Below are 72,089 nucleotides of genomic sequence, written 5' to 3' on the forward strand. Positions count from 1 at the left end.
GCCTGTCCTTCCTGACATCTTTACTGCTCACTATCTTAGATTTATTTCTGTTTTCCCCCTCCTCCGCTCTATCATTCCGGTTTACCATCTCCCTGCCAAATTAGTTTAAACCCTCCCTAACAGCTCTATTAAACATTCCCGCTATGATATTGATCTCCTTCGGGTTCAGGTGTAACCCGTCCTTTTTGAACAGTTAATACTTCCCCCTGAAGATATACCAATGATCCAAGAATCTGAAGCCCTGCCCCCTGCACCAGTCTCTCAGCCACGCATTCATCTACCTGATCCTACTATTCTTGCCCTCCAGGGTAGCAATCCTGAGATTACTACCCTGGAGTTCCTGCTTCTCAGCTTCATTCCTAACTCCCGGAAATCTCTCTTCAGGACCTCCTCCCTTTCCTCTCTACGTCATTGGTACCAACATGTACCAAGACAGCTGGCTGCTCGCCCTCTCCCTTCAGAATATCCTGGACCCGATCCGAGACATCCCGTAACCTGGCACCTGGGAGGCAGCACACCATGCGGGTATCTCTACCAGGCTCACAGAATCACCTGTCTGTTCCCCTGACTATGGAATCCCCTATGACTACCGCATTCCTCTTCTCCCTCCTTCCCTCCTGCACAACAGCGCCAGGCTCAGTGCCAGAGACCCGGTCACCGTGGCCGTCCCCTGTCAGGTCATCCCCCTCAACAGCATCCGAAACGATATACTTGTTGCTGATGGGGGCAGCCACAGGGGTGCTCTCCACTACCCGGGCATTTCCCTTCCCTCTCCTGACAGTCACCCAGTTTTCTGACCCCTGTAGCCTAGGGATGACTACCTCCCTGTAGCTCCTGTCTATCACCTCTTCATTTTCTCTAATAAGCAGTAGGTCATCAAGCTGCAGCTCCAGATCCCTAACACGGTCTCCGAGGAGCTGAATCTCGGTTCACCTGGTGCAGATGTGGCTATCAGGGAGGCTGGAGGTCTCCCAGGATTCCCACATCTGACACCCTGAACAAAGCACTAACCCTGCAGACATGCTACCTAATTCTACAGGAATGAAACAAAGAAAGATAGGTCTACTCACCCACTTACTTCGCCAAGCACACGGACTTTTTAAACCATTAGCTAATGTGCCCTGCTGTTCCCCCGTCCATCCGGGCCGATTTGCCAAGGGGGAATAAAAAGAGTCGGTGCCTCGCTCTCGCCTCTTCCCGTTACCGCCTAAGCCCCTTGAGCCAAAGCCCTGCACTCTGCTGCCACCCACTCCGCTGCCCGCTGTATAGGGTGGTCATCTTTTCAAACTCTCCGCGCTGTCCTGCGCAGTCTCGCCGTTCTTGTACGCAAAGTTTTTTAAAAAAACTTCCTTCCTTCAGAATTTAGCTCCCACGCTGCCCTTGTCCCAATCTAAAAAAAAACACCTTCAGTCCTGTATTCATCAGCCTATTCCACACTGTCCACATGAAATTCAGCAAGGCCTTTGATGTCGGTGATAGACCACACTTGGAGTATTGTCTGCATTTCCGGTTCCCGAATATGGGGAGGATGTCATTACACTGGACAGGAGGCTTCAGGAGGATGTTACCAGGACTGGGGGGCTTGGGTTAAAAGCTTGGGCTATTCAGCTGTAGTGTAGGATGTTCAGGTATGACCCCTTATCGAGGTAAATAATTCATAAGGAGCTTAAATAACGTTTCTTTTTCCAAGAAATGGGAGTACAGAACCAGAGGCGTCAGATTGAAAGTGAGACGGGAAATTTTTCTGAGTGGTCTATCGGGTAACATTCTCATAGAGAGGGAGGTTGGGAAATGGAATTTGCCCTCAGACGCTGTAGAAACAGGTAAAAATAAAATATTTTAAAATAAATTTAGACAGGTACACAGATGGGAAATGGTTAGAGGGATGGGGGGGGGGGGCAAACACACACAAATGGGCCATGCTCAAGAAGACATCTTAGTCTTGCTGATTGATAAAGTGGGCCGTGAGTTCAACATCCATCAAACCCTCCCAGATCATCCTCCTGAGGAATCTCACCCCGGAGTCTGTCTGTGAAGTGTTGATGTGACGTCATGTCAGCGGGCAGCTCAGTGCCACAGAACAGACAACTGGGTAAGGACGGCAGATTTCAATCCTAAATAGAAATGTGTGCCTGTTTCTTTGGACGTGTGTCACACTCTGATAGTGTGTGTGTGTGTGTGTGTGTGTGTGTGTGTGTGTGTGTGTGTGTGTGTGTGTGTGTGTGTGTGTGTGTGTGTGTGTGTGTGTGTGTGTGTGTGTGTGTGTGTGTGTGTGTGTGTGTATCATTTGCAAACTTGGAAACAAAGCCATCTACTCTAGGACAAGAAGGTATGAATTCAGGATTGAAGGACGTCCTTTTAGAACTGAGATGCGGAGAAATTACTTTAGTTAGTGTGTGGAAAATCTGTGGAATTTGTTGCGACAAGTGGCTGTGGAAGCCAAGGCATATTTAAGGCAGAGATATATCGGTTCTCATTTAGCCAGGGCAACAAAGGGTATGGGGTGAAAGCAGGGGAGTGGGGATGTCTGAAAGAATTGGGTCTGCCCATGACTGAATGTTGGAGCAGACTCAATGGGCCAAAAGGCCTATTTCTGCTCCTATATCTTACTGTCTATTCCATCAGCTGAATCTTGATATACAGCATAAAATGAAGGTGTCCTAGCACTGATCCCTGTGGAACACGAATCACTGGCAGCCAACCAGGAAAGGATCCCTTTACTCTCATCCGCCTTTTCCTACCAATCAGCCAATGTTCTAACCATGCCTGTAACTTTTCTGTATTACCATGGCCTCTTAACCTGGTTACCATCTTCATGTGTGGCAACTTGTCAAAGGCCTTCTGAGATTCCAAATATACAACATCCACTGCATCCCCTTTATCGATCCTGCTTGTAATCTCATCAAGGAATCCCAACAGGTTTGTCAGGCAGGATATTCCCTTAATGAAGCCATGCTGACTTGTCCTGTCTTGTCCAGTGTCACCAAGTATTCCATAACCTCATACTTAACAATTGACTCCAATTTCTTCCCAACCACAGAGGTGAGGCTAACTGGTCTATAATTTCCTTTCTGCTGCCTTCCTCCTTACTTAAAGAGTTAAGTGACATTTGCCATTTTCCAGTCCTCTGGCACCATGCCAGGGTCCAGTGATTTTTGAAAGATCATTTGAAATGCCTCCATAATTTCTACTGCAACCTCTTTCAGAACACTAGGGTGCAGTTCATCTGGTCCGGGTAACTTATGTACCTTTAGGTCTTTCAGCGTTTTGAGCACCTTCTCCCTTGTAACAGTAACTGCGCTCATTTCTCTTCCATCACACTCTTCAACACCTGGCACAGTGCTAGTGTCTTCCACGGTGAAGAATGATGCAATATACTCATTGAGTTCATCTGCCATCTCTTTATCCCGAGTTATTATATATCTGGCGTCATTTTCCAGCAGTCCTATACCCACTCTCATCTCTGTTTTACAAACGTATTTTTTAGCAATACTTGAAAAACAATTTGATATTGTTTGCTAACTTGTTTTACAAAGACAGGTGTGTAAAAAGGTCCTGAAGGATCTTTGTAGACCAGAGTCACCGCAACCACAAACTGTACCAGTTGCTACCATCCGGGATACGGTACCGCAGCATAAAAGCCAGGAGCAACAGGCTCCGGGACAGCTTCTTCAACCAGGCCATCAGACTGAATAACTTGTGCTGAGACAACTGTATTTCTATGTTATATTGACCAGCATGTTATACATATTGTTTATAATAAATTACTATAAATTGCACCTTGCACATTGCGACAGAGATGTAACATAAAATTTTTTAATCCTCATGCGTATGAAGGATGTAAGTAAAGAAGTCAATGCAATTCAATTCAATTCAATTTCATGTTTCATTTTCCTATCAGAATCTCTTTGTTTTTACTTCCTATGTAATTGGCCCCAAAATGCAACAAGATATCTGGCTGTTTTCCCTCCCTCTCTAAAATGCGGCAGACGAGATTCGAGGCATCCCTGACCCTGGCACCCAGGAGGCAACATACCATTCGGGTGTCCCGTTCACATCAATAGATTCTCCTGTCTGTTCCCCTGACGATTCAGTCCCCGATCACGACCACTCCCCTCTTCTGCCTCTGACAACAGTGAGAGATGCTGATCCGGAAGGGGGAAGACCTGTGTCGGTCAGAGTCTGCACTCACAGGGCACATGAAGGACTTGTGTATTTTCCTGACAATCCCGGTCACCACACTGATAGCCGCTTTTATTCCCTACAATATCATCAGGTCAGTATTAAATTCCCAGCTACTGAGGTAGGATTCAAATTCATGTCCTTGTGTGTTAGTGCAGTGTGCCAGGGATCAGGACACAGTGGTTCATCAGCCAGTCCGTGTATTGATTGTATTGTGGCCCTGTGCTGGTGTGTTCAGGGGTCTGACATCTCGAGCTGACCATGTGACAGTGATGCCTCCCAGTCTGTGGGGTTGATGTGAAATAAACTTCAGTTCCCCTTCAACCCAGTATTACAGACAATCTTTGCCTCAAATTGGAACTAAATTAACACTCATGAATGGGGAGGAAAGCATCTTTGTAAGTTTTACCTTGATTAATAGCATCAAGCGTTTCTCTCAGCACTGTGTTCAACAAATAGGGGTGATCGAGTTTTTCAACTGGTAGGGTCTCATCTGTCACTGACAATTCCTGGACATCGTCACTGCTTCTGTAAATATTAAACTGCTGGTGATGAACTGGAATTTTGAACTATTTTACAAATCCATACAGGGTTTCAGTAAAGACCCTGTCCTACCTTCTGTTCCGACGAGCTTCCTCCTGAAATAAATAAAAACACAAATCTGATTAGACTTGGACTTACTGTCCACATCCTTAATTTCATCCAAATCATTACAAGGTGTTGAAAATTCCCAGTCCCACAGTCACAAACACACACCAGCAATACAGAACCACGGGGTAAATTACAGGGAAAGTTTCTGACAATAAGACCATTACTGAGAGGATGGAACTGACAGGAAAGACAGGACAGGCTGTGCATTATCATCTGGATAAGACGTCAGAATGATAAAATGGAACAATCTAAGATCAGTGATGGATTTGCTTGCGCGAAGGTGAAAAAAGTACCTCATTTATGGCGAACGCGAGAGGACACAGGTGCTTGGAAGTAGTACGGAGGAGATGTCGGGTAAGTGTTTGGAATGGGTGGAATGAGCCGCCGGCAACGAATGTGGAGGTGAATACGATAGGGACTTCCACAAGACTCCTACACAGGTACATGGAGCTTAGAAAAATAGAGAGCTATGGGTAACTCGAGGTAATTTCTAAAGTAAGTAGATGTTCGACACAGCATTGTGGGCCAAAGAGACTGTATTGTGCTGTAGGTTTTCTTTGTTTCTATGTTTCTATTTATGGGGAGATCTTCAGTCAAAGATAAAATGCCAGGAGGTTTTTAATAAATCCCACAAGAAATTTAGTGAAGAGGATGTGGAACTCAGTGCCACAGGAGTGGCTGAAATGGAACAGCAGAGATTGAATGTAATGGGGAGGCTGGATAAACACGTGAGGGACCGGGGAGTTCGGGGCACTGTTGCTGGGTGCGGTGAGGAGGTAGCAGGAGGCTTGTGGCCGAGGGGAAATTGATAGAAGATGGACCAAATGGCCTGCTCATGACGGAGAATGGGACACAATCCCATGTAAAACTAATTCGAAAAAGTAGAGACAGTGAAAGTTTCTGTAATCTGATGGAAACCGGATATGGAGGATAAGTCTGATGTGTGGGTCACATTCTTTGTTCTCACTAATTGACAGAGAGACCCTCACACCCACCGCACCAGACACACTCACAGCCTGTGACTGGAACTGGGTGTTAATGGGAGTTTTAGAGGATATTTAATGTGGTAATTAAGTACACAATCAGCAGCTCTGTGTTATGGTCAGAGTAAATCATTTCAGAGAAGATTACATTCTGTCCTGGGATGTACAGAAGTTGTGGAAGTCCAGTTTTGGGACAACAACAACCCTGAATAGTTGCATCAATTGTCTGGTGAGAAACAGTTTACTGCCATTTGTAAATGCTGTGTGTAGGAGCAACACGTCTGTTTTCTATCTGCATTGTATTCTGTGTTATGTGTTTATTACGATAACCAGTCACATGAGTGGGGACGTGGTAAAAGTGAAGGGAATAAGTTACGTATTTGTACTTTGTTCTGGGCTGTTTTGATCCTGGGACTGGCAGATGCCATATCTTTTGTTGACCGATTCATTGCAGTTTAATTTACGATTACTTTTGCCGAAATTTCATCGCTTAAATATTGTATGTTGCTGATAAAGGATCGAATATCTACCTCCGATATTTAGAATGTCATTAGCGGAGAGATTGGAGGTTCGTCATGCAAGGAGAACACTCTGTGTGACGACACCAGCAGCGGCAATTGATTTGGTAGAATTGGCCGCTGTGCTGTGTTCATTTCAAATATACCACTGTTCATTTAGTTCAATTTGACAGAAATAAATTGAAATGTAATCCCTCACCTTGAGAAACATCACACTGTCTTTTTGATCCATCTGTTCCTTTAACTTAGTGATTTCCTCCTGAATAATCCTTATATTCTCTTGAATCTTAAGAAGATTTTTCTCCATTGGATTGAGAATCCTCTTCTCTTCTTCCCTGAGATCCGTGAGTAAGCTCTGCTCTTTCTCAGTGATAATCTGGCGCAGTTCAGCAAACTGGGATGTGATGTGGGTCTGAACACTGTGTGACTGTTTCTGTCGAATGAAAGGTGAAGATTAGTTTACTGCATTGCTGTGTTGTATTTCCTTATGACATGAAGGTGACCATTCGGTCCATTGGGGTCCATACTACTTCTGAGACATTCCCGTCAACCCCTTTCCCTCATATTTTCCTGAAACATATTCTCCCTCAGTGACCCATTAACTCCCAGCTGATTCACATCACTCTCCTCCACCTTCTCAGGGTTAATTGTAATTAACCATTCATCCAGCATGTCCTGAGGATGTGTCTGGCCACAGGGAGAGCATGCAAACTCCACACAGACAGCAGCAGAGGTCAGGATCGAACCCAGGTCACTGGAGCTGCGATACTCGGCTATTCTGTATTAAATGGAGCAAAACGACGGTAATATCAGAAATTCCGCTCAGGAAGCCTCACCCGAACTCTGGAAATCTTCTCTTTCTGTTGCTGCACCTTTTCCTGGAAGTCTGATTTCTTTTTTGTGAGAGAGTCTAAGGAAGATTTTAGCTGATCCTGGAAGTCAGAGAGTGAAGGAAATAGAAACAAAGATGCATCAAAAGAAACAGGTGATCAAACCCGATTATCACACAAAATGCCGGAGGAACTCAGTGAGTCAGGCAGCATCTACTCAGGCGAAATAAACAGTCGGTGTTTCGGGATGAGACACGTCATTAGGACCGGGAAGGAATGGGACAGAAGCCAGAATAAAAAGGTTGGGAATGAGAACCAGCTGACAGGTGACGGGTGAGACAACATGAGGGGGAACGTGGGGGAGGGTGATGAAGTGAGAGGCTGAGAGGGGACAGGTGGAAGAGCTGGAGAAGAAGGAATGTAATACGAGAGAACAATCGACCATGGAAGTAACTGAAGGAACTGGGCAGTTTGCGGCCCTGAATGGTGACGAGGGAGGAGGTTAGGAGTCAGGTGTAGCACTTGTCCCGCTTGCAGGTGTCGGTGCCAAGAGGGAGATCAGTGGGGAGGAGCGAGTGGATCAGGGCGATACAGTACGGGGAGCGCGATCCGTATGGAGAGCAGAGAGTTCGGGGTGCGGAGTTGGGCTGTGGGACGGAGAGATGCTAGAATCCCGTTAGAGATGGCGGAAGTTGCAGAAAATGATGTGTTAGTTATGGAGGCTCGTGTGATGATATGTAGGAGAAAGGAAATGTGTTAAGTATTAAATTAATATTAGTTTTACCGTGTAGATTTTAACAGCTTCTTTAATCGGCATGAAGCGGTGCTCTCGGTGTTCCTGCGCGTCTCTACAGACCAGACAGATCAGTGTCTTGTCCGTTTCACAAAACAGCTTCAGTTCTTCCTCATGTTCCTCGCAGTGACGTTTACTTCCCTTCTCTTTCGGATTCAGGTTTAGATTTCGAGTTTTTTCAGCCAGATTTGCTAAGGCCCGATTCACCCTGAGGGTGCGGTCAGCAAACACCGCTCTACATTCCGGGCAGGAGTTTCTCTCCTCCCTTTCCCAACACCGTGTGATACAAGAGCGACAGAAGTTGTGTCCACACTCCAGAATAACCGGATCGGTGAAGAAATCCAGGCAGACGGGACAAATTGTCTCCTCGGTCCAACTCTCAACCGGTCCTTTCGAAGCCATGTTAACTCCCGGCAGTTCCTGATTCAGAATGTTTTCAGTTTCGGGGAGCTGCTGATCCTCTGCAGTACCGCGATTGTCCACTACGCGCGCTGCAGACTCAGGGAGTGAACATTCTGCTGCTGGATGTGTTCAGTGGAAATTTTGGTCAGTGTGGGATCAAAAACACATTAAACAGGCAACAGATAAGAAAACGCGGCCATGGTCTGTCTAAGCCCGGCTACGAGAGGAGGAGGGTTGGCCGTATGGCTACCAACCCCATTTCTTAAAAACCTTGAGCGACAAAAACGTCAGCTGAATCTCCAAAGACCTCATCCCTGCGGTCGGAAGGATCTTCCCCTGGAAGACGATTGAAGTCCTGCGCTGAAAGGAGAAGTCATGTGCCCCCCTGGGGTGGTGAGGTGAGTGACCGTTTCGTCTCCACTGCAGTAATCTCGGGGCAGCGCGCTGTGGGAGTGATCTCCGGGCATGCAGCAAGGATCAGACTGGGAGGGGCCCTCTCGTCTCCACTGCAGTAATCTCGGGGCAGCGCGCTGTGGGAGTGATCTCCGGGCATGCAGCAAGGATCAGACTGGGAGGGGCCCTCTCGTCTCCACTGCAGTAATCTCGGGGCAGTGCGCTGTGGGAGTGATTTCCGGGCATGCAGCAAGGATCAGACTGGGAGGGCCCCTCTCGTCTCCACTGCAGTAATCTCGGGGCAGCGCGCTGTGGGAGTGATCTCCGGGCATGCAGCAAGGATCAGACTGGGAGGGGCCCTCTCGCCGCCAGACAGGTGAGGTCTTGGTGCCTGTTGGTGAGATCTGGTGATGAGGCATTCTGCCAGCTGGTCTGGACTGTCTGCTCAGGGAACCACTCCACTGTGTCCATCCAGTCCTTCTCCTGCAGTAACTGCAGGACATTCCGTGCTGACCACTTCCTGGTGTTCTTGTGGTCAAAGCTGCTGGTCTGAAAGAACTGTCACCAATTTCATTAACACAAGGTTCACATGGAGAAGCTTCCTTACTGAGACAGACACAGTCTCACAGGGTATTTACAGGGTAGGGGCAGGAATGATGTTACTCCTGGCTGGGCAGTGGAACCAGGGATCACAGACTCAAAATCCGAGATCACCTCAGCAGGACTGAGATGAGGAGAAATTTCCCCCAACACAGTGCAGTGAATATTTGGAGTTTTCTCCACAAGTTTCCTATATTAAACTGTCATATTTAGGGGCTCAGCGATGTTGGGAATTTTGCAGGAAAGTGGCGCTGAGGTCAAAGATCAGACATGTTCTGAGTGAGGGACAGAACAGCGCAACGGGCCGAACAGCAACGCCTGCTCCTGTTTCCTATTTTCTAAATCACGAGTTGACCTTTGCGCCCTGTTCTCCCTTGGCCTTCAGCCTGTCGGATTGCACAGGGGAGCGGTGAGAGCTCCGGAGATCCATCGGCAGCCGCTGCGGTTATTTCATGCTCTTGTTATTTATCACTTTTTCCCCGTATTTGCATTTGCACAGTTTGTATGTGGTTGTATGTGGTGACTTATCAGTACTCCGATAATAAGATTTACTTTGAAATTCGAGTTTCGGGAAACTTGCTTTAATTCTGAGAACAAACTGCGACTGACATCTGAAGCTCCCAACAGCAGCCCGTCCTCACACACTCACAGCCAATCAGCGATCACCGCTGGGAGAAGGATGCTCTCATTGGCTGAGGGGTGTCAGTGGGCGGGACGCTGAGCGCCCGGCCGAGCCGCAGTTTGCAACCGGGACCCAGTGAGGTCGGAGACCGGGAGCTGCGTCTCGGGTTTCGGCTGCACCACCGGCGGGTCGTGAATCCTTTCGAAGGCAGAGCTGAAGAGACCGGCGGAGATTCCGTGAGATGTTTCAGCTACACGGAGGGCGCTCGGCCTTTCCCCGCCGAGGATCGGGGCCTGTTGTCTGGAGTTGTCTCCCAGACCCGTCCCTTCCTGCTGGGAGACGGGAGCTGCCCCGCAGCGGCTGCCGATGGATCTCCGGAGCTCTCACCGCTCCCCTGTGCAATCCGAACGGCTGAAAACCAAGGGAGAACAAGGCGCAAAGGTAAACTCGTGCTTTAGAAAATAAGTAACAGGAGCATGCCTGGCCACTCGGCCCGTTGCGCCTATTCCACCCTTTCCTCAGAATAGTCCTTTTTAAATCTTTTTATTGATTTTAAACAAACACAAATGAAACATGAATACAAAGAGCTTGAAAGTACATAATTAATAGGTTAAGGTATAAATACAAATAGATGATAACCTCCCAAACTCATAGTGGTAACAAAAAATGGAGAAAGTAAGAAACCCTCCCCCCCCAAAAAAAAGAAAAATATTCTAACCGACATGGGCCATTGCATTATATCAATTATAGCGTCAATAACTCTGCACCTCCATCCAAATAATTAAGGATAATAAAAGTAAGGTTTAGGAAAAGTCAGTTTAGCTCATATGAAAATGTTGAATAAATGGTCTCCCAGTTTCTTCATATTTAACTGAAGGGTCAAAGACAACCCTTGTAATTTTTTCTAAACTCGAACAAGAAATAGTTTGAGAAAACCACTGAAATATAGTTGGAGGATTAATTTCTTTCCAGTTCAATAGGATAGATCTTCTAGCCATTAATGTAACAAATGCAATCATCCGCCGGGCTGGGGGGGGGGGGGGGGATAAAAGACTATTATCCACCATTGGTAAACTGAAAATTGCAGTAATAGGATGCGGTTGCAATTTGATATTCAGAACTGTTGAAATAATACCAAAAATATCTTTCCAATAATTTTGCAAACAGGGGCAAGACCAGAACATGTGAGTCAATGAAGCGACTTCAGAATGACATCTGTCACTGGTTGGATTAACATAAGAATAAAATCTAGCGAGTTTATCCTTGGACATGTGAGCCCTATGAACAACCTTAAATTGTATTAGGGCATGTTTAGCACAAATAGAAGAAGAATTGACTAATTGTAAAATTTTCTCCCACTGCTCTGTGGGTATAAGACAGTGAAGTTCTTTTTCCCATTCCTTCTTAATTATTTCTGATACTCCTGGCTGTATTTTCATGATCATATGATAAATGATGGCTACTTAACCCTTCTGGCAAGGATTCAGAGCGAGAATTTTTTCTGTAATGTCCATTGGACATAATTTAAGAAAATATAACATTCAAGAAATTTCTAACTTGCAAGTATCTAAAAAAATGAGTTTTAGGCTGTATAGCTGTTCAAAGGACATAAAACTGTTATCTAAAAATAGATGACGAAAACATGTTATACCTTTTGTTTTCCATAACACAAAGGCTTGGTCCATAAAAGAGGGCTGGAAAAAGAAGTTAGATATAATAGGGCTTGATTATTCAAGCCAAAGAATTTACGAAATTGAAACCATATTCTTAATGTATGTTGAACTATAGGATTAGTTATTTGTTTATTCGGTTTAGATAAAGCAAAAGGAAGCGAAGATCCTAAAATAGAAAACAATGAGAAGTCTTGTACAGATTTACACTCCAAATTTACCCATTGTGGGCAAGGTACTATGACCGATTCTTGTGTCCAAAATATTAAATACTGAATATTAACTGCCCAATAGTAAAATCTCAGGTTTGGCAAAGCAAAACCACCTTCCTTCTTAGGCTTCTGTAAATATTGTTTACTTAATCTAGGATTTTTATCCTGCCACACATACGAGGATATTTTGGAGTCAATAATATCAAAAAAAGATTTAGGAATAAAAATTGGTAATGCTTGGTATAAATATAAAAATTTGGGTAATACTATCATCTTGATAGTATTAATTCGACCAACCAATGACAGAGATAATGGGGACCACCTGGTAACAAGTTTCTTGATTTGTTCAATTAAAGGTAAAAAATTAACTTTAAATAAACCCTTATGTTTCTTGGTAATTTTAATACCCAAATAAGTAAAATGATCTGTCACAACTTTAAATGGTAAGTGTTTATAAATTGGAACTTGCATATTTAATGGAAATAATTCACTCTTATTAAAATTCAGTTTGTAGCCAGAAAAGCTACTAAACTGAGCAAGCAAGGATGAAATAGCAGGAATAGATCTCTCAGGGTCAGACATGTATAGTAACAAATCATCAGCATATAATGATAACATATAAGTCCCTTACCCACGAGTAACACCAAAAATATTAGGTGATTCACGAATGGCAATGGCTAAAGGTTCCAAAGCAATGTCAAATAATAGAGGACTTAAAGGGCAGCCTTGCCTCGTACCACGGGACAACTGAAAAAAAGGAGATCTTTGATTATTGGTAAGAACCGAAGCCAAAGGTTCATAATACATTAATTTACTACATGATATAAATTTCAAGCTAAAATTAAAATTCTGCAACGTATTAAATAAATATAGCCATTCAACTCTATCGAACGCTTTTTCAGCATCTAAGGAAATGACATTCTGGTATTTTAGATGAAGAAGTATAAATTATATTAATAAATTTTCTAATGTTAAAAGATGAATAACAGTTTTTAATAAATCTGGTCTGATCTTCTGAGATAATTTGAGGTAATGCATTTTCTAATCTAGTGGCCAAAATTTTGGTAAAAATCTTAGAATCTGTATTCAGCAAGGATATTGGCCGATAGGATGCACATTCAGTGGGGTCTTTATCTTTTTTACGAATTGGAGAAATGGAGGCATCATAAAAAGATTGTGGTTATTTACCTACAGTTAACGCATCTTTAAAAATTTTACAAAGCCAAGGAGCTAGTATAGAAGAAAAGGATTTTAAAAATTCAGCAGTATAACCGTCTGGACCAGGGGCTTTACCTGAATTCATTGAAAAAGGGAGTGGGTTCCCCTTTCCAGACAATGACCGGGGACTTGTGCCACTCCTCAGGGTTATATATGGAAGTCTCGGGCAGGGACAGGGAGTGAGTTCCCCTTTCCAGACCCTGCCCGGGGTCTTGTGCCTCTCTGCAGGGTTATATATGGAACTTCTCGGACAGGGACAGGGAGTGGGTTCCCCTTTCCAGACCCTGCCCGGGGACGTGCCACTCCTCAGGGTTAGATATGGAACCTCTCGGACAGGGACAGGGAGTGGGTTCCCCTTTCCAGACCCTGTCCGGGGACGTGCCACTCCTCAGGGTTATATATGGAACCTCTCTCGCAGGGACAGGGAGTGGGTTTCCCTTTCCAGACCCTGCCTGGGGACTTGTGCCACTCCTCAGGGTTATATATGGAACCTCTCGGGCAGGGACAGGGAGTGGGTTCCCCTTTCCAGACCCTGCCCGGGGACTTGTGCCGCTCCTCAGTGTTATATATGGAACCTCTCGGTTACTGACAGGGGAGTGGGTTCCCCTTTCCAGACCCTGCCCGGGGACTTGTGCCACTCCTCAGGGTTATATATGGAACCTCTCGGACAGGGACAAGGAGTGGGTTCCCCTTTCCAGACCCTGACCGGGGACTTGCCTGCACTCCTCAGGGTTATATATGGAACCTCTTGGACAGGGACAGGGAGTGTGTTCCCCTTTCCAGACCCCGCCCGGGGACTTGTGCCACTCCTCAGGGTTATATATGGAACCTCTCGGACAGGGACAGGGAGTGGGTTCCCCTTTCCAGACCCTGCCCGGGGACTTGTGCCACTCCTCAGGGTTATATATGGAACCTCTCGGACAGGGACAGGGAGTGAGTTCCCCTTTCCCAGGCAGATGCCCGAAGGTGACCGGGAGCCACCAGAGGGGCTGATGTAATACAAGCCATGGCACGGTGGGTCGCTGAGGTAAGGGAACCCATTTGAATGACAGCCCGACTGCATGCGGATTTTGGTGAATTTACCCGATAACTACAGAAAAAAGGAGAATCCTTTGCGTACTTTATAGCTCGTTTTAAGGATACGTGAGAGTCCAATGCCGGCAAACCCCTGGACAGATCAGTGTGTCCGGCTGGCAGTGCAGACTTTTCTAAACTGTCTCAGATCCAAGCCTGCTCAATCCTTTAAGTTAACAAATCTCAATTCGTTGTGTCAGACCTGGCCCCAGGTGACATAAATTCTGATGAATAGGGAGCGCAATTGACTCTTTAAAGAGACTGGGGAAAAGCGAGAGTGTGCACAGAGAACCGGTAGTGAGGAGATGGAGTTCGGGACCCGACGAAGAACCCAGAACAGGTGGCAGGATCGTGCGGACGGTGCAGATGAAGAGGACACTTGGCGAAGGACAGAAACGGGGATTGTAGAAAGAGGGGACATTGGGCCAGAGATTGTCGCACTGCAATCACAGACAAGAATAATAAGGGGCAGGGAGAGAGCCTGGACCATAGTAATACTCGACAGATTACCACATTTATTCTCCACAATCCCTTTGATCCTGGATAGGGCAGGCCAGAGGGGACGGATCACAGCGATAGTCGACAGAGTACCACATTTACTCTCCACAATCCCTTTGGTCCCGGATAGGGCAGGCCAGAGGGGACGGATCACAGTGATACACGACAGAGTAACACATTTACTCTCCACAATCCCTTTGGTCCCGGATAGGGCAGGCCAGAGGGGACGGATCACAGTGATACTCGACAGAGTACCACATTTACTCTCCACAATCCCTTTGGTCCCAGATAGGGCAGGCCAGAGGGGACGGATCACAGTGATACTCGACAGAGTACCACATTTACTCTCCACAATCCCTTTGGTCCCGGATAGGGCAGGCCAGAGGGGACGGTGATACAGGCGGCTGTGATCAGGCTCACCACACAGGCAGGCTCTTTTCTCACTGCTGTAATCAGGTAGAAGGTACAAGAGCCTCAGGACTCACCCCACCAGTGTCAGGAACAGTTACTACCCCTCAGCCATCAGGCTGTGGAGCAATACAGGATAACTGCCCTCACTTGTTCATAGACATGCTCCCACAACAAATCATCGTACTGGGACTGTCTCAAAATGAGTGAAATTAGAGATGGTTTGACTGAGACAGATCACATTCCTGTCTCAGAATTATAGAAATACAATCACACAGGATATTTACAGTGGAAGGGCTGGAATGATGTTTCCCATAAGGTGTGGAACCAGCGCTCACAGACTCAAAATCGGAGGACAACTCAGCAGGACTGAGATGAGGAGACATTTCCTCACCCAGAGTGCAGTGAATCATTGCAATTATCTCCACAAGGTTTCTAAATTGAATAGACATATCCTGGGGCTCAGCGGTGATGGAAAGTTGCAGGAAAGTGGTGCTGAGGTCAAAAGTCAAGCATGTTCTGATTGAAGGGCAGAAGAGGCGGAAGGGGCCGAATGGCCACACCTTCTCTATTTCTTATTTTCTGAAACCCGAGTTTACCTTTGCGCCTCACTGTTTCTTGGCCTGTCAGATTGAACAAGGAGCGCTGAGCGCACCAGACATCTATCGGCAGCCGCTGCTGTTATTTCATGTTCTCGTTGTTTATTTGCATTGGCGAAGTTTGATGTCTTCTGCACTCTGGTTGATCTTTCAGTGATCCAGATATAGTTACTGTTCTGTAGCTTTGCTCTGTATGTTTGTAGGAGTTGTATGTGGCGACTTATATGTACTCTGTTAGTTTTTGGAATAGTCACTTGGGGAATCTGAGGTGGAGGAGTATTTGGGGCTTATTTAAAATTATACATAGATATTATCCAAACAATGTTTATTTGACAAGGGTTAATTCAGATATTGAAACGAACTGTTCTTTTTGTGGTTTATATCCAGAGTATTTATTTCATCTGTTTTGGGATTGTTAATATGTTAAAACATTTTGGGTTGATGTTTGTCAATTTATAGATCAATATATTAACATGGATTTAACTTTTTGTTTTGAAATTGTCTTATTTGGTTTTACTAATAATACCAAATCTCATAGGGATCATTTCCTTACCATACATATTTTGTTGATTTACAGCAAATTTTATATCCACAAATGCAATCACAGCAATAAGAAACCTTCATTTATATTTTTACATCAGACTTCAAACTATACGTTTATACTCTGAAAGCTTCCCATAACCAGAAGGCTTTAAAGACTGTACAAATCTGTCAAAGTTTTGCGTTATCTCTGTAAATGTTCCTGTTTTGTGACTCCTCTTAGATACAGTTCCTTCTGTCCAACAGTATTTAGAGCGGATTTCCTTGTTTATTTGTATATTTAAAGTTAATAGTTATATATTTGTTGCTGCTTTCCTGTGATTCCCTGTCTTTGTTAGCATATGTTTAGTGTTTCTGTTTTTGATTGTGTTTAATAAAAACTTTAAAAAAATTAAAAATAATAATAAAATTTACTTTGAACTTTGAGCCTCGGGGAACTTGCTTTGATTCTGAGAACAAACTGTGACTGACATCTCCGGCTTCCGGCAGCAGCCCGCCCTCGGACACACTCAAAGCCAATCAGAGAAGACCGCTGGGAGACTCTTGCCTCTATTGGCTGAGGAGTGTCAGTGGGCGGGACGCTGGGCGGACCGAAGTTTGGAATCGGGAACGAGTGGACACGGTGAGAGACCCGAGATTGGGAGCAGCTCCCCGGTTAAAGGCTGCAACAGCGGCCGGAGTTTTGAACCCTTCCGATGGCGGAGGTGAAGATTCGGGCGGAGATTCCGTGAGATGTTTCAGCCACACAGAGGGAGCCCGGTCTTTCCTCGCCGAGGATAGGGGCCTGTTGTCTGGAGTTGTCTCCCAGACCCGTCCCTTCCTGCTGGGATACGGGAGCTGGCCCGCAGCGGCTGCCGATGGATCTCCGGAGCTCTCACCGCTCCCCTGTGCAATCCGAACGGCTGAAAACCAAGGGAGAACAAGGCGCAAAGGTAAACTCGTGCTTTAGAAAATAAGTAACAGGAGCAGGCCTGGCCACTCGGCCCGTTGCGCCTATTCCACCCTTTCCTCAGAGTAGTCCTTTCTTTTTAAATCTTTTTATTGATTTTAAACAAACATAAATGAAACATGAATACAAAGAGCTTGAGAGTACATAATTAATAGGTTAAGGTATAAATACAAATAGATGATAACCTCCCAAACTCATAGTGGTTACAAGAAATAGAGAAAATAAGAAACCCTCCCCCCCAAAAAAATGAAAAAAATCCTAACCGACATGGGCCATTGCATTATATCAATTATACACAGTAGCGTCAATAACTCAGCACCTCCATCCAAATAATTAAGGTCAATAAAAGTAAAGTTTAGGAAAAGTCAGTTTAGCTTATATGAAAATGTTGAATAAATGGTCTCCAAGTTTCTTCATATTTAACTGAAGGGTCAAAGACAACCCTTGTAATTTTTTCTAAACTCGAACAAGAAATAGTTTGAGAAAACCACTGAAATATAGTTGGAGGATTAATTTCTTTCCAGTTCAATAGGATAGATCTTCTAGCCATTAATGTAACAAATGCAATCATCCGCCGGGCTGGGGGGGGGGGGGGGGGGGATAAAAGACTATTATCCACCATTGGTAAACTGAAAATTGCAGTAATAGGATGCGGTTGCAATTTGATATTCAGAACTGTTGAAATAATACCAAAAATATCTTTCCAATAATTTTGCAAACAGGGGCAAGACCAGAACATGTGAGTCAATGAAGCAACTTCAGAATGACATCTGTCACAGGTTGGATTAACATAAGAATAAAATCTAGCGAGTTTATCCTTGGACATGTGAGCCCTATGAACAACCTTAAATTGTATTAGGGCATGTTTAGCACAAATAGAAGAAGAATTGACTAATTGTAAAATTTTCTCCCACTGCTCTGTGGGTATAAGACAGTGAAGTTCTTTTTCCCATTCCTTCTTAATTATTTCTGATACTCCTGGCTGTATTTTCATGATCATATGATAAATGATGGCTACTTAACCCTTCTGGCAAGGATTCAGAGCGAGAATTTTTTCTGTAATGTCCATTGGACATAATTTAAGAAAATATAACATTCAAGAAATTTCTAACTTGCAAGTATCTAAAAAAATGAGTTTTAGGCTGTATAGCTGTTCAAAGGACATAAAACTGTTATCTAAAAATAGATGACGAAAACATGTTATACCTTTTGTTTTCCATAACACAAAGGCTTGGTCCATAAAAGAGGGCTGGAAAAAGAAGTTAGATATAATAGGGCTTGATTATTCAAGCCAAAGAATTTACGAAATTGAAACCATATTCTTAATGTATGTTGAACTATAGGATTAGTTATTTGTTTATTCGGTTTAGATAAAGCAAAAGGAAGCGAAGATCCTAAAATAGAAAACAATGAGAAGTCTTGTACAGATTTACACTCCAAATTTACCCATTGTGGGCAAGGTACTATGACCGATTCTTGTGTCCAAAATATTAAATACTGAATATTAACTGCCCAATAGTAAAATCTCAGGTTTGGCAAAGCAAAACCACCTTCCTTCTTAGGCTTCTGTAAATATTGTTTACTTAATCTAGGATTTTTATCCTGCCACACATACGAGGATATTTTGGAGTCAATAATATCAAAAAAAGATTTAGGAATAAAAATTGGTAATGCTTGGTATAAATATAAAAATTTGGGTAATACTATCATCTTGATAGTATTAATTCGACCAACCAATGACAGAGATAATGGGGACCACCTGGTAACAAGTTTCTTGATTTGTTCAATTAAAGGTAAAAAATTAACTTTAAATAAACCCTTATGTTTCTTGGTAATTTTAATACCCAAATAAGTAAAATGATCTGTCACAACTTTAAATGGTAAGTGTTTATAAATTGGAACTTGCATATTTAATGGAAATAATTCACTCTTATTAAAATTCAGTTTGTAGCCAGAAAAGCTACTAAACTGAGCAAGCAAGGATGAAATAGCAGGAATAGATCTCTCAGGGTCAGACATGTATAGTAACAAATCATCAGCATATAATGATAACATATAAGTCCCTTACCCACGAGTAACACCAAAAATATTAGGTGATTCACGAATGGCAATGGCTAAAGGTTCCAAAGCAATGTCAAATAATAGAGGACTTAAAGGGCAGCCTTGCCTCGTACCACGGGACAACTGAAAAAAAGGAGATCTTTGATTATTGGTAAGAACCGAAGCCAAAGGTTCATAATACATTAATTTACTACATGATATAAATTTCAAGCTAAAATTAAAATTCTGCAACGTATTAAATAAATATAGCCATTCAACTCTATCGAACGCTTTTTCAGCATCTAAGGAAATGACATTCTGGTATTTTAGATGAAGAAGTATAAATTATATTAATAAATTTTCTAATGTTAAAAGATGAATAACAGTTTTTAATAAATCTGGTCTGATCTTCTGAGATAATTTGAGGTAATGCATTTTCTAATCTAGTGGCCAAAATTTTGGTAAAAATCTTAGAATCTGTATTCAGCAAGGATATTGGCCGATAGGATGCACATTCAGTGGGGTCTTTATCTTTTTTACGAATTGGAGAAATGGAGGCATCATAAAAAGATTGTGGTTATTTACCTACAGTTAACGCATCTTTAAAAATTTTACAAAGCCAAGGAGCTAGTATAGAAGAAAAGGATTTTAAAAATTCAGCAGTATAACCGTCTGGACCAGGGGCTTTACCTGAATTCATTGAAAAAGGGAGTGGGTTCCCCTTTCCAGACAATGACCGGGGACTTGTGCCACTCCTCAGGGTTATATATGGAACCTCTCGGGCAGGGACAGGGAGTGAGTTCCCCTTTCCAGACCCTGCCCGGGGTCTTGTGCCTCTCTGCAGGGTTATATATGGAACTTCTCGGACAGGGACAGGGAGTGGGTTCCCCTTTCCAGACCCTGCCCGGGGACGTGCCACTCCTCAGGGTTAGATATGGAACCTCTCGGACAGGGACAGGGAGTGGGTTCCCCTTTCCAGACCCTGTCCGGGGACGTGCCACTCCTCAGGGTTATATATGGAACCTCTCTCGCAGGGACAGGGAGTGGGTTTCCCTTTCCAGACCCTGCCTGGGGACTTGTGCCACTCCTCAGGGTTATATATGGAACCTCTCGGGCAGGGACAGGGAGTGGGTTCCCCTTTCCAGACCCTGCCCGGGGACTTGTGCCGCTCCTCAGTGTTATATATGGAACCTCTCGGTTACTGACAGGGGAGTGGGTTCCCCTTTCCAGACCCTGCCCGGGGACTTGTGCCACTCCTCAGGGTTATATATGGAACCTCTCGGACAGGGACAAGGAGTGGGTTCCCCTTTCCAGACCCTGACCGGGGACTTGCCTGCACTCCTCAGGGTTATATATGGAACCTCTTGGACAGGGACAGGGAGTGTGTTCCCCTTTCCAGACCCCGCCCGGGGACTTGTGCCACTCCTCAGGGTTATATATGGAACCTCTCGGACAGGGACAGGGAGTGGGTTCCCCTTTCCAGACCCTGCCCGGGGACTTGTGCCACTCCTCAGGGTTATATATGGAACCTCTCGGACAGGGACAGGGAGTGAGTTCCCCTTTCCCAGGCAGATGCCCGAAGGTGACCGGGAGCCACCAGAGGGGCTGATGTAATACAAGCCATGGCACGGTGGGTCGCTGAGGTAAGGGAACCCATTTGAATGACAGCCCGACTGCATGCGGATTTTGGTGAATTTACCCGATAACTACAGAAAAAAGGAGAATCCCTTGCGTACTTTATAGCTCGTTTTAAGGATACGTGAGAGTCCAATGCCGGCAAACCCCTGGACAGATCAGTGTGTCCGGCTGGCAGTGCAGACTTTTCTAAACTGTCTCAGATCCAAGCCTGCTCAATCCTTTAAGTTAACAAATCTCAATTCGTTGTGTCAGACCTGGCCCCAGGTGACATAAATTCTGATGAATAGGGAGCGCAATTGACTCTTTAAAGAGACTGGGGAAAAGCGAGAGTGTGCACAGAGAACCGGTAGTGAGGAGATGGAGTTCGGGACCCGACGAAGAACCCAGAACAGGTGGCAGGATCGTGCGGACGGTGCAGATGAAGAGGACACTTGGCGAAGGACAGAAACGGGGATTGTAGAAAGAGGGGACATTGGGCCAGAGATTGTCGCACTGCAATCACAGACAAGAATAATAAGGGGCAGGGAGAGAGCCTGGACCACAGTAATACTCGACAGATTACCACATTTATTCTCCACAATCCCTTTGATCCTGGATAGGGCAGGCCAGAGGGGACGGATCACAGCGATAGTCGACAGAGTACCACATTTACTCTCCACAATCCCTTTGGTCCCGGATAGGGCAGGCCAGAGGGGACGGATCACAGTGATACACGACAGAGTAACACATTTACTCTCCACAATCCCTTTGGTCCCGGATAGGGCAGGCCAGAGGGGACGGATCACAGTAATACCCGACAGAGTACCACATTTACTCTCCACAATCCCATTTGGTCCAGGATAGGACAGGCCAGAGGGGACGGATCACAGTGATACTCGACAGAGTACCTCATTTACTCTCCACAATCCCTTTGGTCCCGGATAGGACAGGCCAGTGGGGACGGATCACAGCGATAGTCGACAGAGTACCACATTTACTCTCCACAATCCCTTTAGTCACCGATAGGGCAGACCGGATGGAACGGATCACTGTGATATTCGACAGAGTACCACATTTACTCTCCACAATCCCTTTGGTCCCGGATAGGGCAGGCCAGAGGGGACGGATCACAGTCATACTCGACAGAGTACCACATTTACTCTCCACAATCCCTTTGGTCCCGGATAGGGCAGTCCAGAGGAGACGGATCACAGTGATACTCGACAGAGTACCACATTTACTCTCCACAATCCCTTTGGTCCCAGATAGGGCAGGCCAGAGGGGACGGATCACAGTGATACTCGACAGAGTACCACATTTACTCTCCACAATCCCTTTGGTCCCGGATAGGGCAGGCCAGAGGGGACGGTGATACAGGCGGCTGTGATCAGGCTCACCACACAGGCAGGCTCTTTTCTCACTGCTGTAATCAGGTAGAAGGTACAAGAGCCTCAGGACTCACCCCACCAGTGTCAGGAACAGTTACTACCCCTCAGCCATCAGGCTGTGGAGCAATACAGGATAACTGCCCTCACTTGTTCATAGACATGCTCCCACAACAAATCATCGTACTGGGACTGTCTCAAAATGAGTGAAATTAGAGATGGTTTGACTGAGACAGATCACATTCCTGTCTCAGAATTATAGAAATACAATCACACAGGATATTTACAGTGGAAGGGCTGGAATGATGTTTCCCATAAGGTGTGGAACCAGCGCTCACAGACTCAAAATCGGAGGACAACTCAGCAGGACTGAGATGAGGAGACATTTCCTCACCCAGAGTGCAGTGAATCATTGCAATTATCTCCACAAGGTTTCTAAATTGAATAGACATATCCTGGGGCTCAGCGGTGATGGAAAGTTGCAGGAAAGTGGTGCTGAGGTCAAAAGTCAAGCATGTTCTGATTGAAGGGCAGAAGAGGCGGAAGGGGCCGAATGGCCACACCTTCTCTATTTCTTATTTTCTGAAACCCGAGTTTACCTTTGCGCCTCACTGTTTCTTGGCCTGTCAGATTGAACAAGGAGCGCTGAGCGCACCAGACATCTATCGGCAGCCGCTGCTGTTATTTCATGTTCTCGTTGTTTATTTGCATTGGCGAAGTTTGATGTCTTCTGCACTCTGGTTGATCTTTCAGTGATCCAGATATAGTTACTGTTCTGTAGCTTTGCTCTGTATGTTTGTAGGAGTTGTATGTGGCGACTTATATGTACTCTGTTAGTTTTTGGAATAGTCACTTGGGGAATCTGAGGTGGAGGAGTATTTGGGGCTTATTTAAAATTATACATAGATATTATCCAAACAATGTTTATTTGACAAGGGTTAATTCAGATATTGAAACGAACTGTTCTTTTTGTGGTTTATATCCAGAGTATTTATTTCATCTGTTTTGGGATTGTTAATATGTTAAAACATTTTGGGTTGATGTTTGTCAATTTATAGATCAATATATTAACATGGATTTAACTTTTTGTTTTGAAATTGTCTTATTTGGTTTTACTAATAATACCAAATCTCATAGGGATCATTTCCTTACCATACATATTTTGTTGATTTACAGCAAATTTTATATCCACAAATGCAATCACAGCAATAAGAAACCTTCATTTATATTTTTACATCAGACTTCAAACTATACGTTTATACTCTGAAAGCTTCCCATAACCAGAAGGCTTTAAAGACTGTACAAATCTGTCAAAGTTTTGCGTTATCTCTGTAAATGTTCCTGTTTTGTGACTCCTCTTAGATACAGTTCCTTCTGTCCAACAGTATTTAGAGCGGATTTCCTTGTTTATTTGTATATTTAAAGTTAATAGTTATATATTTGTTGCTGCTTTCCTGTGATTCCCTGTCTTTGTTAGCATATGTTTAGTGTTTCTGTTTTTGATTGTGTTTAATAAAAACTTTAAAAAAATTAAAAATAATAATAAAATTTACTTTGAACTTTGAGCCTCGGGGAACTTGCTTTGATTCTGAGAACAAACTGTGACTGACATCTCCGGCTTCCGGCAGCAGCCCGCCCTCGGACACACTCAAAGCCAATCAGAGAAGACCGCTGGGAGACTCTTGCCTCTATTGGCTGAGGAGTGTCAGTGGGCGGGACGCTGGGCGGACCGAAGTTTGGAATCGGGAACGAGTGGACACGGTGAGAGACCCGAGATTGGGAGCAGCTCCCCGGTTAAAGGCTGCAACAGCGGCCGGAGTTTTGAACCCTTCCGATGGCGGAGGTGAAGATTCGGGCGGAGATTCCGTGAGATGTTTCAGCCACACAGAGGGAGCCCGGTCTTTCCTCGCCGAGGATAGGGGCCTGTTGTCTGGAGTTGTCTCCCAGACCCGTCCCTTCCTGCTGGGATACGGGAGCTGGCCCGCAGCGGCTGCCGATGGATCTCCGGAGCTCTCACCGCTCCCCTGTGCAATCCGAACGGCTGAAAACCAAGGGAGAACAAGGCGCAAAGGTAAACTCGTGCTTTAGAAAATAAGTAACAGGAGCAGGCCTGGCCACTCGGCCCGTTGCGCCTATTCCACCCTTTCCTCAGAGTAGTCCTTTCTTTTTAAATCTTTTTATTGATTTTAAACAAACATAAATGAAACATGAATACAAAGAGCTTGAGAGTACATAATTAATAGGTTAAGGTATAAATACAAATAGATGATAACCTCCCAAACTCATAGTGGTTACAAGAAATAGAGAAAATAAGAAACCCTCCCCCCCAAAAAAATGAAAAAAATCCTAACCGACATGGGCCATTGCATTATATCAATTATACACAGTAGCGTCAATAACTCAGCACCTCCATCCAAATAATTAAGGTCAATAAAAGTAAAGTTTAGGAAAAGTCAGTTTAGCTTATATGAAAATGTTGAATAAATGGTCTCCAAGTTTCTTCATATTTAACTGAAGGGTCAAAGACAACCCTTGTAATTTTTTCTAAACTCGAACAAGAAATAGTTTGAGAAAACCACTGAAATATAGTTGGAGGATTAATTTCTTTCCAGTTCAATAGGATAGATCTTCTAGCCATTAATGTAACAAATGCAATCATCCGCCGGGCTGGGGGGGGGGGGGGGGGGATAAAAGACTATTATCCACCATTGGTAAACTGAAAATTGCAGTAATAGGATGCGGTTGCAATTTGATATTCAGAACTGTTGAAATAATACCAAAAATATCTTTCCAATAATTTTGCAAACAGGGGCAAGACCAGAACATGTGAGTCAATGAAGCAACTTCAGAATGACATCTGTCACAGGTTGGATTAACATAAGAATAAAATCTAGCGAGTTTATCCTTGGACATGTGAGCCCTATGAACAACCTTAAATTGTATTAGGGCATGTTTAGCACAAATAGAAGAAGAATTGACTAATTGTAAAATTTTCTCCCACTGCTCTGTGGGTATAAGACAGTGAAGTTCTTTTTCCCATTCCTTCTTAATTATTTCTGATACTCCTGGCTGTATTTTCATGATCATATGATAAATGATGGCTACTTAACCCTTCTGGCAAGGATTCAGAGCGAGAATTTTTTCTGTAATGTCCATTGGACATAATTTAAGAAAATATAACATTCAAGAAATTTCTAACTTGCAAGTATCTAAAAAAATGAGTTTTAGGCTGTATAGCTGTTCAAAGGACATAAAACTGTTATCTAAAAATAGATGACGAAAACATGTTATACCTTTTGTTTTCCATAACACAAAGGCTTGGTCCATAAAAGAGGGCTGGAAAAAGAAGTTAGATATAATAGGGCTTGATTATTCAAGCCAAAGAATTTACGAAATTGAAACCATATTCTTAATGTATGTTGAACTATAGGATTAGTTATTTGTTTATTCGGTTTAGATAAAGCAAAAGGAAGCGAAGATCCTAAAATAGAAAACAATGAGAAGTCTTGTACAGATTTACACTCCAAATTTACCCATTGTGGGCAAGGTACTATGACCGATTCTTGTGTCCAAAATATTAAATACTGAATATTAACTGCCCAATAGTAAAATCTCAGGTTTGGCAAAGCAAAACCACCTTCCTTCTTAGGCTTCTGTAAATATTGTTTACTTAATCTAGGATTTTTATCCTGCCACACATACGAGGATATTTTGGAGTCAATAATATCAAAAAAAGATTTAGGAATAAAAATTGGTAATGCTTGGTATAAATATAAAAATTTGGGTAATACTATCATCTTGATAGTATTAATTCGACCAACCAATGACAGAGATAATGGGGACCACCTGGTAACAAGTTTCTTGATTTGTTCAATTAAAGGTAAAAAATTAACTTTAAATAAACCCTTATGTTTCTTGGTAATTTTAATACCCAAATAAGTAAAATGATCTGTCACAACTTTAAATGGTAAGTGTTTATAAATTGGAACTTGCATATTTAATGGAAATAATTCACTCTTATTAAAATTCAGTTTGTAGCCAGAAAAGCTACTAAACTGAGCAAGCAAGGATGAAATAGCAGGAATAGATCTCTCAGGGTCAGACATGTATAGTAACAAATCATCAGCATATAATGATAACATATAAGTCCCTTACCCACGAGTAACACCAAAAATATTAGGTGATTCACGAATGGCAATGGCTAAAGGTTCCAAAGCAATGTCAAATAATAGAGGACTTAAAGGGCAGCCTTGCCTCGTACCACGGGACAACTGAAAAAAAGGAGATCTTTGATTATTGGTAAGAACCGAAGCCAAAGGTTCATAATACATTAATTTACTACATGATATAAATTTCAAGCTAAAATTAAAATTCTGCAACGTATTAAATAAATATAGCCATTCAACTCTATCGAACGCTTTTTCAGCATCTAAGGAAATGACATTCTGGTATTTTAGATGAAGAAGTATAAATTATATTAATAAATTTTCTAATGTTAAAAGATGAATAACAGTTTTTAATAAATCTGGTCTGATCTTCTGAGATAATTTGAGGTAATGCATTTTCTAATCTAGTGGCCAAAATTTTGGTAAAAATCTTAGAATCTGTATTCAGCAAGGATATTGGCCGATAGGATGCACATTCAGTGGGGTCTTTATCTTTTTTACGAATTGGAGAAATGGAGGCATCATAAAAAGATTGTGGTTATTTACCTACAGTTAACGCATCTTTAAAAATTTTACAAAGCCAAGGAGCTAGTATAGAAGAAAAGGATTTTAAAAATTCAGCAGTATAACCGTCTGGACCAGGGGCTTTACCTGAATTCATTGAAAAAGGGAGTGGGTTCCCCTTTCCAGACAATGACCGGGGACTTGTGCCACTCCTCAGGGTTATATATGGAACCTCTCGGGCAGGGACAGGGAGTGAGTTCCCCTTTCCAGACCCTGCCCGGGGTCTTGTGCCTCTCTGCAGGGTTATATATGGAACTTCTCGGACAGGGACAGGGAGTGGGTTCCCCTTTCCAGACCCTGCCCGGGGACGTGCCACTCCTCAGGGTTAGATATGGAACCTCTCGGACAGGGACAGGGAGTGGGTTCCCCTTTCCAGACCCTGTCCGGGGACGTGCCACTCCTCAGGGTTATATATGGAACCTCTCTCGCAGGGACAGGGAGTGGGTTTCCCTTTCCAGACCCTGCCTGGGGACTTGTGCCACTCCTCAGGGTTATATATGGAACCTCTCGGGCAGGGACAGGGAGTGGGTTCCCCTTTCCAGACCCTGCCCGGGGACTTGTGCCGCTCCTCAGTGTTATATATGGAACCTCTCGGTTACTGACAGGGGAGTGGGTTCCCCTTTCCAGACCCTGCCCGGGGACTTGTGCCACTCCTCAGGGTTATATATGGAACCTCTCGGACAGGGACAAGGAGTGGGTTCCCCTTTCCAGACCCTGACCGGGGACTTGCCTGCACTCCTCAGGGTTATATATGGAACCTCTTGGACAGGGACAGGGAGTGTGTTCCCCTTTCCAGACCCCGCCCGGGGACTTGTGCCACTCCTCAGGGTTATATATGGAACCTCTCGGACAGGGACAGGGAGTGGGTTCCCCTTTCCAGACCCTGCCCGGGGACTTGTGCCACTCCTCAGGGTTATATATGGAACCTCTCGGACAGGGACAGGGAGTGAGTTCCCCTTTCCCAGGCAGATGCCCGAAGGTGACCGGGAGCCACCAGAGGGGCTGATGTAATACAAGCCATGGCACGGTGGGTCGCTGAGGTAAGGGAACCCATTTGAATGACAGCCCGACTGCATGCGGATTTTGGTGAATTTACCCGATAACTACAGAAAAAAGGAGAATCCCTTGCGTACTTTATAGCTCGTTTTAAGGATACGTGAGAGTCCAATGCCGGCAAACCCCTGGACAGATCAGTGTGTCCGGCTGGCAGTGCAGACTTTTCTAAACTGTCTCAGATCCAAGCCTGCTCAATCCTTTAAGTTAACAAATCTCAATTCGTTGTGTCAGACCTGGCCCCAGGTGACATAAATTCTGATGAATAGGGAGCGCAATTGACTCTTTAAAGAGACTGGGGAAAAGCGAGAGTGTGCACAGAGAACCGGTAGTGAGGAGATGGAGTTCGGGACCCGACGAAGAACCCAGAACAGGTGGCAGGATCGTGCGGACGGTGCAGATGAAGAGGACACTTGGCGAAGGACAGAAACGGGGATTGTAGAAAGAGGGGACATTGGGCCAGAGATTGTCGCACTGCAATCACAGACAAGAATAATAAGGGGCAGGGAGAGAGCCTGGACCACAGTAATACTCGACAGATTACCACATTTATTCTCCACAATCCCTTTGATCCTGGATAGGGCAGGCCAGAGGGGACGGATCACAGCGATAGTCGACAGAGTACCACATTTACTCTCCACAATCCCTTTGGTCCCGGATAGAGCAGGCCAGAGGGGACGGATCACAGTGATACACGACAGAGTAACACATTTACTCTCCACAATCCCTTTGGTCCCGGATAGGGCAGGCCAGAGGGGACGGATCACAGTAATACCCGACAGAGTACCACATTTACTCTCCACAATCCCATTTGGTCCAGGATAGGACAGGCCAGAGGGGACGGATCACAGTGATACTCGACAGAGTACCTCATTTACTCTCCACAATCCCTTTGGTCCCGGATAGGACAGGCCAGTGGGGACGGATCACAGCGATAGTCGACAGAGTACCACATTTACTCTCCACAATCCCTTTAGTCACCGATAGGGCAGACCGGATGGAACGGATCACTGTGATATTCGACAGAGTACCACATTTACTCTCCACAATCCCTTTGGTCCCGGATAGGGCAGGCCAGAGGGGACGGATCACAGTCATACTCGACAGAGTACCACATTTACTCTCCACAATCCCTTTGGTCCCGGATAGGGCAGTCCAGAGGAGACGGATCACAGTGATACTCGACAGAGTACCACATTTACTCTCCACAATCCCTTTGGTCCCAGATAGGGCAGGCCAGAGGGGACGGATCACAGTGATACTCGACAGAGTACCACATTTACTCTCCACAATCCCTTTGGTCCCGGATAGGGCAGGCCAGAGGGGACGGTGATACAGGCGGCTGTGATCAGGCTCACCACACAGGCAGGCTCTTTTCTCACTGCTGTAATCAGGTAGAAGGTACAAGAGCCTCAGGACTCACCCCACCAGTGTCAGGAACAGTTACTACCCCTCAGCCATCAGGCTGTGGAGCAATACAGGATAACTGCCCTCACTTGTTCATAGACATGCTCCCACAACAAATCATCGTACTGGGACTGTCTCAAAATGAGTGAAATTAGAGATGGTTTGACTGAGACAGATCACATTCCTGTCTCAGAATTATAGAAATACAATCACACAGGATATTTACAGTGGAAGGGCTGGAATGATGTTTCCCATAAGGTGTGGAACCAGCGCTCACAGACTCAAAATCGGAGGACAACTCAGCAGGACTGAGATGAGGAGACATTTCCTCACCCAGAGTGCAGTGAATCATTGCAATTATCTCCACAAGGTTTCTAAATTGAATAGACATATCCTGGGGCTCAGCGGTGATGGAAAGTTGCAGGAAAGTGGTGCTGAGGTCAAAAGTCAAGCATGTTCTGATTGAAGGGCAGAAGAGGCGGAAGGGGCCGAATGGCCACACCTTCTCTATTTCTTATTTTCTGAAACCCGAGTTTACCTTTGCGCCTCACTGTTTCTTGGCCTGTCAGATTGAACAAGGAGCGCTGAGCGCACCAGACATCTATCGGCAGCCGCTGCTGTTATTTCATGTTCTCGTTGTTTATTTGCATTGGCGAAGTTTGATGTCTTCTGCACTCTGGTTGATCTTTCAGTGATCCAGATATAGTTACTGTTCTGTAGCTTTGCTCTGTATGTTTGTAGGAGTTGTATGTGGCGACTTATATGTACTCTGTTAGTTTTTGGAATAGTCACTTGGGGAATCTGAGGTGGAGGAGTATTTGGGGCTTATTTAAAATTATACATAGATATTATCCAAACAATGTTTATTTGACAAGGGTTAATTCAGATATTGAAACGAACTGTTCTTTTTGTGGTTTATATCCAGAGTATTTATTTCATCTGTTTTGGGATTGTTAATATGTTAAAACATTTTGGGTTGATGTTTGTCAATTTATAGATCAATATATTAACATGGATTTAACTTTTTGTTTTGAAATTGTCTTATTTGGTTTTACTAATAATACCAAATCTCATAGGGATCATTTCCTTACCATACATATTTTGTTGATTTACAGCAAATTTTATATCCACAAATGCAATCACAGCAATAAGAAACCTTCATTTATATTTTTACATCAGACTTCAAACTATACGTTTATACTCTGAAAGCTTCCCATAACCAGAAGGCTTTAAAGACTGTACAAATCTGTCAAAGTTTTGCGTTATCTCTGTAAATGTTCCTGTTTTGTGACTCCTCTTAGATACAGTTCCTTCTGTCCAACAGTATTTAGAGCGGATTTCCTTGTTTATTTGTATATTTAAAGTTAATAGTTATATATTTGTTGCTGCTTTCCTGTGATTCCCTGTCTTTGTTAGCATATGTTTAGTGTTTCTGTTTTTGATTGTGTTTAATAAAAACTTTAAAAAAATTAAAAATAATAATAAAATTTACTTTGAACTTTGAGCCTCGGGGAACTTGCTTTGATTCTGAGAACAAACTGTGACTGACATCTCCGGCTTCCGGCAGCAGCCCGCCCTCGGACACACTCAAAGCCAATCAGAGAAGACCGCTGGGAGACTCTTGCCTCTATTGGCTGAGGAGTGTCAGTGGGCGGGACGCTGGGCGGACCGAAGTTTGGAATCGGGAACGAGTGGACACGGTGAGAGACCCGAGATTGGGAGCAGCTCCCCGGTTAAAGGCTGCAACAGCGGCCGGAGTTTTGAACCCTTCCGATGGCGGAGGTGAAGATTCGGGCGGAGATTCCGTGAGATGTTTCAGCCACACAGAGGGAGCCCGGTCTTTCCTCGCCGAGGATAGGGGCCTGTTGTCTGGAGTTGTCTCCCAGACCCGTCCCTTCCTGCTGGGATACGGGAGCTGGCCCGCAGCGGCTGCCGATGGATCTCCGGAGCTCTCACCGCTCCCCTGTGCAATCCGAACGGCTGAAAACCAAGGGAGAACAAGGCGCAAAGGTAAACTCGTGCTTTAGAAAATAAGTAACAGGAGCAGGCCTGGCCACTCGGCCCGTTGCGCCTATTCCACCCTTTCCTCAGAGTAGTCCTTTCTTTTTAAATCTTTTTATTGATTTTAAACAAACATAAATGAAACATGAATACAAAGAGCTTGAGAGTACATAATTAATAGGTTAAGGTATAAATACAAATAGATGATAACCTCCCAAACTCATAGTGGTTACAAGAAATAGAGAAAATAAGAAACCCTCCCCCCCAAAAAAATGAAAAAAATCCTAACCGACATGGGCCATTGCATTATATCAATTATACACAGTAGCGTCAATAACTCAGCACCTCCATCCAAATAATTAAGGTCAATAAAAGTAAAGTTTAGGAAAAGTCAGTTTAGCTTATATGAAAATGTTGAATAAATGGTCTCCAAGTTTCTTCATATTTAACTGAAGGGTCAAAGACAACCCTTGTAATTTTTTCTAAACTCGAACAAGAAATAGTTTGAGAAAACCACTGAAATATAGTTGGAGGATTAATTTCTTTCCAGTTCAATAGGATAGATCTTCTAGCCATTAATGTAACAAATGCAATCATCCGCCGGGCTGGGGGGGGGGGGGGGGATAAAAGACTATTATCCACCATTGGTAAACTGAAAATTGCAGTAATAGGATGCGGTTGCAATTTGATATTCAGAACTGTTGAAATAATACCAAAAATATCTTTCCAATAATTTTGCAAACAGGGGCAAGACCAGAACATGTGAGTCAATGAAGCAACTTCAGAATGACATCTGTCACAGGTTGGATTAACATAAGAATAAAATCTAGCGAGTTTATCCTTGGACATGTGAGCCCTATGAACAACCTTAAATTGTATTAGGGCATGTTTAGCACAAATAGAAGAAGAATTGACTAATTGTAAAATTTTCTCCCACTGCTCTGTGGGTATAAGACAGTGAAGTTCTTTTTCCCATTCCTTCTTAATTATTTCTGATACTCCTGGCTGTATTTTCATGATCATATGATAAATGATGGCTACTTAACCCTTCTGGCAAGGATTCAGAGCGAGAATTTTTTCTGTAATGTCCATTGGACATAATTTAAGAAAATATAACATTCAAGAAATTTCTAACTTGCAAGTATCTAAAAAAATGAGTTTTAGGCTGTATAGCTGTTCAAAGGACATAAAACTGTTATCTAAAAATAGATGACGAAAACATGTTATACCTTTTGTTTTCCATAACACAAAGGCTTGGTCCATAAAAGAGGGCTGGAAAAAGAAGTTAGATATAATAGGGCTTGATTATTCAAGCCAAAGAATTTACGAAATTGAAACCATATTCTTAATGTATGTTGAACTATAGGATTAGTTATTTGTTTATTCGGTTTAGATAAAGCAAAAGGAAGCGAAGATCCTAAAATAGAAAACAATGAGAAGTCTTGTACAGATTTACACTCCAAATTTACCCATTGTGGGCAAGGTACTATGACCGATTCTTGTGTCCAAAATATTAAATACTGAATATTAACTGCCCAATAGTAAAATCTCAGGTTTGGCAAAGCAAAACCACCTTCCTTCTTAGGCTTCTGTAAATATTGTTTACTTAATCTAGGATTTTTATCCTGCCACACATACGAGGATATTTTGGAGTCAATAATATCAAAAAAAGATTTAGGAATAAAAATTGGTAATGCTTGGTATAAATATAAAAATTTGGGTAATACTATCATCTTGATAGTATTAATTCGACCAACCAATGACAGAGATAATGGGGACCACCTGGTAACAAGTTTCTTGATTTGTTCAATTAAAGGTAAAAAATTAACTTTAAATAAACCCTTATGTTTCTTGGTAATTTTAATACCCAAATAAGTAAAATGATCTGTCACAACTTTAAATGGTAAGTGTTTATAAATTGGAACTTGCATATTTAATGGAAATAATTCACTCTTATTAAAATTCAGTTTGTAGCCAGAAAAGCTACTAAACTGAGCAAGCAAGGATGAAATAGCAGGAATAGATCTCTCAGGGTCAGACATGTATAGTAACAAATCATCAGCATATAATGATAACATATAAGTCCCTTACCCACGAGTAACACCAAAAATATTAGGTGATTCACGAATGGCAATGGCTAAAGGTTCCAAAGCAATGTCAAATAATAGAGGACTTAAAGGGCAGCCTTGCCTCGTACCACGGGACAACTGAAAAAAAGGAGATCTTTGATTATTGGTAAGAACCGAAGCCAAAGGTTCATAATACATTAATTTACTACATGATATAAATTTCAAGCTAAAATTAAAATTCTGCAACGTATTAAATAAATATAGCCATTCAACTCTATCGAACGCTTTTTCAGCATCTAAGGAAATGACATTCTGGTATTTTAGATGAAGAAGTATAAATTATATTAATAAATTTTCTAATGTTAAAATATGAATAACAGTTTTTAATAAATCTGGTCTGATCTTCTGAGATAATTTGAGGTAATGCATTTTCTAATCTAGTGGCCAAAATTTTGGTAAAAATCTTAGAATCTGTATTCAGCAAGGATATTGGCCGATAGGATGCACATTCAGTGGGGTCTTTATCTTTTTTACGAATTGGAGAAATGGAGGCATCATAAAAAGATTGTGGTTATTTACCTACAGTTAACGCATCTTTAAAAATTTTACAAAGCCAAGGAGCTAGTATAGAAGAAAAGGATTTTAAAAATTCAGCAGTATAACCGTCTGGACCAGGGGCTTTACCTGAATTCATTGAAAAAGGGAGTGGGTTCCCCTTTCCAGACAATGACCGGGGACTTGTGCCACTCCTCAGGGTTATATATGGAACCTCTCGGGCAGGGACAGGGAGTGAGTTCCCCTTTCCAGACCCTGCCCGGGGTCTTGTGCCTCTCTGCAGGGTTATATATGGAACTTCTCGGACAGGGACAGGGAGTGGGTTCCCCTTTCCAGACCCTGCCCGGGGACGTGCCACTCCTCAGGGTTAGATATGGAACCTCTCGGACAGGGACAGGGAGTGGGTTCCCCTTTCCAGACCCTGTCCGGGGACGTGCCACTCCTCAGGGTTATATATGGAACCTCTCTCGCAGGGACAGGGAGTGGGTTTCCCTTTCCAGACCCTGCCTGGGGACTTGTGCCACTCCTCAGGGTTATATATGGAACCTCTCGGGCAGGGACAGGGAGTGGGTTCCCCTTTCCAGACCCTGCCCGGGGACTTGTGCCGCTCCTCAGTGTTATATATGGAACCTCTCGGTTACTGACAGGGGAGTGGGTTCCCCTTTCCAGACCCTGCCCGGGGACTTGTGCCACTCCTCAGGGTTATATATGGAACCTCTCGGACAGGGACAAGGAGTGGGTACCCTTTCCAGACCCTGACCGGGGACTTGCCTGCACTCCTCAGGGTTATATATGGAACCTCTTGGACAGGGACAGGGAGTGTGTTCCCCTTTCCAGACCCCGCCCGGGGACTTGTGCCACTCCTCAGGGTTATATATGGAACCTCTCGGGCAGGGACAGGGAGTGGGTTCCCCTTTCCAGACCCTGCCCGGGGACTTGTGCCGCTCCTCAGTGTTATATATGGAACCTCTCGGTTACTGACAGGGGAGTGGGTTCCCCTTTCCAGACCCTGCCCGGGGACTTGTGCCACTCCTCAGGGTTATATATGGAACCTCTCGGACAGGGACAAGGAGTGGGTTCCCCTTTCCAGACCCTGACCGGGGACTTGCCTGCACTCCTCAGGGTTATATATGGAACCTCTTGGACAGGGACAGGGAGTGTGTTCCCCTTTCCAGACCCCGCCCGGGGACTTGTGCCACTCCTCAGGGTTATATATGGAACCTCTCGGACAGGGACAGGGAGTGGGTTCCCCTTTCCAGACCCTGCCCGGGGACTTGTGCCACTCCTCAGGGTTATATATGGAACCTCTCGGACAGGGACAGGGAGTGAGTTCCCCTTTCCCAGGCAGATGCCCGAAGGTGACCGGGAGCCACCAGAGGGGCTGATGTAATACAAGCCATGGCACGGTGGGTCGCTGAGGTAAGGGAACCCATTTGAATGACAGCCCGACTGCATGCGGATTTTGGTGAATTTACCCGATAACTACAGAAAAAAGGAGAATCCCTTGCGTACTTTATAGCTCGTTTTAAGGATACGTGAGAGTCCAATGCCGGCAAACCCCTGGACAGATCAGTGTGTCCGGCTGGCAGTGCAGACTTTTCTAAACTGTCTCAGATCCAAGCCTGCTCAATCCTTTAAGTTAACAAATCTCAATTCGTTGTGTCAGACCTGGCCCCAGGTGACATAAATTCTGATGAATAGGGAGCGCAATTGACTCTTTAAAGAGACTGGGGAAAAGCGAGAGTGTGCACAGAGAACCGGTAGTGAGGAGATGGAGTTCGGGACCCGACGAAGAACCCAGAACAGGTGGCAGGATCGTGCGGACGGTGCAGATGAAGAGGACACTTGGCGAAGGACAGAAACGGGGATTGTAGAAAGAGGGGACATTGGGCCAGAGATTGTCGCACTGCAATCACAGACAAGAATAATAAGGGGCAGGGAGAGAGCCTGGACCACAGTAATACTCGACAGATTACCACATTTATTCTCCACAATCCCTTTGATCCTGGATAGGGCAGGCCAGAGGGGACGGATCACAGCGATAGTCGACAGAGTACCACATTTACTCTCCACAATCCCTTTGGTCCCGGATAGGGCAGGCCAGAGGGGACGGATCACAGTGATACACGACAGAGTAACACATTTACTCTCCACAATCCCTTTGGTCCCGGATAGGGCAGGCCAGAGGGGACGGATCACAGTAATACCCGACAGAGTACCACATTTACTCTCCACAATCCCATTTGGTCCAGGATAGGACAGGCCAGAGGGGACGGATCACAGTGATACTCGACAGAGTACCTCATTTACTCTCCACAATCCCTTTGGTCCCGGATAGGACAGGCCAGTGGGGACGGATCACAGCGATAGTCGACAGAGTACCACATTTACTCTCCACAATCCCTTTAGTCACCGATAGGGCAGACCGGATGGAACGGATCACTGTGATATTCGACAGAGTACCACATTTACTCTCCACAATCCCTTTGGTCCCGGATAGGGCAGGCCAGAGGGGACGGATCACAGTCATACTCGACAGAGTACCACATTTACTCTCCACAATCCCTTTGGTCCCGGATAGGGCAGTCCAGAGGAGACGGATCACAGTGATACTCGACAGAGTACCACATTTACTCTCCACAATCCCTTTGGTCCCAGATAGGGCAGGCCAGAGGGGACGGATCACAGTGATACTCGACAGAGTACCACATTTACTCTCCACAATCCCTTTGGTCCCGGATAGGGCAGGCCAGAGGGGACGGTGATACAGGCGGCTGTGATCAGGCTCACCACACAGGCAGGCTCTTTTCTCACTGCTGTAATCAGGTAGAAGGTACAAGAGCCTCAGGACTCACCCCACCAGTGTCAGGAACAGTTACTACCCCTCAGCCATCAGGCTGTGGAACAATACAGGATAACTGCCCTCACTTGTTCATAGACATGCTCCCACAACAAATCATCGTACTGGGACTGTCTCAAAATGAGTGAAATTAGAGATGGTTTGACTGAGACAGATCACATTCCTGTCTCAGAATTATAGAAATACAATCACACAGGATATTTACAGTGGAAGGGCTGGAATGATGTTTCCCATAAGGTGTGGAACCAGCGCTCACAGACTCAAAATCGGAGGACAACTCAGCAGGACTGAGATGAGGAGACATTTCCTCACCCAGAGTGCAGTGAATCATTGCAATTATCTCCACAAGGTTTCTAAATTGAATAGACATATCCTGGGGCTCAGCGATGATGGAAAGTTGCAGGAAAGTGGTGCTGAGGTCAAAAGTCAAGCATGTTCTGATTGAAGGGCAGAAGAGGCGGAAGGGGCCGAATGGCCACACCTTCTCTATTTCTTATTTTCTGAAACCCGAGTTTACCTTTGCGCCTCACTGTTTCTTGGCCTGTCAGATTGAACAAGGAGCGCTGAGCGCACCAGACATCTATCGGCAGCCGCTGCTGTTATTTCATGTTCTCGTTGTTTATTTGCATTGGCGAAGTTTGATGTCTTCTGCACTCTGGTTGATCTTTCAGTGATCCAGATATAGTTACTGTTCTGTAGCTTTGCTCTGTATGTTTGTAGGAGTTGTATGTGGCGACTTATATGTACTCTGTTAGTTTTTGGAATAGTCACTTGGGGAATCTGAGGTGGAGGAGTATTTGGGGCTTATTTAAAATTATACATAGATATTATCCAAACAATGTTTATTTGACAAGGGTTAATTCAGATATTGAAACGAACTGTTCTTTTTGTGGTTTATATCCAGAGTATTTATTTCATCTGTTTTGGGATTGTTAATATGTTAAAACATTTTGGGTTGATGTTTGTCAATTTATAGATCAATATATTAACATGGATTTAACTTTTTGTTTTGAAATTGTCTTATTTGGTTTTACTAATAATACCAAATCTCATAGGGATCATTTCCTTACCATACATATTTTGTTGATTTACAGCAAATTTTATATCCACAAATGCAATCACAGCAATAAGAAACCTTCATTTATATTTTTACATCAGACTTCAAACTATACGTTTATACTCTGAAAGCTTCCCATAACCAGAAGGCTGTAAAGACTGTACAAATCTGTCAAAGTTTTGCGTTATCTCTGTAAATGTTCCTGTTTTGTGACTCCTCTTAGATACAGTTCCTTCTGTCCAACAGTATTTAGAGCGGATTTCCTTGTTTATTTGTATATTTAAAGTTAATAGTTATATATTTGTTGCTGCTTTCCTGTGATTCCCTGTCTTTGTTAGCATATGTTTAGTGTTTCTGTTTTTGATTGTGTTTAATAAAAACTTTAAAAAAATTAAAAATAATAATAAAATTTACTTTGAACTTTGAGCCTCGGGGAACTTGCTTTGATTCTGAGAACAAACTGTGACTGACATCTCCGGCTTCCGGCAGCAGCCCGCCCTCGGACACACTCAAAGCCAATCAGAGAAGACCGCTGGGAGACTCTTGCCTCTATTGGCTGAGGAGTGTCAGTGGGCGGGACGCTGGGCGGACCGAAGTTTGGAATCGGGAACGAGTGGACACGGTGAGAGACCCGAGATTGGGAGCAGCTCCCCGGTTAAAGGCTGCAACAGCGGCCGGAGTTTTGAACCCTTCCGATGGCGGAGGTGAAGATTCGGGCGGAGATTCCGTGAGATGTTTCAGCCACACAGAGGGAGCCCGGTCTTTCCTCGCCGAGGATAGGGGCCTGTTGTCTGGAGTTGTCTCCCAGACCCGTCCCTTCCTGCTGGGATACGGGAGCTGGCCCGCAGCGGCTGCCGATGGATCTCCGGAGCTCTCACCGCTCCCCTGTGCAATCCGAACAGCTGAAAACCAAGGGAGAACAAGGCGCAAAGGTAAACTCGTGCTTTAGAAAATAAGTAACAGGAGCAGGCCTGGCCACTCGGCCCGTTGCGCCTATTCCACCCTTTCCTCAGAGTAGTCCTTTCTTTTTAAATCTTTTTATTGATTTTAAACAAACATAAATGAAACATGAATACAAAGAGCTTGAGAGTACATAATTAATAGGTTAAGGTATAAATACAAATAGATGATAACCTCCCAAACTCATAGTGGTTACAAGAAATAGAGAAAATAAGAAACCCTCCCCCCCAAAAAAATGAAAAAAATCCTAACCGACATGGGCCATTGCATTATATCAATTATACACAGTAGCGTCAATAACTCAGCACCTCCATCCAAATAATTAAGGTCAATAAAAGTAAAGTTTAGGAAAAGTCAGTTTAGCTTATATGAAAATGTTGAATAAATGGTCTCCAAGTTTCTTCATATTTAACTGAAGGGTCAAAGACAACCCTTGTAATTTTTTCTAAACTCGAACAAGAAATAGTTTGAGAAAACCACTGAAATATAGTTGGAGGATTAATTTCTTTCCAGTTCAATAGGATAGATCTTCTAGCCATTAATGTAACAAATGCAATCATCCGCCGGGCTGAGGGGGGGATAAACGACTATTATCCACCATTGGTAAACCGAAAATTGCAGTAATAGGATGCGGTTGCAATTTGATATTCAGAACTGTTGAAATAATACCAAAAATATCTTTCCAATAATTTTGCAAACAGGGGCAAGACCAGAACATGTGAGTCAATGAAGCAACTTCAGAATGACATCTGTCACAGGTTGGATTAACATAAGAATAAAATCTAGCGAGTTTATCCTTGGACATGTGAGCCCTATGAACAACCTTAAATTGTATTAGGCATGTTTAGCACAAATAGAAGAAGAATTGACTAATTGTAAAATTTTCTCCCACTGCTCTGTGGGTATAAGACAGTGAAGTTCTTTTTCCCATTCCTTCTTAATTATTTCTGATACTCCTGGCTGGGTTTTCATGATCATATGATAAATGATGGCTACTTAACCCTTCTGGCAAGGATTCAGAGATAGAATTTTTTCTGTAATGTCCATTGGACATAATTTCAGAAAATATAACATTCAAGAAATTTCTAACTTGCAAGTATCTAAAAAAATGAGTTTTAGGCTGTATAGCTGTTCAAAGGACATAAAACTGTTATCTAAGAATAGATGACGAAAACATGTTATACCTTTTGTTTTCCATAACACAAAGGCTTGGTCCATAAAAGAGGGCTGGAAAAAGAAATTAGATATAATAGGGCTTGATTATTCAAGCCAAAGAATTTACGAAATTGAAACCATATTCTTAATGTATGTTGAACTATAGGATTAGTTATTTGTTTATTCGGTTTAGATAAAGCAAAAGGAAGCGAAGATCCTAAAATAGAAAACAATGAGAAGTCTTGTACAGATTTACACAACAAATTTACCCATTGTGGGCAAGGTACTATGACCGATTCTTGTGTCCAAAATATTGAATATTAACTGCCCAATAGTAAAATCTCAGGTTTGGCAAAGCAAAACCACCTTCCTTCTTAGGCTTCTGTAAATATTTTTTACTTAATCTAGGATTTTTATCCTGCCGCACATACGAGGATATTTTGGAGTCAATAATATCAAAAAAAGATTTAGGAATAAAAATTGGTAATGCTTGGTATAAATATAAAAATTTGGGTAATACTATCATCTTGATAGTATTAATTCGACCAACCAATGACAGAGATAATGGGGACCACCTGGTAACAAGTTTCTTGATTTGTTCAATTAAAGGTAAAAAATTAACTTTAAATAAACCCTTATGTTTCTTGGTAATTTTAATACCCAAATTTGTAAAATGATCTGTCACAACTTTAAATGGTAAGTGTTTATAAATTGGAACTTGCATATTTAATGGAAATAATTCACTCTTATTAAAATTCAGTTTGTAGCCAGAAAAGCTACTAAACTGAGCAAGCAAGGATGAAATAGCAGGAATAGATCTCTCAGGGTCAGACATGTATAGTAACAAATCATCAGCATATAATGATAACATATAAGTCCCTTACCCACGAGTAACACCAAAAATATTAGGTGATTCACGAATGGCAATGGCTAAAGGTTCCAAAGCAATGTCAAATAATAGAGGACTTAAAGGGCAGTCTTGCCTCGTACCACGGGACAACTGAAAAAAAGGAGATCTTTGATTATTGGTAAGAACCGAAGCCAAAGGTTCATAATACATTAATTTACTACATGATATAAATTTCAAGCTAAAATTAAAATTCTGCAACGTATTAAATAAATATAGCCATTCAACTCTATCGAACGCTTTTTCAGCATCTAAGGAAATGACATTCTGGTATTTTAGATGAAGAAGTATAAATTATATTAATAAATTTTCTAATGTTAAAAGATGAATAACAGTTTTTAATAAATCTGGTCTGATCTTCTGAGATAATTTGAGGTAATGCATTTTCTAATCTAGTGGCCAAAATTTTGGTAAAAATCTTAGAATCTGTATTCAGCAAGGATATTGGCCGATAGGATGCACATTCAGTGGGGTCTTTATCTTTTTTACGAATTGGAGAAATGGAGGCATCATAAAAAGATTGTGGTTATTTACCTACAGTTAACGCATCTTTAAAAATTTTACAAAGCCAAGGAGCTAGTATAGAAGAAAAGGATTTTAAAAATTCAGCAGTATAACCGTCTGGACCAGGGGCTTTACCTGAATTCATTGAAAAAGGGAGTGGGTTCCCCTTTCCAGACAATGACCGGGGACTTGTGCCACTCCTCAGGGTTATATATGGAACCTCTCGGGCAGGGACAGGGAGTGAGTTCCCCTTTCCAGACCCTGCCCGGGGATGTGCCACTCCTCAGGTTTAGATATGGAACCTCTCGGACAGGGACAGGGAGTGGGTTCCCCTTTCCAGACCCTGTCCGGGGACGTGCCACTCCTCAGGGTTATATATGGAACCTCTCGGGCAGGGACAGGGAGAGGGTTCCCCTTTCCAGACCCTGCCCGGGGACTTGTGCCGCTCCTCAGTGTTATATATGGAACCTCTCGGATACTGACAGGGGAGTGGGTTCCCCTTTCCAGTCCCTGCCCGGGGACTTGTGCCACTCCTCAGGGTTATATATGGAACCTCTCGGACAGGGACGAGGAGTGGGTTCCCCTTTCCAGACCCTGACCGGGGACTTGCCTGCACTCCTCAGGGTTATATATGGAACCTCTTGGACAGGGACAGGGAGTGTGTTCCCCTTTCCAGACCCCGCCCGGGGACTTGTGCCACTCCTCAGGGTTATATATGGAACCTCTCGGACAGGGACAGGGAGTGGGTTCCCCTTTCCAGACCCTGCCCGGGGACTTGTGTCACTCCTCAGGGTTATATATGGAACCTCTCGGGCAGGGACAGGGAGTGGGTTCCCCTTTCCCAGGCAGACGCCCGAAGGTGACCGGGAGCCACCAGAGGGGCTGATGTAATACAAGCCATGGCACGGTGGGTCACTGAGGTAAGGGAACCCATTTGAATGACAGCCCGACTGCATGCGGATTTTGGTGAATTTACCCGATAACTACAGAAAAAAGGAGAATCCCTTGCGTACTTTATAGCTCGTTTTAAGGATACGTGAGAGTCCAATGCCGGCAAACCCCTGGACAGATCAGTGTGTCCGGCTGGCAGTGCAGACTTTTCTAAACTGTCTCAGATCCAAGCCTGCTCAATCCTTTAAGTTAACAAATCTCAATTTGTTGTGTCAGACCTGGCCCCAGGTGACATAAATTCTGATGAATAGGGAGCGCAATTGACTCTTAAAAGAGAGTGGGGAAAAGGGAGAGTGTGCACAGAGAACCGGTAGTGAGGAGATGGAGTTCGGGTCCTGACATATTTAATGGAAATAATTCACTGTTATTAAAATTCAGTTTGTAGCCAGAAAAGCTACTAAACTGAGCAAGCAAGGATTAAATATCAGGAATAGATATCTCAGGGTCAGATATGTATAGTAACATCATCAGCATATGATGATAACTTATAAGTCCCTTACCAACAGGTAGTACCAAAAATATTAGGTGATTCACGAATGGCAACGGCTAAAGGTTCCAAAGCAATGTCAAATAATAGAGGACTTAAAGGGCAGCCTTGCCTCGTACCACGGGACAACTGAAAAAAAGGAAATCTTTGATTATTGGTAAGAACTGAAGCAAAAGGATTATAATAGATTAATTTAATCCATGATATAAATTTCAAGCTAAAATTAAAATTCTGCAACGTATTAAATAAATATGGCCATTCAACTCTATCGAATGCTTTTTCAGCATCTAAGGAAATGACATTCTGGTATTTTAGATGAAGAAGTATAAATTATATTAATAAATTTTCTAATGTTAAAAGATGAATAACAGTTTTTAATAAATCCGGTCTGATCTTCAGAGATAATTTGAAGTAATACATTTTCTAATCTAGTTGGCAAAATTCTGGTAAAAATCTTAGAATCTGTATTCAGCAAGGATATTGGCCGATAGGATGCACATTCAGTGGGGTCTTTATCTTTTTTAAGAATTGGAGAAATGGAGGCATCATAAAAAGATTGTGGTTATTTACCTACGGTTAACGCATCTTTAAAAATTTTACAAAGCCAAGGAGCGAGTATAGAAGAAAAGGATTTAAAAAATTCAGCAGTATAACCATCTGGACCAGGGCCTTTACCTAAATTCATTGAAAAAGGGAGTGGGTTCCCCTTTCCAGACCCTGCCCGGGGACTTGCCTGCACTCCTCAGGGTTATATATGGAACCTCTCGGGCAGGGACAGGGAGTGGGTTCCCCTTTCCAGACTCTGCCCGGGGACTTGTGCCACTACTCAGGGTTATATATGGAACCTCTCGGGCAGGGACAGGGAGTGGGTTCCCCTTTCCAGACGCTGCCCGGTGACTTGTGCCACTCCTCAGGGTTATATATGGAACCTCTCGGGCAGGGACAGGGAGTGGGTTCCCCTTTCCAGACTCTGCCCGGGGACTTGTGCCACTACTCAGGGTTATATATGGAACCTCTCGGGCAGGGACAGGGAGTGGGTTCCCCTTTCCAGACGCTGCCCGGTGACTTGTGCCACTCCTCAGGGTTATATATGGAACCTCTCGGGCAGGGACAGGGAGTGGGTTCCCCTTTCCAGACCCTGCCCGGTGACTTGTGCCACTCCTCAGGGTTATATATGGAACCTCTCGGACAGGGACAGGGAGTGGGTTCCCCTTTCTCAGGCAGACGCCCGAAGGTGACCGGGAGCCACCAGAGGGGACGGTCACAGTGATACTCGACAGAGTACCACATTTACTCTCCACAATCCCTTTGGTCCCAGATAGGGCAGGCCAGGGGGAAGTACCACAGTGATACTTGACAGAGTACCACATTTCCTCCCCACAATCCCTTTGGTCACTGACAGGGCAGACCAGAGTTGACGGATCACGGTAATAATCGACAGAGTACCACATTTACTCTCCACAATCCCTTTTGTCCCGGATAGGGCAGGCCTGAGGGGACGGATCATGGTAATAATCGACTGAGTACCACATTTACTCTCCACAATCCCCTTGGTCCTGGATAGGGCAGGCCAGAGTGGACGGATCACAGTAAATCTCGACAGAGTACCACATCTACTCTCCACAATCCCTTTGGTCCCGGATAGTGCAGGCCAGATGGGACGGATCACAGTGATACTCAACAGAGTACCACATCTACTCTCCACAATCCCTTTGGTCCCGGATAGAGCAGGCCAGAGGGGACGGATCACAGTGATACTCGACAGAGTACCACATCTACTCTCCACAATCCCTTTGGTCCCGTATAGGGCAGGCAAGAGGGGACGGATCACAGTGATACTCGACAGAGTACCACATTTACTCTCCACAATCCCTTTGGTCCCGGATAGGGCAGGCCAGAACGGACGGATCACAGTGATACTTGACAGAGTACCACATTTACTCTCCACAATCCCTTTGGTCCCGGATAGGGCAGGCAAGAGGGGACGGATCACAGTGATACTCGACAGAGTACCACATTTATTCTCCACAATCCCTTTGGTCCCGGATAGGGCAGGCCAGACGGGACGGATCACAGTGATACTCGACAGAGTACCACATTTACTCTCCACAATCCCTTTGGTCCCGTGTACGGGCAGGCCAGAGGGAACGGTGATACAGGCGGCTGTGATCAGGCTCACCACACAGGCAGGCTCTTTTCTCACTGCTGTAATCAGGTAGAAGGTACAAGAGCCTCAGGACTCGCCCCACCAGGGTCAGGAACAGTTACTACCCCTCAACCATCAGGCTGTGGAACAATACAGGATAACCGCCCTCACTTGTCCATAGACATGCTCCCACAACAAATCATCGTACTGGGACTGTCTCCAAATGAGTGAAATAAGAGGTGGTTTGACTGAGACAGATCACATTCCTGTCATCTCAGAATTAGAGAAATACAATCTCACAGGATATTTACAGTGAAAGGGCTGGAATGATGTTTCCCATAAGGTGTGGAACCAGCGCTCACAGACTTAAAATCCGAGGACAACTCAGCTGGACTGAGATGAGGAGAAATTTCCTCACCCAGAGTGCAGTGAATCATTGCAATTATCCCCACAAGGTTTCTAAATTGAATGGACATATCCTGGGGCTCAGCGGTGATGGGAAGTTGCAGGAAAGTGGTGCTGAGGTCAAAGAACAAGCATGTTCTGAGTGAAGGGCAGAAGAGGTGCAAGAGGTCGAATGGCCACGCCTTCTCTATTTCTGATTTTCTGAAACACGAGTTTACCTTTGCGCCTCACTGTTTCTTGGCCTGTCAGATTGAATAGGGAGAGCTGAGCGCACCGGACATCTATCGGCAGCCACTGCGATTATTTCATGTTCTCGTTGTTTATTTGCATTGGCGAAGTTTGTTGTCTTCTGCACTCTGGTTGATCTTTCATTGATCCAGATATAGTTACCGTTCTGTAGCTTTGCTCTGTATGTTTGTAGGAATTGTATGTGGTGACTCTGTTGGTTTTTGGAATAGTCGCTTGGGGAATCTGAGGTGGAGGAGTATCTGGGGCTTATTTAAAATTATACATAGATATTATCCAAACAATGTTTATTTGACAAGGGTTAATTCTGATATTGAAACTAACTGTTCGTTTTGCGGTTTATATCCAGAGGATTTATTTAATCTATTTTGGGATTGTGAATGTGTTAAAACATTTTGGGTTGTTGCTTGTCAATTTATAGATCAATATATTAATGTGGATTTTACTTTTTGTTTTCAAAATGTCTTATTTGGGTTTACTAATAACACCAAATCTCATAGGATCATTTATTTAGCATAAATCTTTTGTTAATTTGCAGCAGATTTTATATCCATAAATGCAATCACAGCAGTAAGAAACCTTCATTTATATTTTTTACATCAGACTTCAAACTATACGTTTATACTCTGAAAAATTCCCATAACCAGAAGGCTGTAAAGACTGTACAAATCTGTGAATGTTTTGCGTTATCTCTGTAAATGTTCCTGTTTTGTGACTCCTCCTAGATACAGTTCCTTCTGTCCAAAAGTATTTAGAGTGGATTTCCTTGTTTATTTGCATATTTAAAGTTAATAGTTATATATTCGTTGCTGCTTTTGTGTGATTCCCTGGCTTTGTTAGCATATGTTTAGTGTTTCTGTTTTTGTTTGTGTTCAATAAAAATAAAAAAATTAATAATAAACTTTACTTTGAACTTTGAGCCGCGGGGAACTTGCTTTGATTCTGGGAACAAACAGTGACTGACATCTCCGGCACCCGGCAGCAGCCCGCCCTCGGAAACACTCACAGCCAATCAGAGAACACCGCTGGGAGAAGCTTGCCTCCATTGGCTGAGGTGTGTCAGTGGGCGGGACGCTGGGCGGACCGAAGTTTGGAATCGGGAACGAGTGGACCCGGTGAAAGACCCGAGATTGGGAGCAGCTCCCCGGGTAAAGGCTGCAACAGCGGCCGGTGTTTTGAATCCTTCCGACGGCGGAGGTGAAGATTCGGGCGGAGATTCCGTGAGATGTTTCAGCCACACAGAGGGTCTTTCCCCGCCGTGGATCGGGGCCTATTGTCCGGAGTTCCCTCCCAGTCCTGTCTCCTGCTGCTGGGATACGGGAGCTGGCCCGCAGCGGCTGCCGACGGAACTCCGGTGCTGTGAGCGCTCCCCTGTGCAAAAGGACAGGCTGAAGGTCAAGCGAGAACCAGGCGCAAAGGTAAACTCGGACTTTAGAAAATAACAAACAGGAGCAGGCCATTCGGCCCTTTGTGTCTGTTCTGCCTTTCACTCAGAACATGCCTGATCTTTGACCTCAGCGCCACTTTCGCGCAACATTCCCAGCATCGCAGAGCCCCAAAATTTGTCCTTCGAATTTAGAAACCTTGTGGAGAAAATTCCAAAGATTCGCTGCCCTCTGGGTGAGGAAATTTCTGCTCATCTGAGTCCTGCTGAGGTGATCTCGGATTCTGTGACCCCCATTCCTCACCACAGCCAAAGGAAACATCATTCCTGCCTCTACCCTGTCAATACCCTGTGAGACTGCGTCTGTCTCAGTCAGACGACCTTTTATTTCTCTAATTTTGAGGCAGGCCCGGTCAGTATAATCTCTCCGAGGACACTACCTCACCTCCGAAATCAATCTGGGAAATCTCTTCATTCCCTTCATCCCACAGGTTGACTCTGGGAGGGAGACCAGACCTGTGCACAGTGTTCCATGTACGCTCTCACCAGGACCCCATATACCTTCAGAGGAGATCTTTATTCTTGTATTCAAACCTTCCTTTCCATTCAATGCTCTTCATTTAATATCGAACTCAAACAGTGAACAGACACAACACAGCCTCAGCCATGAATTTAAAGGGCAGGTGTTGCAACAGTTTGAGCTTCATACCGGGGGCCACGGAACAAGCAGGGTGTCACAAAGGGAGGAATGTGGGAGTGTTGTATGTCTGAGCCCAGCTGTGTGTGTTTGTGTTTCGGAATCAGGTTTAATATCACTGGCGTATGTGGTGAAATTTGTCAGCAGTAGATTGCAATATTTAGTAATAAAAACTACAGATTACAATTAGTATGTGTAAAATTATATTTAAAATGTCGTGCAAAAAGTGAGGGGAAATTCTGAGGAAGTGTTTATCGGCACATTGTCCAGTCAGAAATCTGATGGTGGGGAAGAAGCTGTTCCTGAACCGGTGAGTGTGTCTCCAGGCCCCTGTACATCCTCCTTGATGGTAGCAATGAGACGAAGGCATGTCCTGGGTGATGGGGGTCCTTAATGATGGATGCCACCTTTTTGTGGCATCATCTTTTGAATGTGTCCTGGATGCTGTGGAGTCCAGTGCCCATGTAGGAGCTGGCTGAGTTTACAACTTTTTGCAGCATTTTCCGATCCTGTGCAGTGGCCTCTCCACACCAGGCAGTGATGCAACCAGTTAGAATGCTCTCCACAGTACATCTGTAGAAATTTGCAAGTGTCTTTAGTGACAGACCGATTCCCCTCAATCTCCGAATGAAATATAGCCGATGTTGTGCCTTCATTGTAACTGCATCAATATGTTGGGCCCAGGATAGTTCCTCAGAGATGTTGACAGGCAGGAAATGGAAACTGCTCACCCTTTTCACTTCTGATCCCACAATGAGGACTGGTGTGTGTTCCCTCGACTTCCCCTTCCTGAATCCACAATCAATTCCTTTGTCTTCATGATGTTGAGTGCAAGGTTGTTGCTGTGACACCACTCAACTTGCTGATCTATCTCACTCCTGTACTCCTCCTCGTCACCATCTGAAATTCCAGCAACAATAGTTGTGTCATCGGCAAGTTTATAGATGAGCCTAGCCACACAGACGTGGTGTAGAGAGAGTAGAGCAGTGGGCTGAGCACGCATCGTTGAGGTGTGCCAGTGTTGATTGTCAGCAAGGAGGAGATGTTATTTCTGATCCACACAGACTGGGGTCTCCTGGTGAGGATCCAGTTGCAGAAGGAGGTACAGAGGCCCAGGTTTTGGAGCTTGTTGATTACAATTGAGGGTCTTGATTGTGTTGGACGCTGAGCTGTAATCAGCAGCCTGACTTGTGTATTGCTATTGACCTGGTGATCTAAGGCCGAGTGTGAGCCAGTGAGAATTGTTGACAGATTGTAGCGATTGGCAAATTGCAGTGGGTCCCTGCACACAAGACAGGGGTTGATTCTAGTCATGACCAGCCCCTCAAAGCACTTCATCACAGTAGTGAGCGTCACTGGGCGACAGTCGTTGAGTCAGGTCACCCTGGCATTTTTAGGTACTGGTATGATTGTCGATGTTTTGAAACGTGTGTGTGTGTGTTCGCACGCTTGAGCAGAGAGACAGAGTATTTGAGGCTTTCCAGTTCAATTCAGGAATATTTCCAGTAATTGGTGTGCCTCGAAAGACGGGTCACAGTGTTGGCCCGACCATTCAGATCAGAACAAAATAATTTACCCAGCAGACTGAGCTCACAACCCGCTCTTGTGTTTCAGAGTTATTTACAAATTGAAATGTACAATTTAAAATGTGCAAAGTAAATGTATTATCAAAGTATAGGCATGTCACCATGTATAATCCTGGGATTTGATTATATTGTAAATTCAGTAAACTCAAGAACCATTATAAGATGAATGAAAGATCGCCCCCAACAGGACAAACAAAACAACCATGTGCAAAAGACAACAAAATTCAAATACAAAAGAAATAAAACTAAACAATATCCCAGAAATAAACATCAAGAACATGAGATGAAGAGCTGTTGATTGTGTCCATTGGTTGTGGGAATAGCAAAGTTTAAGGATCTGGTCTCAATTTAGAAAATTTTTTGGTTTAGCGAATTTTTCATTATCATCTCCCATTCTCCTTAATTATTTTTTTTATCCCTTCCATGACTGCCAAAGTCTTTAAGGATTGGGATGAACTAGGTATTAAGTGTTTTTGGGACTTGTTTATCTCAGGATCTCTTGCATCATTTGACCAATTGTCAAATAAATTTGCACTCCCAAAATCACATTTTTACAGATACCTTCAAATTAGAGATTTTCTACATTTCCAATTAGCTACTTTTCCTATAGGTCCTGATAAAAATTTACTGGATGATCTTTTAAATTTAAAACCTTTTGTTAATGGTTCTATTACCGGTATCTATAACTTGTTGATTGATTCTAGACAAGTCTTTTTAGATAAAATAAAAAAGCTTGGGAGGATGACCTAAATTGTCAGATTTCTGATGATAGATGGAATAAAATTCTTAAGCGGATTAATAAATCATCTCTCTGTGCTCGTCATTCTCTTCTTCAATTTAAAGTGGTTCATAGAGCTTACATTTCTAAACAGAAGCTCTCCAGTTTTTACCCGAATGTTTTTTCACTTTATAATAAATGCAACTCTGCTGATGCCTCTTTAATTCATATGCTTTGGTTTTGCCCTACAATTGAAAAGTTTTGGCGGAAAGTATTTCATACCTTCTCCCAACTTTTTAGGGTACAATTTGACCCAAATCCCCTTACTGCCTTGTTTGATATGATTGCAAATGAAGATATAACTTTAAATACTCCTAACATACAGGTTTTAGTTTTTACCTCTCTTTTAGCAAGGAGAGCAATCTTGCGTAAATGGAAGGAGTGTACCCCTCCTACACATCTTCAATGGCTACGTGATATTATGTCGTATTTAAATTTAGAAAAGATCCGCTGCTCAGTCTTAAATTCGAAACAATCTTTTTATGATATTTGGGGACCTTTCCTAAATTACTTTTCCAATTTATAAAGTTTAACAGTGCACAGACTTTTATGTATATTTTTATCTTCTCTTCTTAAGTGAATATGTTTTTTTTTCTAATTATCCATTGTCATCCATCAGCTTTTTTCTTTGGTAGTTGGTAGAGGGTTGACTTTTTTTATATATTTAAAACATTTCTTTTATGATGTATGACCTATCTTTAAATTTTTGATTACAGAGTGGTATACTTTTATGTGTTATGCTATAACATTTTGATCAATTTTATTACAATATATGAATGTACACAAGTTATGTTGAGATATATCTATGTGTTGCACTCTGTAAATCTTTTTTTTTCTTCTGAATAAAAATACTGTAAAAAGAAAGAAGGACCTGTTGGTTGAGTGTAATAACTGTTCCTGAACCTGGGGTTGAGGCTCCTGAGGCTCATGCACCTTCTTCCTGATGGCAGCATTGAGAAGAGAGCTTGGCCTGGGTGGTGGGTGTCCTTGATGATGGATGCTGATTTCCTGCGACAGCACTCCGTAGAGATTTGCTCAGTTGTGAGGAGAGTTTTACCCGTGATGTGCTGGGCCATATCTACTATGATGTGCTGGGCCATACTACTGAGGACAGACAGTTCCTGCTTTCTTGTAATTGCACTTGTGTCCCGGGCTCGGGACAGATCCTCTGAAATGTTAACACTGTGGAATTTAAAGTTGCTGAACGTCTCCACCTTTGAGCCCCGATGAGGATTGCCTCATGGGTTCCTGTTTCCTCCTCCAAAGTCCATAACCAGTTCATTGCTCTTGCTCTCATTGAATGAGAGGCTGCTCTAAGACCATAAGAGATAGAAGCAGAATTAGGCCATTTGGCCCATCAAAACTGCTCTGCCACTTCATCATGGTAAATCCATTTTTCCTCCCAGCCCCATTTTCCTGCCTTCGCCGCGTATCCTTTCATGTCCTGACCGATCGAAAGTCCATCAACCTCTGCCTTAGCAAAAGGAAAAGCAGCGTCCGTCATCAAGGCAAGATGAGGTGAGGCACCTCCCACTCCATACCCATCCATTTCTGTCCCTCCCCCCTTCCCACTCTCTTGCCTACAAACCTCGCTTTCATTCTTACCATTCTCTCTCGCTCCCTTCCCTCTCTCAACTCTCTCCTCTCTCTCACACTCTCCTCCCCTCTTCCACACTCTCTCCCACACTTCCCACTCTCTCCCAACTCTCTGCTTCACTCTTCCCTCCCCAGTATACCCCATTCTCCTACTCTTGAACCCTCTCTCCCCACATTCTCTTTCTTTCACTCTCATCCCTCTTCCCTCCCTCTCCCCTTCCCTTTTCCCCTTTCTCCACCCCTCTCCAGTCTCCCCCACTCTCACACTCACCCCCACTACACCCCCTCTCTCAGATCAATGATTCTGTGCTCTGTTTACACTTGTTTAGTAAATTGTTGGTATCACTTGTTCCTTCATCAATTCCTTCACTGTTTGTTTTAGACTTGGGATTGTGTTTTTCATTATATATACTTCTCACTTACTGTAATCCAACAAACAAAGGGTCAACAAACAATCCCACAGCATCCTCGGAAAGTTCCCACTCCCCACTGATCGAATCCTCTCATCTTGCTGATCTTGGTCCGACACGTCCACTCTTTATTATTTTCCATAGAGGTTGCCTGACCTGCTGAGTTCCTCCAGCATTTTGTGTGTGTTGTTCTCCGTTACATCTCCTCCTCTCTGTCCCTTTCCTTTCCCATTTCCTGCACCTCTCTCCCTTCCTCCATTCTTACCTATCTCTCCCAAGCGCTCTCACTCCCTCTGTCCCTCTCTCATCCCGACAGTTCATTGCAGTCTCTCTGTCTCCCCTTCATCACTCTCTCTCTCTCACACACACACACACACAACACACAGACTTCTCCCCTGTATTACTCTCGCAATCACTCCCACACTCTCCTCCACTCCAGCCCTCTCCATCTCTCCCGCCTCCACGCTGGTCCACTCCTTCCTTTCCCCCTCTCTCCTTCCCTCCCTCTCTAACCCAGCCCTGTTCCCGCTCTCCTTCTCTTGTTTGCCCAAATTTCACGTAAAATTGTTCTCCCTCTCTGCCTCCCCACCCTCTTATCTTTGCTCACGTTCTTACCCTCCACCTTCCTTCCTCCTTCCCTCGGTGCCTCTCTTCACCCTCTATCACTGCACCCACTCGCTCATCCCACTCTTACCCTCTTCAACCTACTTACCCGCACTCTCCCATTCTCCCCCCTATAGTCTACCCTTTGTCTCTTAACATCTCTCTCCCTCACTCTCTTTCTCTCTTCACCACTGTCACATCTGTCCTTCGGCCACGGAGAGAGGGGAAAGAGTTAGACGGAGATGGAGAGGGAGGAGTGAAACTGACCGAGTCAGCAATTGATTGTTTCGGCATTGGCTTCGTTCAGTGACCCCAGCTCCGCCTATCTCCCAGACTGCATATCCTTTCCTCCATCCGTGACTTTATAGTACACTGACAGAGAAAGAGGGAGAGAGAGAGGGAGAGGCAGAGAGAGGGAGACCAGAGAGGGAGAGGGAGAGACACAGAGAGGGAGAGAGAAAGAGGAACAGAGAGAGAGAGAGAGGGAGACAGAAAGGGAGAGAGGATGGGGAGAGAGAGAGAGTGTGAGAGAGGGAGACAGAGAGTACGAGAGAGTGACAAAAACTTTGTTTCACCCTCTTCCCAATGGTCTGATACTTCCCCTCGCCCTCTCCCTCCCTCTCCGCTGAGGGTTTGATAGTGAATTAGAGTCACCGGAAGTTGAGTAAATTCGTGTCCTGCGGAAGCGACAGCAGATAAGGGCTTTCGGCTGGATGAGGAGGGCGCGGGAGGAATATGTTTCATATGAGTGACGTAGGATTCAGAAAGGTAGGGAGTAAGCAGAGGGTGAGGGGTCAGTGTGAGAGTGGTGTAAGGCGGAGGGAGTGGGGAGTAATGGAGGAGAGTGAGGGGGAGGGATAGTAGAGTTTGGGATGAGAAACGAGAAGCGGAGAGAGACTAGAGAGAGCAAGGTGAGAGTGAGAAAAGTGAGAGAGAAGGACGAGATTCGGGGGAAAACGCGTAAATAGATCCTTCAGTCCGTCTGGACAGTTCCACCCGTGTTCACAGAGCCAGTGCTGTTTGCACACGGTTGGAATTTACTCCTGTAAACCTCCTCCACCCACGTGTCGGGTCGGAGCTGGAGAGCTCTGTGACCTGGTATCAACACTCCCCACCCCCTCCATTTCACCAACACAATAGAGCTGGTTACTGACAACAGGAAGTCAGCCGGGGCGATGCAGACATTCCTGTTTACATCAACGGCAGAGGATAAGGGGGTTGAGAGCTCCAATCTCCTGAGTGTGAACACCACTAACAGCCTGTCCTTGTCCAGCCACAAGGACACTATCGCCAAGAAAGCTCAGCGGCCTCTCTGCTTCTTCCAGAGGCTGAAGAAAATCAGCGCCTCCTGGACGACCATCATCTATTTTTACAGAACACATCCTGTGCGGAGACTAGTCGTGTTGTCACGGCAACAGCACTGGCCACCACCGGAAACACTGCAGAGAGCTGTGAACAAGTTCAGTACATCATGGAAACTGTGGACACTGTTTACACATCTCTCTGCCTCGATAAAACAGTCCACATTATCAAAGACCCCACACACGTCGAACATTCTGACTTCCTGAGAGATGGACCACTAACTTCACAATCTCCCTAATGCAGTGTTGTGATTAATTGGACTGTATGATTCGTTAAGTTAATTAATTGTCCCCTCACATTTCGCGACCCCGCACTCCCAGTCCCGAGGTGATGAATTGATCTTTATGGACGGGCTGCGAATCAAAAGTTATCACTGTATCTTGAATCATTGAAAGCAAATGTCACAATCTACGCTCATCTCTCCTCTCCTCTTCTCTCTCCCCCCTCATTCTCTCTGCCTGTCACTCTCTCTCTCTTTCTCTCTATCTCTCTCCCTCTCTCTCTTCTCCTCTCTACCCCTCTCCTTTCCCTTCTTCTTCCCCCTCTGTTACGTCCTCACTTACCCTCTCTCCCCCCCCCCTTCTCCACACTCCTCCGCCGCCTATTCTGCAGCACACTAAACGGAAACAAACAGGCCTCTCCCGGAAAACACAAGCCTTCATCTGCTGAGAGAACATTGAATCTTTCCAACCGACGAGAAATTATACAGCATCTGTAATCCACTGAGTGTGTAAAACCGTCAGCACAGTGCGGGGTGAGGGAGGGGTGCTGGTCTGGACGGGTGGGTGGCGGAGACAGCAAGCTACAGGAAAGGGGGAATTGGGGAGAAAACGAGAGGCAAGCGAAAGGTTAGGCATAAACGGAGTAAGAGACAATAAGGGAAAGATGCAGGTTAGTGACTGTGTAGGGAAGAATGTTTGGAGGAAAGAGGGGGAGGGTGCAAAAGAGTACGGATGAGAAAAAGATGACAGAGACAGAGACAGAGAAATTGAGGAATTGTATATGTAAAGAGAGAGAGTGAGAGAGGGACGGAGAGATAAGGGGGGAGAGAGAGAGGGAGAAAGGCAGTGAGATACAGAGAGAGAGAGAGAGAGTCAGAGACAGAAAGAGAGAGACGGAGAGAGAGGGAGAGGAACAGAGAGTGAGAGACAGTGAAGGAGAGAGGAAGAGATGGAGAGAGAGACAGAGAGAGGGAGAGCAAGAGACAGAGACAGAGAGAGGGAGAGCAAGAGACAGAGACAGAGAGGAAGAGATGGAGTGAGAGAGACAGAGAGAGGGAGAGCAAGAGACAGAGAAGAGACAGAGAGGAAGAGATGGAGTGAGAGAAACAGAGAGAGGGAGAGCAAGAGACAGAGGGAGACAGAGAGATGGAGAGAGGAAGAGAGAGGGAGACAGAGGGAGAGAGACAGAGAGCGAGAGAGAGAAAGAAAGAGACAGATAGACAGAGAGGGAGAGAGGAACTGAGAGGGAGAGAGACAGAGACAGAGAGAAAGAGAGGGAGACAGAGAGAGGGGCGGAGAGAGAGACAGACAGAGAGAGATGGAGAGAGAGACAGAGAGAGAGGGAGACAGAGAGACAGGCAGAGAGGAACAGAGAGAGAGGGAGAGAGACAGAGAAAGACAGACAAAGAGGGTGGGGAGAGTGGGAGAGTCAGAGAGAGAGAGAGCCAGAGAGAAAGGGAGACAGAGCGAGGGAGGGAGACAGAGAGACAGACAGAGAGAGAAGGTGGGGAGAGAGTGAGAGAAAAAGAGGGAGAGACAGAGTGGGAGAGAGAGAGACAGGCAGAGAGAGACAGCAAGAAAGTGGGAGACAGAGAGAGAGAGACAGACAGTCAGAGAGAGAGTGTGGGTGGGGAGTGATAGAGAAAGATCGAGAGAGCGAGACAGAGAGAGAGGAAGAGAGAGTGAGAGAGAGGAACAGGGAGTGAGAGTAAGACAGAGAGAGGGAGAGAGACTGAGAGAGAGGGTAAGAGGAAGAGATAGAGAGAGGAACTGAGAGTGAGAGACAGAGAGAGAGCGAGAGAGAGCGGAACAGGGAGGGAGAGAGACAGAGAGATGGAGAGCAAGAGAGGGAGAGGGAGACAGGGAGACAGGCAGAGAGAGAGGAAGAGAGAGAGGGAGAGAGAGAGAAAGAGAGGGAGAGGGACAGAGAGAGAGAGGGTTGGGAGAGAGAGGGAGTGGGAGAGAGACAGAGAGAGAGAGGGAGAGACAGAGAGAGAGGGAGAGAGGAACAGAGAGTGAGAGAGAGAGGCAGAGAGACTGAGAGGGAGAGAGTCAGAGACAGGCAGAGAGAGATGGTGGGGAAAGTGTGAGAGAGGGAGAGACAGAGAGAGAGAGGGAGTGAGGAACAAAGGGAGAGACAGAGAGGGGGAGAGAGAGAAGGAGAGAGGGAAACAGACAGACAGAGAGTGAGGGTGGGGAGAGAGTGAGAGAAAGAGAGGGAGAGAGTGAGACAAAGAGAGAGGGAGACAGAGAGAGGGAGCGGGTGAGACAGAGGAAGAGAGAGGGAGTGAGAGATCGAAAGAGAGGGAGAGGGAGACAGACAGAATGGAGAGGAGAGAGTGATAGGCAGAGAGAGTGCTAGAGAGAGGGAGAGAGAGGGAGAGGCAGAGGGAGAAAGAGCGAACTGAGGGGGGGAGAGAGAGAGGGGAAGAGAGAGTGAGAGACAGAAAGAGAGAGACAGAGAGGGAGAGAAAGAGGGACAGATGGAGAGAGAGAGGGAGACGGAGAGAGACAGAGAGAGAGGGTGGGGAGAGAGTGAGAGAAAGAGAGGGAGAGACAGAGCGAGACAGAAAGAAAGAGACAGAGAGGGAGAGAGAGGAAGTAAGACATTGAGAGAGAGTGAGAGGGAGAGGGAGACAGAAAGAACTGAGGGGGAGAGAGAGAGACAGAAAGAGACAGAGTGAGAGACAGAGAGAGAGAGCGGAGAGAGAGAGGAAGAGATGGAGAGAGAGACAGAGCGAGGGAGACAGAGAGAGCGTGAGGAGAGAGTGAGAGAGAAGGAGACAGGGAGAGGGAGGGGAGACAGAGGAAGTGAGAGAGAGAGAGGGAGACAGAGAGAACTGAGCGGGAGAGAGGGAGAGGGAGAGAGAGAGGGTGGGGAGAGAGTGAGAGAGACGGAGCGGGAGAGACAGAGGAAGACAGAGGGAGAGGGAGTGAGAGATTGAAAGAGAGTGAGAGGGAGAGGGACACAGATAGAGAAGGGAAGAGAGAGTGATAGGCAGGTAGAGTGATAGAGAGAGAGGGAGATAGCGTGAGAGGCAGAGGGAGACAGAGAGAACTGAGAGGGGGAGAGAGAGGGGAAGAGAGAGTGAGAGACAGAAAGAGAGAGACAGAGAGAGAGGGCGAGAGAGAGGGACAGATGGAGAGAGAGAGGGAGACGGAGGGAGACAGAGAGAGAGGGTGGGGAGAGGTTGAGATAAAGAGAGGGCGAGACAGAAAGAGAGAGACAGAGAAAGGGAGAGAGAGGAACAGAGAGAGGGAGAGAGAGGAACGGAGAGTGAGAGAGACAGAGAGAGAGGCGGAGAGAGAGAGGGACAGATGGAGAGAGAGAGAGAGGGAGACGGAGAGACAGAGGGAGAGGGTGGGGAGAGCGTGAGAGAAAGAGTGGGAGAGACAGAGAGAGAGACTGAAAGAGAGGCAGAGAGAGCGAGAGAGAGGAACAGAGAGTGAGAGAGACAGAGACAGAGACGGAGAGAAAGAGAGGGAGACAGAGACAGAGGGAGAGGAAGTAAGACATTGAGAGAGAGTGAGAGGGAGAGGGAGACAGAAAGAACTGAGGGGGAGAGAGAGAGTGAGAGACAGAAAGAGAGAGACAGAGAGAGGGAGAGCAAGAGACAGAGACAGAGAGGAAGAGATGGAGTGAGAGAGACAGAGAGAGGGAGAGCAAGAGACAGAGGGAGACAGAGAGATGGAGAGAGGGAGAGAGAGGGAGAGAGACAGAGAGCGAGAGAGAGAAAGAAAGAGACAGATAGACAGAGAGGGAGAGAGGAACAGAGAGTGAGAGGGAGAGAGACAGAGACTGAGAGAAAGAGAGGGAGACAGTGAGAGGGGCGGAGAGAGAGACAGACAGAGAGAGAGATGGAGAGAGAGACAGAAAGAGAGTGATCGAGAGACAGAGAGAGAGACAGGCAGAGAGAAACAGAGAGAGAGGGAGAGAGACAGAGAAAGACTGACAGACAGACAAAGAGGGTGGGGAGAGGGAGTCAGAGAGAAAGGGAGACAGAGCGAGGGAGGGAGACAGAGAGACAGACAGAGAAAGAAGGTGGGGAGAGAGTGAGAGAAAAAGATGGAGAGACAGAGTGGGAGAGAGAGAGAGACAGGCAGAGAGAGACAGCAAGAAGGTGGGAGACAGAGAGAGAGACAGAGTCAGAGAGAGAGAGTGAGGGTGGGGAGAGATAGAGAAAGATCGAGAGAGCGAGAGAGAGGAACAGAGAGTGAGAGAGACAGAGACAGAGACGGAGAGAAAGAGAGGGAGACAGAGACAGAGGGAGAGGAAGTAAGACATTGAGAGAGAGTGAGAGGGAGAGGGAGACAGAAAGAACTGAGGGGGAGAGAGAGAGTGAGAGACAGAAAGAGAGAGACAGAGAGAGGGAGAGCAAGAGACAGAGACAGAGAGGAAGAGATGGAGTGAGAGAGACAGAGAGAGGGAGAGCAAGAGACAGAGGGAGACAGAGAGATGGAGAGAGGGAGAGAGAGGGAGAGAGACAGAGAGCGAGAGAGAGAAAGAAAGAGACAGATAGACAGAGAGGGAGAGAGGAACAGAGAGTGAGAGGGAGAGAGACAGAGACTGAGAGAAAGAGAGGGAGACAGTGAGAGGGGCGGAGAGAGAGACAGACAGAGAGAGAGATGGAGAGAGAGACAGAAAGAGAGTGATCGAGAGACAGAGAGAGAGACAGGCAGAGAGAAACAGAGAGAGAGGGAGAGAGACAGAGAAAGACTGACAGACAGACAAAGAGGGTGGGGAGAGGGAGTCAGAGAGAAAGGGAGACAGAGCGAGGGAGGGAGACAGAGAGACAGACAGAGAAAGAAGGTGGGGAGAGAGTGAGAGAAAAAGATGGAGAGACAGAGTGGGAGAGAGAGAGACAGGCAGAGAGAGACAGCAAGAAGGTGGGAGACAGAGAGAGAGACAGAGTCAGAGAGAGAGAGTGAGGGTGGGGAGAGATAGAGAAAGATCGAGAGAGCGAGACAGAGAGAGAGGAAGAGAGAGAGGAAGAGAGAGTGAGAGAGAGAGGAACAGGGAGTGAGAGTAAGACAGAGAGAGGGAGAGAGACTGAGAGTGAGGGAAAGAGGAACAGATAGAGAGAGGAACAGAGAGTGAGAGACAGAGAGAGAGAGCGAGAGAGACAGCGGAACAGGGAGGGAGAGAGACAGAGAGATGCAGAGCAAGAGAGGGAGAGGGAGAGAGTCAGGGAGACAGGCAGAGAGAGAGGAAGAGAGAGAGGGAGAGAGAGACAGAAACAGAGGGAGAGGGACAGAGAGAGAGGGTTGGGAGAGAGAGGGAGTGGGAGAGAGACAGAGAGAGAGGGAGAGACAGAGAGAGAGGGAGAGAGGAATAGAGAGTGAGAGAGAGAGAGAGAGAGACAGAGAGAGAGGGTGGGGAGAGAGTGAGATAAAGAGAGGGAGACAGAAAGAGAGAGACAAAGGGAGAGAGAGGAACAGAGAGAGGGAGAGAGAGGAACGGAGAGTGAGAGAGACAGAGAGAGAGGCGGAGAGAGAGAGAGGGACAGATGGAGAGAGAGAGAGAGGGAGACGGAGAGACAGAGAGAGAGGGTGGGGGGAGCGTGAGAGAAAGAGTGGGAGAGACAGAGAGAGAGACTGAAAGAGAGAGGCAGAGAGAGCGAAAGAGAGGAACAGAGAGTGAGAGAGACAGAGACAGAGACGGAGAGAAAGAGAGGGAGACAGAGACAGAGGGAGAGGAAGTAAGACATTGAGAGAGAGTGAGAGGGAGAGGGAGACAGAAAGAACTGAGGGGTAGAGAGAGAGTGAGAGACAGAAAGAGAGAGACAGAGAGAGGGAGAGCAAGAGACAGAGGGAGACAGAGAGATGGAGAGAGGGAGAGAGAGGGAGACAGAGAGGGAGAGAGACAGAGAGCGAGAGAGAGAAAGAAAGAGACAGATAGACAGAGAGGGAGAGAGGAACAGAGAGTGAGAGGGAGAGAGACAGAGACAGAAAGAGAGGGAGACAGAGAGAAGGGCGGAGAGAGAGACAGACAGAGAGAGATGGAGAGAGACAGACAGAGAGAGAGAGATGGAGAGAGAGACAGAGAGAGAGGGAGAGAGACAGAGAGACAGACAGAGAGGAACAGAGAGAGAGGGAGAGAGACAGAGAAAGACAGACAGACAGACAAAGAGGGTGGGGAGAGAGGGAGAGTCAGAGAGGGAGAGAGCCAGCGAGAAAGGGAGACTGTGCGAGGGAGGGAGAGAGAGAGACAGACAGAGAGAGAAGGGGGGGAGAGAGTGAGAGAAAAAGAGGGAGAGACAGAGTGGGAGAGAGACAGACAGAGAGAGACAGCAAGAAAGTGGGCGACAGAGAGAGAGACAGATAGAGAGAGAGAGAGAGAGTGAGGGTGGGGAGAGATAGAGAAAGATCGAGAGAGCGAGACAGAGAGAGAGGAAGAGAGAGTGAGAGGGAGGAACAGGGAGTGAGAGTAAGACAGAGAGAGGGAGAGAGACTGAGAGAGAGGGAGGAACAGGGAGTGAGAGTAAGACAGAGAGAGGGAGAGAGACTGAGAGAGAGGGAAAGAGGAAAGAGATAGAGAGAGGAACAGAGAGTGAGAGACAGAGAGAGAGCGAGAGAGAGCGGAACAAGGAGGGAGAGAGACAGAGAGATGGAGAGCAAGAGAGGGAGAGGGAGAGACAGGGAGACAGGCAGAGAGAGATTAACAGAGAGAGGGAGAGAGAGGACAGAAAGAAAGGGAGAGGGACACAGAGAGAGAGGGGGTTGGGAGGAGAGAGGGAGTGGGTAGAGAGACAGAGAGAGAGAGAGGGAGAGACAGAGAGAGAGGGAGAGAGGAACAGAGAGTGAGAGAGAGAGGAACAGAGAGCGTGAGGAGAGAGTGAGAGAGAAGGAGACAGGGAGAGGGAGGGGGAGACAGAGGAAGTGAGAGAGAGAGAGGGAGACAGAGAGAACTGAGCGGGAGAGAGGGAGAGGGAGAGAGAGAGGGTGGGGAGAGAGGGAGAAAGATCGAGAGTAAGACAGAGAGAGGGAGAGAGACTGAGAGAGAGGGAAAGAGGAAGAGATAGAGAGAGGAACAGAGAGTGAGAGACAGAGAGAGAGCGAGAGAGAGCGGAACAGGGAGGGAGAGAGACAGAGAGATGGAGAGCAAGAGAGGGAGAGGGAGAGAGACAGGGAGACAGGCAGAGAGTTAGGAACAGAGAGAGGGAGAGAGAGACAGAAAGAGAGGAGAGGGAAACAGAGATAGAGGGGGGTTGGGAGAGAGAGGGAGTGGGAGAGAGACTGAGAGAGAGAGGGGGAGAGACAGAGAGAGGGAGAGAGGAACAGAGAGTGAGAGAGAGAGGAACAGAGAGTGAGAGAGAGAGGCAGAGAGACTGAGAGGGAGAGAGTCAGAGAGGCAGAGAGAGAGATGGTGGGGAAAGTGTGTGAGAGGGAGAGACAGAGAGAGAGGAGAGAGGAACAAAGGGAGAGACAGAGAGGGGGAGAGAGAGAAGGAGAGAGGGAAACAGACAGACAGAGAGGGTGGGGAGAGAGTGAGAGAAAGAGAGGGAGAGAGTGAGACAAAGATGAGAGTGAGACAGAGAGAGAGGGAGCGGGTGAGACAGAGGAAGACAGAGGGAGTGAGAGATCGAAAGAGAGGGAGAGGGAGACAGACAGAATGGAGAGGAGAGAGTGATAGGCAGAGAGAGTGCTAGAGAGAGGGAGAGAGAGGGAGAGGCAGAGGGAGAAAGAGAGAACTGAGATGGGGGAGAGAGAGAGAGGGGAAGAGAGAGTGAGAGACAGAAAGAGAGAGACAGAGAGGGAGAGAAAGAGGGACAGATGGAGAGAGAGAGGGAGACGGAGAGAGACAGAGAGAGATGGTGCGGAGAGAGTGAGAGAAGGAGTGGGAGAGAGAGCGAGACAGAAAGAGAGAGACAGAGAGAGGGAGAGAGAGGAACAGAGAGAGGGAGAGAGAGTGAGAGAGAGAGAGACACAGACGGAGAGAGAGGAAGTAAGACATTGAGAGAGAGTGAGAGGGAGAGGGAGACAGAAAGAACTGAGGGGGGAGAGAGAGAGTGAGAGACAGAAAGAGACAGAGAGAGATACAGAGACAGAGAGAGTGAGGTGGAAAGAGAGAGGGGAGAGTCAGAGAGGGAGAGAGAGAACAGGAGAGAGAGAGAGAGACAGAGAGAGGCAGAAAGAGAGAGATGGAGGGAGAGGGAGGAGAGAGGAACAGAGTGAGAGACAGACAGAGAGAGAGGGGAGAGAGAGAGGGAGAGATGGAGAGAGAGACAGAGCGAGGGAGACAGAGAGAGCGTGAGGAGAGAGTGAGAGAGAAGGAGACAGGGAGAGGGAGGGGAGGACAGAGGAAGTGAGAGAGAGGGAGACAGAGAGAACTGAGGGGGAGAGAGAGGGAGAGGGAGAGAGAGAGGGTGGGGAGAGAGTGAGAGACGGAGCGGGAGAGACAGGAAGACAGAGGGAGAGGGAGTGAGAGATTGAAAGAGAGTGAGAGGGAGAGGGAGACAGACAGAGAAGGGAAGAGAGAGTGATAGGCAGAGAGAGTGATAGAGAGAGAGGGAGATAGCGTGAGAGGCAGAGGGAGACAGAGAGAACTGAGAGGGGGAGAGAGAGGGGAAGAGAGAGTGAGAGACAGAGAGAGAGAGACAGAGAGAGAGGGTGGGGAGAGAGTGAGATAAAGAGAGGGAGACAGAAAGAGAGAGACAAGGGAGAGAGAGGAACAGAGAGAGGGAGAGAGAGGAACGGAGAGTGAGAGAGACAGAGAGAGAGGCGGAGAGACAGAGAGGGACAGATGGAGAGAGAGAGAGAGAGGGAGACGGAGAGACAGAGAGAGAGGGTGGGGGGAGCGTGAGAGAAAGACTGGGAGAGACAGAGAGAGAGACTGAAAGAGAGAGGCAGAGAGAGCGAAAGAGAGGAACAGAGAGTGAGAGAGACAGAGACAGAGACGGAGAGAAAGAGAGGGAGACAGAGACAGAGGGAGAGGAAGTAAGACATTGAGAGAGAGTGAGAGGGAGAGGGAGACAGAAAGAACTGGGGAGAGAGAGAGTGAGAGACAGAAAGAGAGAGACAGAGAGAGGGAGAGCAAGAGACAGAGGGAGACAGAGAGATGGAGAGAGGGAGAGAGAGGGAGACAGAGAGGGAGAGAGACAGAGAGCGAGAGAGAGAAAGAAAGAGACAGATAGACAGAGGGAGAGAGGAACAGAGAGTGAGAGGGAGAGAGACAGAGACAGAGAGAAAGAGAGGGGAGACAGAGAGAAGGGCGGAGAGAGAGACAGACAGAGAGAGAGATGGAGAGAGACAGACAGAGAGAGAGATGGAGAGAGAGACAGAGAGAGAGGGAGAGAGACAGAGAGACAGGCAGAGAGGAACAGAGATAGAGGGAGAGAGACAGAGAAAGACAGACAGACAGACAAAGAGGGTGGGGAGAGAGGGAGAGTTCGAGAGGGAGAGAGCCAGAGAGAAAGGGAGACAGAGCGAGGGAGGGAGACAGAGAGACAGACAGAGAGAGAAGGGGGGGGGGGAGAGAGTGAGAGAAAAAGAGGGAGAGAGAGTGGGAGAGAGAGAGACAGACAGAGAGAGACAGCAAGAAAGTGGGAGACACAGAGAGAGACAGACAGAGAGAGAGAGAGAGTGAGGGTGGGGAGAGATAGAGAAAGATCGAGAGAGCGAGACAGAGAGAGTAAGAGAGAGTGAGAGGGAGAGGAACAGGGAGTGAGAGTAAGACAGAGAGAGGGAGAGAGACTGAGAGAGAGGGAAAGAGGAAGAGATAGAAAGAGGAACAGAGAGTGAGAGACAGAGAGAGAGCGAGAGAGAGCGGAACAGGGAGGGAGAGAGATGGAGAGCAAGAGAGGCAGAGGGAGAGAGACAGGGAGACAGGCAGAGAGAGAGGAACAGAGAGAGGGAGAGAGAGACAGAAAGAGAGGGAGAGGGACACAGAGAGAGAGGGTGTTGGGAGAGAGAGGGAGTGGGAGAGAGACAGAGAGAGAGAGGGAGAGACAGAGAGAGGGAGAGAGGAACAGAGAGTGAGAGAGAGAGGCAGAGAGACTGAGAGGGAGAGAGTCAGAGACAGGCAGAGAGAGAGATGGTGGGGAAAGTGTGAGAGAGGGAGAGACAGAGAGAGAGAGGGAGAGAAGAACAAAGGGAGAGACAGAGAGGGGGGGAGAGAGAGAAGGAGAGAGGGAAACAGAGATAGAGAGTGAGGGGTGGGGAGAGAGTGAGAGAAAGAGAGAGGGAGACAGAGAGAGAGGGAGCGGGTGAGACAGAGGAAGACAGAGGGAGTGAGAGATCGAAAGAGAGGGAGATGGAGACAGACAGTATGGAGAGGAGAGAGTGATAGGCAGAGAGTGATAGAGAGGGAGAGAGAGGGAGAGGCAGAGGGAGAAAGAGAGAACTGAGATGGGGGAGAGAGAGAGAGGGGAAGAGAGAGTGAGAGACAGAAAGAGAGAGACAGAGAGGGAGAGAAAGTGGGACAGATGGAGAGAGAGATTGAGACGTAGAGAGACAGAGAGAGGGTGGGGAGAGAATGAGAGAAAGAGATGGAGAGAGAGCGAGACAGAAAGAGAGAGTCAGAGAGAGGGAGAGAGAGGGACAGAGATTGAGAGAGAGAGACAGAGACGGAGAGAGAGGAAGTAAGACATTGAGAGAGAGTGAGAGGGAGAGGGAGACAGAAAGAACTGAGGGGGAGAGAGAGAGTGAGAGACAGAAAGAGACAGAGAGAGATACAGAGACAGAGAGAGTGAGGTGGAAAGAGAGAGGGAGTGTCAGAGAGGGAGAGAGAGAACTGAGGAGGAGAGAGAGAGAGAGACAGAGAGAGGCAGAAAGAGAGAGATGGTGGAAGAGGGAGAGAGGAACAGAGTGAGAGACAGACAGAGAGAGAGGGGAGAGAGAGAGGGAGAGATCGAGAGAGAGACAGAGCGAGGGAGACAGAGAGAGCGTGAGGAGAGAGTGAGAGAGAAGGAGACAGGGAGAGGGAGGGGAGACAGAGGAAGTGAGAGAGAGAGAGGGAGACAGAGAGAACTGAGCGGGAGAGAGGGAGAGGGAGAGAGAGAGGGTGGGGAGAGAGTGAGAGAGACGGAGCGGGAGAGACAGGAAGACAGAGGGAGAGGGAGTGAGAGATTGAAAGAGAGTGAGAGGGAGAGGGAGACAGACAGAGAAGGGAAGAGAGAGTGATAGGCAGAGAGAGTGATAGAGAGAGAGGGAGATAGCGTGAGAGGCAGAGGGAGACAGAGAGAACTGAGAGGGGGAGAGAGAGGGGAAGAGAGAGTGAGAGACAGAGAGAGAGAGACAGAGAGAGAGGGTGGGGAGAGAGTGAGATAAAGAGAGGGAGACAGAAAGAGAGAGACAAAGGGATAGAGAGGAACAGAGAGAGGGAGAGAGAGGAACGGAGAGTGAGAGAGACAGAGAGAGAGGCGGAGAGAGAGAGAGGGACAGATGGAGAGAGAGAGAGAGGGAGACGGAGAGACAGAGAGAGAGGGTGGGGGGGAGCGTGAGAGAAAGAGTGGGAGAGACAGAGAGAGAGACTGAAAGAGAGAGGCAGAGAGAGCGAAAGAGAGGAACAGAGAGTGAGAGAGACAGAGACAGAGACGGAGAGAAAGAGAGGGAGACAGAGACAGAGGGAGAGGAAGTAAGACATTGAGAGAGAGTGAGAGGGAGAGGGAGACAGAAAGAACTGAGGGGTAGAGAGAGAGTGAGAGACAGAAAGAGAGAGACAGAGAGAGGGAGAGCAAGAGACAGAGGGAGACAGAGAGATGGAGAGAGGGAGAGAGAGGGAGACAGAGAGGGAGAGAGACAGAGAGCGAGAGAGAGAAAGAAAGAGACAGATAGACAGAGAGGGAGAGAGGAACAGAGAGTGAGAGGGAGAGAGACAGAGACAGAAAGAGAGGGAGACAGAGAGAAGGGCGGAGAGAGAGACAGACAGAGAGAGATGGAGAGAGACAGACAGAGAGAGAGATGGAGAGAGAGACAGAGAGAGAGGGAGAGAGACAGAGAGACAGACAGAGAGGAACAGAGAGAGAGGGAGAGAGACAGAGAAAGACAGACAGACAGACAAAGAGGGTGGGGAGAGAGGGAGAGTCAGAGAGGGAGAGAGCCAGCGAGAAAGGGAGACTGTGCGAGGGAGGGAGAGAGAGAGACAGACAGAGAGAGAAGGGGGGGGAGAGAGTGAGAGAAAAAGAGGGAGAGACAGAGTGGGAGAGAGACAGACAGAGAGAGACAGCAAGAAAGTGGGCGACAGAGAGAGAGACAGATAGAGAGAGAGAGAGAGTGAGGGTGGGGAGAGATAGAGAAAGATCGAGAGAGCGAGACAGAGAGAGAGGAAGAGAGAGTGAGAGGGAGGAACAGGGAGTGAGAGTAAGACAGAGAGAGGGAGAGAGACTGAGAGAGAGGGAAAGAGGAAGAGATAGAGAGAGGAACAGAGAGTGAGAGACAGAGAGAGAGCGAGAGAGAGCGGAACAAGGAGGGAGAGAGACAGAGAGATGGAGAGCAAGAGAGGGAGAGGGAGAGACAGGGAGACAGGCAGAGAGAGATTAACAGAGAGAGGGAGAGAGAGACAGAAAGAAAGGGAGAGGGACACAGAGAGAGAGGGGGTTGGGAGAGAGAGGGAGTGGGAGAGAGACAGAGAGAGAGAGAGGGAGAGACAGAGAGAGAGGGAGAGAGGAACAGAGAGTGAGAGAGAGAGGAACAGAGAGCGTGAGGAGAGAGTGAGAGAGAAGGAGACAGGGAGAGGGAGGGGAGACAGAGGAAGTGAGAGAGAGAGAGGGAGACAGAGAGAACTGAGCGGGAGAGAGGGAGAGGGAGAGAGAGAGGGTGGGGAGAGAGTGAGAGACGGAGCGGGAGAGACAGAGGAAGACAGAGGGAGAGGGAGTGAGAGATTGAAAGAGAGTGAGAGGGAGAGGGACACAGACAGAGAAGGGAAGAGAGAGTGATAGGCAGAGAGAGTGATAGAGAGAGAGGGAGATAGCGTGAGAGGCAGAGGGAGACAGAGAGAACTGAGAGGGGGAGAGAGAGGGGAAGAGAGAGTGAGAGACAGAAAGAGAGAGACAGAGAGAGAGGGCGAGAGAGAGGGACAGATGGAGAGAGAGAGGGACGGAGAGAGACAGAGAGAGAGGGTGTGGAGAGAGTGAGATAAAGAGAGGGAGATACAGAAAGAGATAGATAGAGAAAGGGAGAGAGAGGAACAGAGAGAGGGAGAGAGAGGAACGGAGTGAGCGAGACGGAGAGAGAGGCGGAGACAGAGAGAGACAGATGGAGAGAGAGAGAGAGAGGGAGACGGAGAGACAGAGAGAGAAGGTGGGGAGGGCGTGAGAGAAAGAGTGGGAGAGACAGAGAGAGAGACTGAAAGAGAGAGGCAGAGAGAGCGAGAGAGAGGAACAGAGAGTGAGAGAGACAGAGACAGAGACGGAGAGAAAGAGAGGGAGAGACAGAGCGAGACAGAAAGAAAGAGACAGAGAGGGAGAGAGAGGAAGTAAGACATTGAGAGAGAGTGAGAGGGAGAGGGAGACAGAAAGAACTGAGGGGGAGAGAGAGAGACAGAAAGAGACAGAGTGAGAGACAGAGAGAGAGAGCGGAGAGAGAGAGGAAGAGATGGAGAGAGAGACAGAGCGAGGGAGACAGAGAGAGCGTGAGGAGAGAGTGAGAGAGAAGGAGACAGGGAGAGGGAGGGGAGACAGAGGAAGTGAGAGAGAGAGAGGGAGACAGAGAGAACTGAGCGGGAGAGAGGGAGAGGGGAGAGAGAGAGGGTGGGGAGAGAGTGAGAGAGACGGAGCGGGAGAGACAGAGGAAGACAGAGGGAGAGGGAGTGATAGATTGAAAGAGAGTGAGAGGGAGAGGGACACAGATAGAGAAGGGAAGAGAGAGTGATAGGCAGGTAGAGTGATAGAGAGAGAGGGAGATAGCGTGAGAGGCAGAGGGAGACAGAGAGAACTGAGAGGGGGAGAGAGAGGGGAAGAGAGAGTGAGAGACAGAAAGAGAGAGACAGAGAGAGAGGGCGAGAGAGAGGGACAGATGGAGAGAGAGAGGGAGACGGAGGGAGACAGAGAGAGAGGGTGGGGAGAGGTTGAGATAAAGAGAGGGCGAGACAGAAAGAGAGAGACAGAGAAAGGGAGAGAGAGGAACAGAGAGAGGGAGAGAGAGGAACGGAGAGTGAGAGAGACAGAGAGAGAGGCGGAGAGAGAGAGGGACAGATGGAGAGAGAGAGAGAGGGAGACGGAGAGACAGAGGGAGAGGGTGGGGAGAGCGTGAGAGAAAGAGTGGGAGAGACAGAGAGAGAGACTGAAAGAGAGGCAGAGAGAGCGAGAGAGAGGAACAGAGAGTGAGAGAGACAGAGACAGAGACGGAGAGAAAGAGAGGGAGACAGAGACAGAGGGAGAGGAAGTAAGACATTGAGAGAGAGTGAGAGGGAGAGGGAGACAGAAAGAACTGAGGGGGAGAGAGAGAGTGAGAGACAGAAAGAGAGAGACAGAGAGAGGGAGAGCAAGAGACAGAGACAGAGAGGAAGAGATGGAGTGAGAGAGACAGAGAGAGGGAGAGCAAGAGACAGAGGGAGACAGAGAGATGGAGAGAGGGAGAGAGAGGGAGAGAGACAGAGAGCGAGAGAGAGAAAGAAAGAGACAGATAGACAGAGAGGGAGAGAGGAACAGAGAGTGAGAGGGAGAGAGACAGAGACTGAGAGAAAGAGAGGGAGACAGTGAGAGGGGGCGGAGAGAGAGACAGACAGAGAGAGAGATGGAGAGAGAGACAGAAAGAGAGTGATCGAGAGACAGAGAGAGAGACAGGCAGAGAGAAAACAGAGAGAGAGGGAGAGAGACAGAGAAAGACTGACAGACAGACAAAGAGGGTGGGGAGAGGGAGTCAGAGAGAAAGGGAGACAGAGCGAGGGAGGGAGACAGAGAGACAGACAGAGAAAGAAGGTGGGGAGAGAGTGAGAGAAAAAGATGGAGAGACAGAGTGGGAGAGAGAGAGAGACAGGCAGAGAGAGACAGCAAGAAGGTGGGAGACAGAGAGAGAGACAGAGTCAGAGAGAGAGAGTGAGGGTGGGGAGAGATAGAGAAAGATCGAGAGAGCGAGACAGAGAGAGAGGAAGAGAGAGAGGAAGAGAGTGAGAGAGAGAGGAACAGGGAGTGAGAGTAAGACAGAGAGAGGGAGAGAGACTGAGAGTGAGGGAAAGAGGAACAGATAGAGAGAGGAACAGAGAGTGAGAGACAGAGAGAGAGAGCGAGAGAGACAGCGGAACAGGGAGGGAGAGAGACAGAGAGATGCAGAGCAAGAGAGGGAGAGGGAGAGAGTCAGGGAGACAGGCAGAGAGAGAGGAAGAGAGAGAGGGAGAGAGAGACAGAAACAGAGGGAGAGGGACAGAGAGAGAGGGTTGGGAGAGAGAGGGAGTGGGAGAGAGACAGAGAGAGAGGGAGAGACAGAGAGAGAGGGAGAGAGGAATAGAGAGTGAGAGAGAGAGAGGAACAGAGAGTGAGAGAGAGAGACAGAGAGACTGAGAGGGAGATAGTCAGAGACAGGCAGAGAGAGATGGTGGGGAAAGTGTGAGAGTGGGAGAGACAGAGAGAGAGAGGGAGAGAGGAACAAAGGGAGAGACAGAGAGGGGGGAGAGAGAGAAGGAGAGAGGGAAACAGACAGACAGAGAGTGAGGGTGGGGAGAGAGTGAGAGAAAGAGAGGGAGAGAGTGAGAGAAAGAGAGAGGGAGACAGAGAGAGAGGGAGCGGGTGAGACAGAGGAAGACCGAGGGAGTGAGAGATCGAAACAGAGGGAGAGGGAGACAGACAGAATGGAGAGGAGAATGTGATAGGCAGAGAGAGAGAGAGAGAGAGGGAGAGAGAGGGAGAGGCAGAGGGAGAAAGAGCGAACTGAGAGGGGGGAGAGAGAGAGGGGGAAGAGAGAGTGAGAGACAGAAAGAGAGAGAGACAGAGAGGGAGAGAAACAGGGACAGATGGAGAGAGAGAAGGAGACGGAGTGAGACAGAGAGAGAGGGTGGGGAGAGAGTGAGAGAAAGAGAGGGAGAGACAGAGCGAGACAGAAAGAGAGAGACAGAGAGAGGGAGAGAGAGGAACAGAGAGTGAGAGAGAGAGAGAGAGAGACGGAGAGAGAGGAAGTAAGACATTGAGAGAGAGAGTGAGAGGGAGAGGGAGACAGAAAGAACTGAGGGGGAGAGAGAGAGTGAGAGACAGAAAGAGACAGAGAGAGAGACAGAGACAGAAAGAGTGATGTGGAAAGAGAGAGGGAGAGTCAGAGAGGGAGAGAGAGAACTGAGGAGGAGAGAGAGAGACAGAGAGAGGCAGAAAGAGAGAGATGGAGGGAAAGGGAGAGAGAGGAACAGAGTGAGAGACAGACAGAGAGAGAGGGGAGAGAGAGAGGGAGAGATGGAGAGAGAGACAGAGCGAGGGAGACAGAGAGAGCGTGAGGAGTGAGTGAGAGAGAAGGAGACAGTGAGAGGGAGGGGAGACAGAAGAAGTGAGAGAGAGAGAGGGAGACAGAGAGAACTGGGGGGAGAGAGAAGGAGAGGGAGAGAGGGTGTGGGGAGAGATTGAGAGAGACGGAGCGGGAGAGACAGAGGAAGACAGAGGGAGAGGGAGAGGGAGACAGACAGAGAAGGGAAGAGAGAGTGATAGGCAGATAGAGTGATAGAGAGAGAGAGGGAGATAGCGTGAGAGGCAGAGGGAGACAGAGAGAACTGAGAGGGGGAGAGAGAGGGGCAGAGAGAGTGAGAGACAGAAAGAGAGAGACAGAGAGAGAGGGCGAGAGAGAGGGACAGATGGAGAGAGAGAGGGAGACGGAGAGAGACAGAGAGAGAGGGTGGGGAGAGAGTGAGATAAAGGGAGGGAGAGACAGAAAGAGAGAGACAGAGAAAGGGAGAGAGAGGAACAGATAGAGGGAGAGAGAGGAACGGAGAGAGAGAGACAGAGAGAGAGGCGGAGAGAGAGAGGGACAGATGGAGAGAGAGAGAGAGGGAGACGGAGAGACAGAGTGAGAGGGTGGGGAGAGCGTGAGAGAAAGAGTGAGAGAGACAGAGACAGACGGAGAGAAAGAGAGGGAGACAGAGACAGAGGGAGAGGAAGTAAGACATTGAGAGAGAGTGAGAGGGAGAGGGAGACAGAAAGAACTGAGGGGGAGAGAGAGAGTGAGAGACAGAAAGAGAGAGGCAGAGAGAGGGAGAGCAAGAGAGAGACAGAGACAGAGAGGAAGAGATGGAGTGAGAGAGACAGAGAGAGGGAGAGCAAGAGACAGAGGGAGACAGAGATGGAGAGAGGGAGAGAGAGGGAGACAGAGAGGGAGAGAGACAGAGAGCGAGAGAGAGAAAGAAAGAGACAGATAGACAGAGAGGGAGAGAGGAATAGAGAGTGAGAGGGAGAGAGACAGAGACAGAGAGAAAGTGAGGGAGACAGAGAGAGGGGCAGAGAGAGAGTCAGAGAGAGAGTGAGAGAGACAGAGGGACAGGCAGAGAGGAACAGAGAGAGGGAGAGAGACAGAGAAAGACAGACAGACAGACAAAGAGGGTGGGGAGAGAGGGAGAGTCAGAGAGGGAGAGAGCCAGAGAGAAAGGGAGACAGAGCGACGGAGGGAGACATAGAGACAGGCAGAGAGAGAAGGTGGGGAGAGAGTGAGAGAAAAAGAGGGAGAGACAGAGTGGGAGAGAGAGAGACAGACAGAGAGAGACAGCAAGAAAGTGGGAGACAGAGAGAGAGACAGACAGACAGAGAGAGAGAGTGAGGGTGGGGAGAGATAGAGAAAGATCGAGAGCGAGACAGAGAGAGAGGAAGAGAGAGAGGAACAGAGAGTGAGAGTAAGACAGAGAGAGGGAGAGAGACTGAGAGAGAGGGA

The 72,089-nt window shown here is 46.4% G+C and overlaps 3 long non-coding RNA genes across 3 annotated transcripts; all 3 read left to right on the plus strand.

Moving 5' to 3' along the window:
* Window positions 1–16,837: 16,837 nt before the first annotated feature.
* Window positions 16,838–23,657, plus strand: LOC140720002 (uncharacterized). The gene is made up of 3 exons (XR_012097073.1): window positions 16,838–17,125; window positions 17,865–17,921; window positions 23,361–23,657. It is a non-coding gene; the product is annotated as an uncharacterized lncRNA (long non-coding RNA).
* A 310-nt stretch (window positions 23,658–23,967) lies between these two features.
* On the plus strand, window positions 23,968–30,786 carry LOC140720001 (uncharacterized). Its single transcript, XR_012097072.1, has 3 exons — window positions 23,968–24,255; window positions 24,994–25,050; window positions 30,490–30,786. It is a non-coding gene; the product is annotated as an uncharacterized lncRNA (long non-coding RNA).
* A 310-nt stretch (window positions 30,787–31,096) lies between these two features.
* Window positions 31,097–38,251, plus strand: LOC140720003 (uncharacterized). The gene is made up of 3 exons (XR_012097075.1): window positions 31,097–31,384; window positions 32,121–32,177; window positions 37,954–38,251. It is a non-coding gene; the product is annotated as an uncharacterized lncRNA (long non-coding RNA).
* The last annotated feature ends 33,838 nt before the right edge of the window (window positions 38,252–72,089 follow it).

The sequence above is a fragment of the Hemitrygon akajei genome, unplaced genomic scaffold (assembly GCF_048418815.1).
Source record: "Hemitrygon akajei unplaced genomic scaffold, sHemAka1.3 Scf000034, whole genome shotgun sequence".
NCBI lineage: Eukaryota > Metazoa > Chordata > Chondrichthyes > Myliobatiformes > Dasyatidae > Hemitrygon > Hemitrygon akajei.